Source organism: Ranitomeya imitator, chromosome 1 (assembly GCF_032444005.1).
Source record: "Ranitomeya imitator isolate aRanImi1 chromosome 1, aRanImi1.pri, whole genome shotgun sequence".
Classification (NCBI taxonomy): Eukaryota; Metazoa; Chordata; class Amphibia; order Anura; family Dendrobatidae; genus Ranitomeya; species Ranitomeya imitator.
In genome coordinates this window covers 21,026,716-21,098,804 of record NC_091282.1, presented here as the reverse complement: position 1 = coordinate 21,098,804, position 72,089 = coordinate 21,026,716, and the positions used below count along the sequence as shown (strand labels likewise).

The 72,089-nt window shown below is 46.5% G+C and overlaps 1 long non-coding RNA gene across 1 annotated transcript; it reads left to right on the top strand.

Moving 5' to 3' along the window:
• The first annotated feature begins 39,263 nt into the window (after positions 1-39,263).
• LOC138658675 (uncharacterized) lies at positions 39,264-45,023 on the top strand. Its single transcript, XR_011317494.1, has 2 exons — positions 39,264-39,517; positions 44,240-45,023. It is a non-coding gene; the product is annotated as an uncharacterized lncRNA (long non-coding RNA).
• The last annotated feature ends 27,066 nt before the right edge of the window (positions 45,024-72,089 follow it).

Sequence of the window (72,089 nt, the reverse complement as noted above, 5' to 3'; positions counted from 1 at the left end):
TGGTCGGCCTGGGGGCTTTGGTGAGGGTTCGGTGACCCCTCCTCAAGGGGGGGGTACTGTTGTGAATTCTGTGGCAGAGCTCCCTCCTGTGGTCACAAGTGGTACTTCGGCTGATTCTCTCTGTGAGCTTCTGTTGGTGGAGGGAAGTGGTACTGCGGCTTCTGAATTTCCTCCCTCAGGTGATCTGGTGAGGTCGTTAGGTGCTTCTCTACTTAACTCCACCTAATGCTTTGATCCTGGCTTCCTGTCAATGTTCCAGTGTTGGACTTGCTTTTCCCTGGATCATTCCTGTGGCCTGCTGCTCTGCATAGCTAAGTTCTTCTTTGCTATTTGTTTGCTATTTTTTCTGTCCAGCTTGTCTAATTTGTTGCTGGAAGCTCTGGGACGCAAAGGGTGTACCTCCGTGCCGTTAGTTCGGTACGGAGGGTCTTTTTGCCCCCTTTGCGTGGTTTGCTTTAGGGTTTTGTGTAGACCGCAAAGTTACCTTTTCTATCCTCGATCTGTTAAGAAAGTCGGGCCTCACTTTGCTGAATCTATTTCATCTCTACGTTTGTCTTTTTCATCTTAACTCACAGTCATTATATGTGGGGGGCTGCCTTTTCCTTTGGGGTATTTCTCTGAGGCAAGGTAGGCTTATTTTCTATCTTCAGGCTAGTTAGTTTCTCAGGCTGTGCCGAGTTGCCTAGGCAGAGTTAGGCGCAATCCACGGCTGCCTCTAGTGTTGTTTGGAGAGGATTAGGGATTGCGGTCTGCAGAGTTCCCACGTCTCAGAGCTCGTTCTATGATTTTGGGTTATTGTCAGATCACTGTATGTGCTCTGACCGCTATGTCCATTGTAGTACTGAATTGCCTTTCATAACAGCACTTGGGGGATAACTTGGAAAGTACATTTGGGTGAAAGGAGCAGACCAACCCCTCCACCTGGTCTGTTGTCTGATCTTGGGGTATGAGAAAAGTGTAGTCCACCATATGAAAGAGCAGCAGCAGCGGTGGTGTCTGACTGCTGGATCCAGGTTTCAGTAAGAGCCAGGAGATTAAGAGAATTAGAAAGGAAGAAGTCATGAATGAAGGAGAGTTTATTACACACAGAGCGAGAATTACAAAGGGCACAATTCAAAGAGACAGAAGGCATGCAGGGAATATTAATAAGGTTAGAGGGGTTTCTGAATGTAGCAGTTGGGAGGTTTGACTGGCTATAACATGGGGGGCCGGGGTTTGGAGAGATGTCTCCAGCGACTAGGAGAAGGAGGATAGAATGAGTGAGCAGATGGTTAAGTGATTTGTGAGAGCGTCTCTTGTATTGGATGGTGGGACTGAATGGATCTGTGCTGTTAAGCAATGTGAACAGAGCATGAGTGCTATACATAGGAGAGGCAAGGACAGAGGGGCCGATATGGATGGAGTGTAGAGAGTTAATGCAAGGGCGGTGAATGTGAGTGAATGCAGCAGCCAGGATATAGATTATACAAATAAATATGGTGAGTATTTGTGCTGTTTCAAGTGAATATGGATTAGATTTAGATTGTCTTACCTGTCTCCTGCCCTGTCTAACTGCCATGTTATAACTGCCGAGTACTTCGAAAAAAAAAGTACTTTGAATAAAAATACACGAATACTAGTGCACGAATGCACCCCTGCACGAATGCATCCCCAAGCTAAAGGTACCGTCACACTAGACGATATCGCTAGCGATCCGTGACGTTGCAGCGTCCTCACTAGCGATATCGTCCAGTGTGACAGGCAGCAGCGATCAGGCCCCTGCTGTGCTGTCGCTGGTCGGGGAAGAAAGTCCAGAACTTTATTTGGTCGCTGGACTCCCCGTAGACATCGCTGAATGGCATGTGTGACACCGATTCAGCGATGTCTTCGCTGGTAACCAGGGTAAACATCGGGTTACTAAGCGCAGGGCCGTTGTTGTGAATTCTGTGGCTGAATTCACTCCTGTGGTCACAAGTAGTACTGCAGCTTCTGAGCTTCCTCCCTCAGGTGTTCTGGTGAGCTCGTTGGCTGCCTTGCTATTTAACTCCACCTGAGTCTGTCTTCCTTGCTCCTTGTCAATGTTCCAGTGTTGGATCTGAGCTACCGCATCTTTCCTGTGGCCTGCTGCTCTGCTAGATAAGTGTTACTTTGTTTTTGTTTCCGTTTTATCTGTCCAGCTGTGCTATTCTCTTTTGCTGGAAGCTCTGAGACGCAAAGGGTGCACCGCCGTGCCGTTAGTTCGGCACGGTGGGTCTTTTTGCCCCCCTTTGCGTGGTTCTGCTTTAGGGTTTTTTGTAGACTGCATAGTTCCCTTTGCTATCCTCGCTCTGTCTAGAATATCGGGCCTCACTTTGCTGAATCTATTTCATTCCTACGTTTTGTCTTTTCATCTTGCTAACAGTCATTATATGTGGGGGGCTGCCTATTCCTTTGGGGTATTTCTCTGAGGCAAGTCAGGCTTGTATTTCTATCTTCAGGCTAGTCAGCTCCTCAGGCAGTGCCGAGTTGCATAGGTAGTGTTAGGCGCAATCCACTGCTGCTTTTAGTTGTATGAGGATAGATCAGGTACTGCAGTCTGCAGAGATTCCACGTCTCAGAGCTCGTTCTATTGTTTTTGGGTTATTGCCATATCACTGTATGTGCGCTGATTACTGCACACTGTGTTGCCTGATAGCACAGCATAACAGGCCGTGCTTAGTAACCTGATGTTTACCCTGGTTACCATTGTTAAAGTAAAAAAAACAACCGCTACATACTTACCTACCGCTGTCTGTCCTCGGCGCTGTGCTTCTCTGGTCTGGCTGTGAGCGCCGGGCAGCCGGAAAGCACAGCGGTGACGTCAGACCAGAGAAGCAGAGCGCCGAGGACAGACAGCGGTAGGTAAGTATGTAGCGTTTGTTTTTTTACTTTTTAGGATGGTAACCAGGGTAAACATCGGGTTACTAAGCGCGGCCCTGCGCTTAGTAACCCGATGTTTACCCTGGTTACCGGGGACCTCGGGATCGTTGTCGGTATCGCTGCAGCGTCGCTTAGTGTGACGGTACCTTAAGTCTACATTTATAGAAGGCTAGCCCTTAGATCACCCTTTTTTTTTTTTTTGTGTTAAAGCTCGTTAGCAATCAATCTAACTCACTCAACTCAGTTGAGACAACAGGACACAATAAATGTAGTGATCAGATAAACAAATGTCCAGGTCTACATGGATCATAAACCGCTTTGAAACAGTTATGTGATCTCTCTGAGTAAGGACATGCAAAAGTGAGTTAAATATCTATAAACACAAACAAATGCATAATAGGATGACTAACATATATAGATATATGCAGGATTTAATGCCGAAAATAGAATGACTCAGATACCATCCAAGCTGCTTGCTGTCAGGGACTGGAGCAATAGACATGCAGGATATTTCAGCTCAGAGAATGAATGATATGTTTACCATCCAAGCTGCTTGCTGTATACCGTATATACTAGAGTATAAGCCGAGATTTTCAGCCCAAATTTTTGGGCTGAAAGTGCCCCTCTCGGCTTATACTCGAGTCACGGTCGGCGGCAGGGTCGGTGGCTGAGGGGGATAGAGGATTGTCGCATACTCACCTAGTCCCGGCGCTCCTGACGCTGCCCCTGCCTGTCACACTGTCTTTGGGTGCCGCAGCTCTTCCTCTGTCAGCGGTCACGTGGGACCGCTAATTAAAGTTATGAATATGGACTCCACTCCCATAGGGGTGGAGCCGCAAATTCATTCCTCTGAGCGGTGCCAGTGACCGCTGACAGAGGAAGAGCTGCGGCACCCGAAGACAGTGTGACAGGCAGGGGCAGCGTCAGGAGCGCCGGGACTAGGTGAGTATTTTATATTCACCTGTCCACGTTCCACCCGCCGGGCGCCGCTCCGTCTTCCCGTCCTCTTGCAGTAACTTTTCAGGTCAGAGGGCACGATTACGTACTAGTGTGCGCCGCGCTCTGCCTGAACAGTCAGTGCGGAGAGACGCCGAGATGAGACGCTGAGGAGCTGCAAGCAAGAGAGGTGAGTATGTGTTGTTGTTTTTTTTTTTTTATTGCAGCAGCAGCAGCGTTATATTAGGGCACAGCTTTATAAGGAGCATCTATGGGGCAATAATGAACGGGGCAGAGCATTATATATGGGGCACAGCTTTATAAGGAGCATCTATGGGGCAATAATCAACGGTATGGAGCATCTATTTTTATTTTTGAAATTCACCAGTAGCTGCTGCATTTTCCACGCTAGGCTTATACTCGAGTCAATAAGTTTTCCCAGTTTTTTGTGGCAAAATTAGGGGGGTCGGCTTATATTCCAGTTGGCTTATACTCGAGTATATACGGTAACTGAGATCTGGGGAGCGGTGATGTCACTGCTGTATAATGTAATTGATATCTGGGAGCGGTCATGTCACTGCTGTATAATATAATTGATATCTGGGAGCGGTCATGTCACTGCTGTATAATATAACTGAGATCTGGGGAGCGATTATGTCACTGCTGTATAATATAACAGATCTGGGGAGCGGTCATGTCACTGCTGTATAATATAATTGATATCTGGAGAGCGGTGATGTCACTGCTGTATAATATAACTGATATCTGGAGAGCGGTGATGTCACTGCTGTATAATATAACTGAGATCTGGGGAGCGGTGATGTCACTGCTGTATAATATAACAGATCTGGGGAGCGGTCATGTCACTGCTGTATAATATAACTGAGATCCGGGGAGCGGTCATGTCACTGCTGTATAATATAACTGAGATCTGGGGGGCTGTGATGTCACTGCTGTATAATATAACAGATCTGGGGAGCCGTCATGTCACTGCTGTATAATATAACTGAGATCTGTAGAGCGGTCATGTCACTGCTGTATAATATAATTGATATCTGGGAGCGGTCATGTCACTGCTGTATAATATAACTGAGATCTGGGGAGCGATGATGTCACTGCTGTATAATATAACAGATCTGGGGAGCGGTCATGTCACTGCTGTATAATATAATTGATATCTGGGAGCGGTCATGTCACTGCTGTATAATATAACTGATATCTGGAGAGCGGTGATGTCACTGCTGTATAATATAACTGAGATCTGGGGAGCGGTCATGTCACTGCTGTATAATATAACTGATATCTGGAGAGCGGTGATGTCACTGCTGTATAATATAACTGATATCTGGGGAGCGGTGATGTCACTGCTGTATAATATAACAGATCTGGGGAGCGGTCATGTCACTGCTGTATAATATAACTGAGATCCGGGGAGCGGTCATGTCACTGCTGTATAATATAACTGAGATCCGGGGAGCGGTCATGTCACTGCTGTATAATATAACTGAGATCTGGGGGGCTGTGATGTCACTGCTGTATAATATAACAGATCTGGGGAGCCGTCATGTCACTGCTGTATAATATAACTGAGATCTAGGGAGCGGTCATGTCACCGCTGTATAATATAACTGAGATCTGGGGAGCGGTCATGTCACTGCTGTATAATATAACAGATCTGGGGAGCGGTCATGTCACCGCTGTATAATATAACGGAGATCTGGAGAGCGGCCATGTCACTGCTGTATAATATAACTGAGATCTGGGGAGCGGTCATGTCACTGCTGTATAATATAACTGAGATCTGGGGAGCGGTCATGTCACCGCTGTATAATATAACTGAGATCTGGGGAGCAGTGATGTCACTGCTGTACAATATAACTGAGATCTGGGGAGCGATGATGTCACTGCTGTATAATATATCTTTTGGGGGATTTTGCGTTTTGGCTGGCGGTTTGTCTTCTGTTTCCACGTTCACGTGTGAATGTCTACAATGTGTTGAGTCCATGGGATCTTGCTAATGAATGAGTTCAGCTCCGGGTGCTGATACTTCTGCTCTCGCTGACTTCTCTTCTCCATCAGAAGCTTTTGTATCACTACAGAAGCTCGAAGAGGAAACTTCAGCTAATTACACAAGTTTTCTAGAACTTTTCCTGTTCTTACTCCATGGACAGTGTCTCCCCCATCAGTCCACTCCTGTCCGTGGAGCCTCTCTCCTCCAGCAGGGGGCGCTCCGCTTGTCTGCTCGGTGTTATACTTTTTCTTTAGTAGCTGCTTTCTCCTAAAAGATGTTCTGTAACAGATGAGACTGGTATAAAGCGAGGGCTAATCATGTAAATCAGAAACGGCACTTACGCAACAAATAGCCGAACCAGTGTAAATAGTCAGCCAAGCAAAGAGATCCATATATAAAACTTAATATTTTATTGAATATTCCATAATAATAATAATAATAAGACACATCCCATTCATACACAAAATGCCCAGTAGGGGGAGCTCCAGCACTATCCAACCAATGCCATAGGAAACATAAGAGTAGAACTCGCACAAGAGCCCTTGTATAAAGTGTCCGGAGTAATGGGTGCAGATATCACAAGTCGTACATCAATAAATCATGGCCGTTCAGGAACATCGCACTGTAGTATCAAATGTGAGATAAAAATGTGGCCGAGAGAACAAAGTGTAAGGGGTAAGTAAAGTGAATGAGGGCCTTCAGCATCCCTTAGCAAATCTTCCCCTTACCCTACGGTTCCACGTTCCGGTTTGCCGGCGCTTTGGACGGAGCCCAAAGCTTCGCCCCCTTCTATATACGCGGTGATTCCGGATGTGTTCATTGCACACATCCGGAATCTCCGCACCCCATTCATAGGACCCAGTGATTTGCCTTGCGTCGCCGCAAGGTAAACGGACATGCTGCGTTCTAAAAAGACGCGCCGCATGTCCGGAATCGCAGGGCCGCCGGGTCCGTGTTCGCACGCATAGTGGAGACAGGATTTCATAAAATCCCCTCCACTATGCTGTAACATCTGGACGCTGCGGATTGAACGCTGCGGTTGTACGCAGCATCCAATCCACAGCTAATCCGGATGTAATCCGGACAGTGGACACGCACCCTTAAAGATACATGAAGAGGCCAGAATGAGCCCCACCGACGGCATAAATATATAAGTATAAAAAATAGAAGGCTGCAATACCGTGACTCTAGAACCACAGTGGAGGTGATGGTTGGTAGCACGGGCATTCCCCCTCACCCCGACGCGCGTTTGCCCTGAGCTCCTTTCAGCTATTGTCTATTCATGAAGATGCCAAGTAATGTAGTATTTCATCTGCTGCAGAACCTCATCATACACCTCAGCTGCTGCAGAACCTCATCATACACCTCAGCTGCTGCAGAACCTCATCATATACCTCAGCTGCTGCAGAACCTCATAATACACCTCAGCCGCTGCGGAACCTCATCATACACCTCAGCCGCTGCAGAACCTCATCAAACACCTCAGCCGCTGCAGAACCTCATCAAACACCTCAGCCGCTGAAGAACCTCACCATACACCTCAGCCGCTGCAGAACCTCATTATACTCCACAGCTGCTGCAGAAACCCGTTATACACCTCAGCTGCTGCAGAAACTCATAATACACCTCAGCTGCTGCAGAACATCATCATACACCTCAGTCGCTGCAGAACATCATCATACACCTCAGCTGCTGCAGAACCTCATTATACACCTCAGTCGCTGCAGAACATCATCATACACCTCAGCTACTGCAGAACCTCATTATACTCCACAGCTGCTGCAGAACCTCATCATACACCTCAGCCGCTGCAGAACCTCATAATACACCTCAGCTGCTGCAGAACCTCAGATCAGTAATGTTCCACCTGATAAGTTAAGCAGATCAGTGATGGATGTGATTTTGTGACACTTTACATTGATACATTGTTGCTTTAGTTTTCCCGTTACTTGCACTTCCTTGCTGGCCCAAGTGGTGGCGCTGCAGGACAGCAGATCTCTGATCTCTCTGCCACTTTGTTCACTGTCAGAATTATTCAATTACAAAGTGAAGACTCTTCTAAGGAGCGGAGAGAAGAATGATTCCTCCTTTGTTCAGAGCCTCACAAGCCGCGGCTTCTTTGTAGCTATTCTTGGCTTCCTGAGTGGATGTGGATAATTGGCTGCGCTGAAGATCCTCCACTTGTCGCTGTGGCGGAGAGCGCGGGATGGAATGTTAATGACGGGCGCAGAACGGAACCTGCCCCACTCTCCGCACAGGCTGCAGCCCAATATTAGATGTAGAACGACGACCGCAGACGTAATGTCAGATAGTCCGATAATAAGAGCAAGAACGCGGAGCGTGAGAACGGGCAAATCAGACATCGACCGCATACAGAGTGATATCCACAAGTACACATACTACTGCAAAACAGTGCTGATGCCAAAATCACCGCTACCCACACAGTTCATCACGGCAGTATTGTAGTAGTTATATTCTTGTACATAGGAGCAGTATTATAGTAGTTATAGTCTTGTACATAGGGGCAGTATTATAGTAGTTATATTCTCGTACATAGGAGCAGTATTATAGTAGATATATTCTTGTACATAGGGGCAGTATTATAGTAGTTATATTCTCGTACATAGGAGCAGTATTATAGTAGATATATTCTTGTACATAGGGGCAGTATTATAGTAGTTATATTCTTGTACATAGGGGCAGTATTATAGTAGATATATTCTTGTACATAGGAGCAGTATTATAGTAGTTATATTCTTGTACATAGAGGCAGTATTATAGTAGTTATATTCTTGTACATAGGAGCAGTATTATAGTAGTTATATTCTTGTACATAGGGGCAGTATTATAGTAGTTATATTCTTGTATATAGGGGGCAGTATTATAGTAGTTATATTCTCGTACATAGGAGCAGTATTATAGTAGTTATATTCTTGTACATAGGAGCAGTATTATAGTAGTTATATTCTTGTACATAGGGACAGTATTATAGTAGTTATATTCTTGTACATAGGGGCAGTATTATAGTAGTTATATTCTTGTACATAGAGGCAGTATTATAGCAATTATACTCTTGCACATAGGGGCAGTATTATAGTAGTTATATTCTTGTAGATGGGAGCAGTATTATAGTACCGTAGTTATATTCTTGTACATAGGGGCAGTATTATAGCAATTATACTCTTGCACATAGGGGCAGTATTATAGTAGTTATATTCTTGTACATAGGGGCAGTATTGTAGTAGTTATATTCTTGTACATAGGAGCAGTATTATAGTAGTTATATTCTTGTATATAGGGGCAGTATTATAATAGTTATATTCTTGTAGATAGGGGCAGTATTATAGTAGTTATATTCTTGTACTTAGGGAGCAGTATTATAGTAGTTATAGTCTTGCACATAGGAGCAGTATTATAGTAGTTATATTCTTGTATATAGGGGCAGTATTATAGTAGTTATATTCTTGTACATATGAGCAGTATTATAGTAGTTATATTCTTGTACATAGGAGCAGTATTATAGTAGTTATATTCTTGTACATAGGAGCAGTATTATAGTAGTTATATTCTTGTACATAGGAGCAGTATTATAGTAGTTATATTCTTGTACATAGGAGCAGTATTATAGTAGTTATATTCTTGTACATAGGAGCAGTATTATAGTAGTTATATTCTCGTACATAGGAGCAGTATTATAGTAGTTATATTCTTGTACATAGGGGGCAGTATTATAGTAGTTATATTCTCGTACATAGGAGCAGTATTATAGTAGATATATTCTTGTACATAGGGGCAGTATTATAGTAGATATATTCTTGTACATAGGAGCAGTATTATAGTAGTTATATTCTTGTACATAGGGGCAATATTATAGTAATTATATTCTTGTACATAGGAGCAGTATTATAGTAATTATATTCTTGTACATAGGAGCAGTATTATAGTAGTTATATTCTTATACATAGGGGCAGTATTATAGTAGTTATATTCTTGTACATAGGAGCAGTATTATATTAGTTATATTCTTGTACATAGGAGCAGTATTATAGTAGTTATATTCTTGTAGATAGGGGCAGTATTATAGTAGTTATATTATTGTACATAGGAGCAGTATTATAGTAGTTATATTCTTGTACATAGGAGCAGTATTATAGTAGTTATATTCTTGTACATAGGATCAGTATTATAGTAGTTATATTCTTGTACATAGGAGCAGTATTTTAGTAGTTATATTCTTGTAGATAGGGGCAGTATTATAGTAGTTATATTCTTGTACATAGGGAGAAGTATTATAGTAGTTATATTCTTGTAGATAGGGGCAGTATTATAGTAGTTATATTCTTGTACATAGAAGCAGTATTATAATAGTTATATTCTTGTACATAGGGAGCAGTATTATAGTAGTTATATTCTTGTACATAGAAGCAGTATTATAGTAGTTATATTCTTGTACATAGGGAGAAGTATTATAGTAGTTATATTCTTGTAGATAGGGGCAATTTTTATTATAAAAACCAAACATAAATACAATTATAATAAAAACAAAAAATCACCCAGAATTACAAGAATTACAAAACACAATTCACTTTGGTCATATATACACAAGTACTAAATAATCAGATCATATTGATACATAAATTAAAGTGTCCACACCTGGAGGTAGAAGAAAAAAAAAAAAAAAAAAAAAGTCATATCATATTTTCTAACTGAATTTTACATTGCTCCATAACTTAATATTTCTCGGACTCCTTCCAACTTCTAGCGATTTTATCCACCGGAGTTCTGACATAACCTGAGCAGCCGCAGCGGTGTGATCGAACAGCTCATTGTGCAGTGACACCCGGGTTCTCATGTGCCAATGATAGTATTTGACGACACTTATGATGATGTACATTGTCTCTCTGTCGATGTTACTAACAGTGGAGGGGACACCATAGATAATGTCAGGATACTTTAGAGTCCGCAGTCTGGGGATTTTTAGATTATCAGACACTTCCTCCCAGATCTTCCTCCCTCCCCAGCAATCACATATAAAGTGCTCCATAGTCTCCTCCTGCTGACAACCAAGGGGACAATTCCGATCGGAGACACTCAAGTGTTTCAGGTTCCCCCTGACAAAGAGCCGACTATGCAGCGAAAGCCAAGTGATGTCAAACAGTTTAGGAGGAAGTCTTTTCCCGTTTAGGAACCTAAGGCTTTCCTGCAGGGTGGTGGTGACACAATCTCTCAGGGCCAGTGGAGAGTAAAAGAAAGTCCTACATACATGAGCATACAGGTCTCTTCTCGTACTGCTCTCAATGTAAGACTTCTCCAGTCCCCACCTCCTAACACACTTCAGACCATAGTCCAGATACTGGGGGAGGTGGTCACCTGTCCATCTCCTCCTCTTGAGACTGCCGCCTCGCACCCAAGAGTCTGCAAAAGGCAATATCCAGTACCTGATACTATTTACCCACAGGGAGCTACTGTTTGAGTCCATGTTCCCAAAATTTACCTTTAGAAACAAGGAGTCAAAGAAAACCCTTGGATTCAACATATCCAGCCCACCCTCTCTCCGCCGTAGGTAGGTTATTCCCCTCTTTATTAGGTTCAACCTATTCCCCCACAAGAGCTGGAAGAACAGGCTGAAGAGCCTCGCTGAGAAAGATTCTGGCAAAGGGAAAATGACAGAGACATACAAGAAAACAGGGACCAGGTAAGTCTTCAACATTGCGACCCTTTCTCTGTAGGTCAGCCTCCAGTTCTTCCATCGCTGAACCTTTGCATTTCCGGCTTCCAATTTCTCCTCCCAATTTAGCGTGGCATTATCATCCCTCCCAAATTTAACCCCGAGGATCTTAATATGGGTGGAGGCTTTGGCAAACTGCCGCAGATCATAGCTGGGATCAGTATCTAATGTCCACAGAGCTTGACTCTTCTCAAGGTTGACCAGAGACCCGGAGGCCTCTGAGTAACTTCTGATAGACACAGATAACATCTGCACCTCTCGAGGATTAGAGATCACCAACGTCACATCATCCGCATAGGCAACAACATTCAGAGGCAGGCAATGGGGGACCGGCACCCCCTGAAAATCACACTCCTGCAGTGACCTCAGAAACGGGTCTAGGGCAAAAACGTACAGGAGGGGACTCAGTGGGCAACCCTGTCTCACCCCTGCCTCAACTCCAAAAGTGTCACCCTGCCAACCATTAATCAGAGGAAAGCTCACCGCCTCTCTGTACAATGTCTTCAGCCAATCCACAAATTGTCCCGGAATACCGTACTTTGACAAAGTGGCCCACAGATAGTCATGATCAACCCTGTCAAAGGCTTTAGCTTGGTCCAGACTAACAATATATTTCCCACACCGCAGAGCTTTACATCTCTCAAACATCTCCCGTATCGAGATGACTGCTCCAGAGATGTTCCGCCCTTTTACTGTGCCAAACTGAGAGCCTGCCAACAGTGCTGGGGACAAACAGACTAATCTAGAAAACAGGATCTTTGCTAGAATCTTCCTGTCCACATTCAAGAGGGCAATCGGCCTCCAGTTCTTGATGTCGCTCGGCTCATTACCTTTAGACAGCAGAATCAACGAGGACACTCTCATGGATGGAGGCATCAGGTGATTTTCTAGACAACTTCTATACACATCCACGAGGATTGGAGCCAGGAGGTCTCTGAATTTCCTATAAAATTCTGCTGTTATGCCATCTGGACCTGGTGCCTTCTTCAGATGTAATTTATCAATAGCCTCCTTAACTTCCTCCACCGTTAACTCCGCTGTCAAAGGAGAAAAGTCCAGATCATTAGTATCAGGCGCAGGAGTTGCCTCCAAGAATTGAGCCATCTTATCTTTATCCAAAACTTTCCTCTGAAACAAGTCAGCATAGTAAGATCTCACCACCTCCAGGATACCCTCCCGTGAATCCTGCAATACACCCTGGAAGTCAGTGAGACCCGTGACCATTTTTTTGACTACCCTCTCCCTGCAATTCTCAAAGGGATCAGGGGCCCCCAAGGACCCATAATCCCGTTCAAGAACCAGGGAGGTATACCTACTATACTGATACTGCCTTATCTCAGATTTCAGTTGGTCGATCTTCACTTTGTCATCCCCGCCCGCCGAATATAGTGACTCCAATTCTTTACGCAGCTTTAGGTACTGGCTGTACTTATTCCTCCCTTTATTAACTGACAGTCTCTTTAAGAGGGATCTGATATCCTCCTTGACGTCCTCCCACCAGTCGGTCATGTTATCATAGAAGTCAACCCTATCTAGATGAAGCTGGATAAGGGAGTAGACACGACTCTGAACATAAGCATCATCCAGGAGACTGGAATTGAGCTTCCACAACCCTCTACCGATGTCGGGACGGTTAGAGGTCCCCAGACAGAAACACAAGGCGAGGTGATCAGAGTAAGGGACGACCTTCTCACTCAGGGTGTCAACAGCCTCAGTAGGACTCACAAAAGCAAAATCTATCCTACTGCTCCTGTTGGAACATGAATATGTGAATTTTGGCTGTCGACCTCCCCGTGCGAAAACGTCAGTCAGTCCAGCCTGCATTATAATGTTATGTAGGACCTTACCGTCCCTGGTCACTGTCCTGCCCGAGGAACTGTCACCCGATGTCAGTATGGCATTAAAATCCCCTGCCATCACCACCGGAAGAGAAGTGAAGAGGTATGGCTTAACGTTATTAAATAGCTGAATCCTGTCAGTCACTGTCTGTGGCCCATAGATGTTAATAAGCCGGAGTCGCCTCCCATGAATAGTGACTTCCAGGACCAAACATCTTCCCATGACCACCTCCGTCATCCTATGCACAGTCACATCATTGGTGTTAAACAGGACAGCGACTCCGGCGTAAGGCTCCACAGCCAGTGACCAGAAAGAAGGACCGCACCGCCATTCCCTCTCAGCCTCTCTCATAAGCCCCAGAGATGTCAGTCGTGTCTCCTGCAGGAAAATGACATCGGTGTCCAGATGTGTGAGATGTTCATACACCACATGTCTCGTCCTCCTTGCCTTAATACTGTTGACATTACTTGAGGTTAGTGTTAATGAGAACCCCGCCATCACAACACAATAGAGAAGGAGCACAGTAACTGCCATCATCATGAGTCAGGGATGTTCTGTCCACCACCGGTGTCCATGTCAGACTCTACCTGAGGGTCCACAGATAAAGGCTTCCGCTTTGACGGAGGGTGGTCCTCTATGTCCCTGTCACACTCTGCATCAACTTTCCTCAACTCTGTCTCATAATCATCATCATTAGACTCCGATAAAACTCCATACTTGTTGGACACAACCATCACTCCTGCACAATTCTGAACCTTCTTAGTAGCGCTCTGACCGGTGTCATATTCTGCCTCAGGTTTACGGGAGGACGTGCTCTTTTTCTTCCTTTTATTGTGATTAACGCTCCAGTCATCAGATTCAGACAGTGATGCTGAAGGGGGGGCTACCTGAGGCTGCTGGACCTGAGGAGAGACCTCCAAGTTCCCCTCTGCACCCTCTATACCCTGCTTATGAGTGGACTCCTGCTGGGCATCTGGGCTGGTCACCATCTCTCCTGAAATTAAATCCTCCCCCTCATGCGCCCCTGCCACCACATCCTCATCCTCCTGAGCCTCTGCCCCTGCCAGTACAGCCTCATCAGGGAAGACTCTGCAGATATTATGCCAGGCGTCTGGACAGTCCCTGTGAGGGTGGCCCATCTTACCGCAGAGGTTGCACCTAACATCCCGGCAATCCACAGCGACATGGCCGATTTCCCCACACAGGCTGCACTTCACCACAGTACAGGCGTTGGCCAGATGACCTTTCTCACCACATTTGAAGCATTTCCTGGGCTGCCCGGGGTAATAACATCTTCCCTTCTCCCTCCCAATGAAGAAGGAGTTGGGTAAATGGGCAGTAATATTATTAAATTGGCGCAGTTTCACCACAGCTTTCCACCCCATTGTCCAGATACCATCCTCATCTCTGACCTTGGAGAGTCCAGAGGCGAGGTCACAGTGTCTCCGGAGCCACACCTCGATGTTCTGTGGGGGAACGGCCTCATTCCAGAAGGTGATATTTACCGTGACAGTGTCCGGCCTGGAGATAGGAACCAATATAAACTTATTCCAGCCTTCAGCGTCTCTGAACCTGGGGTAATTGGACCAGAACCTGTCCAAGTCACACTGCAGCTTGAAGCTGACCTCGTAGCCCTGTCTGTCCAGAAGATTGGACACCGCCAGTATCTCGTTTGCCACAAACCCCATCTGGCCGCAGAGCAGCTCTCTCACCACATATCTGCGCTGTGGCAGATCCTCCTTGGCACCTATATACTTAAACCGCACCACATTAATGCGCTTAAAAGTCTGGCCGGTATATCTGGCGCTGGACGTGAAGGATGGGGCGCCGCGGCTCCAGGCATTCCTGGGGGGCACCTGCCGGGCCACACTGGGCCGACTGACAGGGAGAGGGTCTGCAGCAGGGGGGGCTGCCACACCTTGTGGACTAGATGGTAAGGGGGGATAGTCACACATATCATGCACATTATTATTAGCAGCATCATTATCATCAGACAGTGCCACGTCCATGACAGAATGTGAAACCTCCCCAACCCCCGACCCCATGGGCACAACATCACCAGCCCCAGTCTGTGCCTCAGCCTCAGCAGCACAAACAGTCTCACATATGCAGTCCTGCTCCTGCGTGGGGCATTCTGGGACCTGTGGTGCCTCTGCTGGAGTCTGAAGTGTATGATCTTGTTCACACTCAGCTGCCTCAGCAGCACAAACAGTCTCACAAATACAGTCCGGCTCCTGCATGGGGCATTCTGGGACCTGTGGTGCCTCTGTTGGAGTCTGAAGTGCATGCTCCTGTTCACACTCAGCTGCTTGCTGCTGCAGTTTTTTTCCTTCTTGGAAGCAGAAGCGGGCAGCCTGTAACACAGGCCGTGTCCGCTGCTGGGGGGTCCCGGTCTCTACAGCACAGTCCTGCTTATAGGAGGCGAACCGCTCCCGGTTCCTGTAGGTCTCCGCCAGGGGCCCCATGCCCTCCAGCACAGACTCAATGTCCTGCACCACACTTGCCAGCTGCACCCCCAGTGTGTTCAGCCTCAGGTCATACACATCATTACTGGCAGGGTTAGTGGTCTTTAGACTATAGATAAAGTCGACTTCCATTTGCAGCGCTTTTTTTTGCTGCTGTAACTCACCCAGCTTTCTGACAAGTCCCGGTATCTCGTCCGCTAGCTGCAGCTCGGCTGCACGCGCCGGCTGCACAGGTTTTGCCTTCACCACGGGTGCAGGGGCTTTGAATACAGACTTGTGCGGTTCCACCACAGATGGCTTTGTGGCTCCTCGGCTGGATGCCGGCTCCGCAGCAGGTTTATCGCTGCCACCTGACTGTGACCGGGTGCGTCCTGACAGCGCCACACTGCCATGTTGCTGCAAGTTCTCCTGGATGGTCTGTCTTTCCAAAGACGTCCGTCTCTGCCTGGAGGCAGGAGAGGTGATTGGCACACCTGAGACCGATCTCACCTGTGCCTCAGGCAGGGGCTGCTGACTGACTGGGGAGTTACAGGGCTTCATACTGTGCTGTGGAACATCACTCACCAACACTTTCACTTCTGGCTTCTTTGCTGGACTTGGAGTAGATTTTCCTCCCAAAACTTTACTTGCTGGTTTTTCTTCCTTCACAGAACTGCTGCAGCTTTGGCCGCTGCATTCACTGGTCTCACAGTGGCTTTGGGATTAACATTCCCATTCAGAGAGGTCTGGGAGCCTTGTCCCAGTGTAGGCCGAGAAGCCTGGGCCTTGCCTGGGGAGCTTCCCCGCCCAGGGTGGCCCCTCCCTGGGCTTCCTCCAGACATCAGGAGAACTACAGACACACAACCTCACAGCTAGGAGGCAGTATTATAGTAGTTATATTCTTGTAGATAGGGGCAGTATTATAGTAGTTATATTCTTGTAGATAGGGGCAGTATTATAGTAGTTATATTCTTGTACATAGGAGCAGTATTATAGTAGTTATATTCTTGTACATAGGGGCAGTATTATAGTAGTTATATTCTTGTACATAGGAGCAGTATTATAGTAGTTATATTCTTGTACATAGGAGCAGTATTATAGTAGTTATATTCTTGTACATAGGAGCAGTATTATAGTAGTTATATTCCTGTATATAGGGGCAGTATTATAGTAGTTATATTCTTGTACATAGGAGCAGTATTATAGTAGTTATATTCTTGTACATAGGAGCAGTATTATAGTAGTTATATTCCTGTATATAGGGGCAGTATTATAGTAGTTATATTCTTGTACATAGGGGCAATTTATAGTAGTTATATTCTTGTATATAGGGGCAGTATTATAGTAGTTATATTCTTGTATATAGGGGCAGTATTATAGTAGTTATATTCTTGTACATAGAAGCAGTATTATAGTAGTTATATTCTTGTACATAGGGGCAGTATTATAGTAGTTATATTCTTGTAGATAGGGGCAGTATTATAGTAGTTATATTCTTGTAGATAGGGGCAGTTTATAGTAGTTATATTCTTGTATATAGGGGCAGTATTATAGTAGTTATATTCTTGTACATAGGGGCAGTATTATAGTAGTTATATTCTTGTACATAGGGGCAGTATTATAGTAGTTATATTCTTGTACATAGGGGCAGTATTATAGTAGTTATATTCTTGTAGATAGGGGCAGTATTATAGTAGTTATATTCTTGTACATAGGGGCAGTTTATAGTAGTTATATTCTTGTATATAGGGGCAGTATTATAGTAGTTATATTCTTGTATATAGGGGCAGTATTATAGTAGTTATATTCTTGTACATAGAAGCAGTATTATAGTAGTTATATTCTTGTACATAGGGGCAGTATTATAGTAGTTATATTCTTGTAGATAGGGGCAGTATTGTAGTAGTTATATTCTTGTATATAGGGGCAGTATTATAGTAGTTATATTCTTGTACATAGAAGCAGTATTATAGTAGTTATATTCTTGTACATAGGGGCAGTATTATAGTAGTTATATTCTTGTAGATAGGGGCAGTATTATAGTAGTTATATTCTTGTAGATAGGGGCAGTATTATAGTAGTTATATTCTTGTACATAGGGGCAGTATTATAGTAGTTATATTCTTGTACATAGGGGCAGTATTATAGTAGTTATATTCTTGTACATAGGAGCAGTATTATAGTAGTTATATTCTTGTACATAGGAGCAGTATTATAGTAGTTATATTCTTGTACATAGGAGCAGTATTATAGTAGTTATATTCTTGTACATAGGGAGCAGTATTATAGTAGTTATATTCTTGCACATAGGAGCAGTATTATAGTAGTTATATTCTTGTACATAGGAGCAGTATTATAGTAGTTATATTCTTGTACATAGGAGCAGTATTATAGTAGTTATATTATTGTACATAGGAGCAGTATTATAGTAGTTATATTCTTGTATATAGGAGCAGTATTATAGTAGTTATATTCCTGTATATAGGGGCAGTATTATAGTAGTTATATTCTTGTACATAGGGGCAGTATTATAGTAGTTATATTCTTGTACATAGGGGCAGTATTATAGTAGTCATATTCTTGTACATAGGAGCAGTATTATAGTAGTTATATTATTGTACATAGGAGCAGTATTATAGTAGTTATATTCTTGTATATAGGAGCAGTATTATAGTAGTTATATTCCTGTATATAGGGGCAGTATTATAGTAGTTATATTCTTGTACATAGGGGCAGTATTATAGTAGTTATATTCTTGTACATAGGGGCAGTATTATAGTAGTTATATTCTTGTACATAGGAGCAGTATTATAGTAGTTATATTCTTGTACATAGGAGCAGTATTATAGTAGTTATATTATTGTACATAGGAGCAGTATTATAGTAGTTATATTCTTGTATATGGGAGCAGTATTATAGTAGTTATATTCTTGTACATAGGGGCAGTATTATAGTAGTTATATTCTTGTACATAGGGGCAGTATTATAGTAGTCATATTCTTCTACATAGGAGCAGTATTATAGTAGTTATATTCTTGTACATAGGAGCAGTATTATAGTAGTTATATTCTTGTACATAGGAGCAGTATTATAGTAGTTATATTATTGTACATAGGAGCAGTATTATAGTAGTTATATTATTGTACATAGGAGCAGTATTATAGTAGTTATATTCTTGTATATGGGAGCAGTATTATAGTAGTTATATTCCTGTATATAGTGGCAGTATTATAGTAGTTATATTCTTGTACATAGGGGCAGTATTATAGTAGTTATATTCTTGTACATAGGGGCAGTATTATAGTAGTTATATTCTTGTACATAGGGGCAGTATTATAGTAGTCATATTCTTCTACATAGGGGGTAGTATTATAGGAGTTATATTGTTGTACATAGGAGCAGTATTATAGTAGTTATATTCTTGTACATAGGAGCAGTATTATAGTAGTTATATTCTTGTACATAGGGGCAGTATTATAGTAGTTATATTCTTGTACATAGGAGCAGTATTATAGTAGTTATATTCTTGTACATAGGAGCAGTATTATAGTAGTTATATTATTGTACATAGGAACAGTATTATAGTAGTTATATTCTTGTATATAGGAGCAGTATTATAGTAGTTATATTCCTGTATATAGGGGCAGTATTATAGTAGTTATATTCTTGTACATAGCAGTATTATAGTAGTTATATTCTTGTACATAGGGGCAGTATTATAGTAGTTATATTCTTGTACATAGGGGCAGTATTATAGTAGATATATTCTTGTACATAGAAGCAGTATTATAGTAGTTATATTCCTGTATATAGGGGCAGTATTATAGTAGTTATATTCTTGTATATAGGAGCAGTATTATAGTAGTTATATTCCTGTATATAGGGGCAGTATTATAGTAGTTATATTCTTGTACATAGCAGTATTATAGTAGTTATATTCTTGTACATAGGAGCAGTATTATAGTAGTTATATTCTTGTACATAGGGGCAGTATTATAGTAGTTATATTCCTGTATATAAGGGCAGTATTATAGTAGTTATATTCTTGTACATAGGGGCAGTATTATAGTAGTTATATTCCTGTATATAAGGGCAGTATTATAGTAGTTATATTCTTGTACATAGGGGGCAGTATTATAGTAGTTATATTCTTGTACATAGGGGCAGTATTATAGTAGTCATATTCTTCTACATAGGGGGTAGTATTATAGGAGTTATATTGTTGTACATAGGAGCAGTATTATAGTATGAACCGTCCATATAAAAAGGCTATACACCCCTGATGAAATGACAGGTTTCAGTCTTGTAAATAATCCTGCTAAGAAGAATAATTTCAGAACTTTCTCCACATTTAATGTCGCCCATAAAATGTATAAGTGAATGCAAAAGCAGAAAATGTCATGAGAAATTATATGAAGGAGGTTCAATTGAATAAAGCTAACATGGAGAAACCCCAATAATTGACTGATATAAAATATAACTTTTAATGAAATACCATTAAAAACGGAACAAACATTAAGTGACAAACACCATAGTAAAAAGTGCAGACTGCATCCACCCTATAGATAGTCCTTGACCTGTACACCTGCCTATCTATAGGGTGGATGCAGTCTGCACTTTTTACTATGGTGTTTGTCACTTAATGTTTGTTCCGTTTTTAATGGTATTTCATTAAAAGTTATATTTTATATCAGTCAATTATTGGGGTTTCTCCATGTTAGCTGAATTCAAAAGCAATCAAATCTTTTCAGATGTGAAAAGGAAAATAAAGAACTAAAATAATGTAGTTGCATAAATGTGCACACCCTTAGGCTATGTTCACACGCTGCGGATTTTGCTGCGGATCCGCAGCGTTTCCGCAGCTGCGGGTCCACAGCCGTTTCCCATGCGTTTACCGTACAATGTAAACCTATGGGAAACGCAATCCACAGTGCCCATGCTGCGGAAAAAAATGCGCGGAAACGCAGCGGGTTACATTCCGCAGCATGTCAATTCTTTGTGCGGAATCCGCAGCGGTTTTACACCTGCTCCATAATAGAAAACCGCAGTGGAATCCGCACAAAAACCGCGATAAATCCGCAGGAAAACGTAGTGTTTTTACCCTGCGGATTTATCAAATCCGCTGTGGAAAAATCTGCAGTGGACCATTCTACATGTGCACATAGCCTTAAACTACTACTCTGCTGAAGTCCCTATGAATATCTGGCAGCATTCAGCCCTTTTCAGTCAAGATCTGTCAGCGCGGCACATCTAGAATTGGCCATCTTTGTCTCCTCCTTGCAGCAGCTCTACAGTCATGGTCAAAAGTATTGACACCCCTGCAATTCTGTCAGATAATACTCCGTTTCTTCCTGAAACTGATTGCAATCACACATTATTTGGTATTATTATCTTCATTTAATTTGTCTTAAATGAAAAAACACAAAAGAGAATGAAGCAAAAAGCAAAACATTGATCATTTCACACAAAACTCCAAAAATGGGCCGGACAAAAGTATTGGCACCCTCAGCCTAATACTTGGTTGCACAACCTTTAGCCAAAATAAATGCGACCAACCGCTTCCGGTAACCATCAATGAGTTTCTTACAATGCTCTGCTGGAATTTTAGACCATTCTTCTTTGGCAAACTGCTCCAGGTCCCTGATATTTGAAGGGTGCCTTCTCCAAACTGCCATTTTTAGATCTCTCCACAGGTGATCTATGGGATTCAGGTCTGGACTCATTGCTGGCCACCTTAGAAGTCTCCAGTCCTTTCTCTCAAACCATTTTCTAGTGCTTTTTGAAGTGTTTTGGGTCATTGTCCTGCTGGAAGACCCATGACCTCTGAGGGAGACCCAGCTTTCTCACACTGGGCCCTACATTATGCTGCAAAATTTGTTGGTAGTCTTCAGACTTCATAATGCCATGCACACGGTCAAGCAGTCTAGTGCCAGAGGCAGCAAAGCAACCCCAAAACATCAGGGAACCTCCGCCATGTTTGACTGTAGGGACTGTGTTCTTTTCTTTGAATGCCTCTTATTTTCTCCTGTAAACTCTATGTTGATGCCTTTGCCCAAAAAGCTCTACTTTTGTCTCATCTGACCAGAGAACATTCTTCCAAAACGTTTTAGGCTTTTTCAGGTAAGTTTTGGCAAACTCCAGCCTGGCTTTTTTATGTCTCGGGGTAAGAAGTGGGGTCTTCCTGGGTCTCCTACCATACAGTCCCTTTTCATTCAGACGCCGACGGATAGTACGGGTTGACACTGTTGTACCCTCGGACTGCAGGGCAGCTTGAACTTGTTTGGATGTTAGTCGAGGTTCTTTATCCAACATTCGCACAATCTTGCATTGAAATCTCTTGTCAATTTTTCTTTTCCGTCCACATCTAGGGAGGTTAGCCACAGTGCCATGGGCTTTACACTTCTTGATGACACTGCGCACGGTAGACACAGGAACATCCAGGTCTTTGGAGATGGACTTGTAGCCTTGAGATTGCTCATGCTTCCTCACAATTTGGTTTCTCAAGTCCTCAGACAGTTCTTTGCTCTTCTTTCTTTTCTCCATGCTCAACGTGGTACACACAAGGACACAGGACAGAGGTTGAGTCAACTTTAATCCATGTCAACTGGCTGCAAGTGTGATTTAGTTATTGCCAACACCTGTTAGGTGCCACATGTAAGTTACAGGTGCTGTTAATTACACAAATTAGAGAAGCATCACAGGATTTTTCTAACAGTGCCAATACTTTTGTCCACCCCCTTTTTTATGTTTGGTGTGGAATTATATCCAATTTGGCTTTAGTACAATTCTTTTTTGTGTCTTTTCATTTAAGACAAATTAAATGAAGATAATAATAACAAAGAATTTGTGTTTGCAATCATTTCCAGGAAGAAACTGAGTATTATCTAACAGAATTTCAGGTGTGTCAATACTTTTGGTCATGACTGTACATCTGTCAGATTGGGGGGACATCTCCTGTGTACAGCGCCCTCTTCAGATCACCACAGATTGCGGGGACATCTCCTGTGTACAGCGCCCTCTTCAGGTCACCACAGATTGTGGGGACATCTCCTGTGTACAGCGCCCTCTTCAGGTCACCACAGATTGCGGGGACATCTCCTGTGTACAGCGCCCTCTTCAGGTCACCACAGATTGCGGGGACATCTCCTGTGCACAGCGTCCTCTTCAGGTCACCACAGATTGTGGGGACATCTCCTGTGTACAGCGCCCTCTTCAGGTCACCACAGATTGCGGGAACATCTCCTGTGTACAGTGCGCTCTTCAGGTCCCCACAGATTGTGGGGACATCTCCTGTGTACAGCATCCTCTTCAGGTCACCACAGATTGTGGGGACATCTCCTGTGTACAGCGTCCTCTTCAGGTCACCACAGATTGCGGGGACATCTCCTGTGTACAGTGCGCTCTTCAGGTCACCACAGATTGTGGGGACATCTCCTGTGTACAGCGTCCTCTTCAGGTCACCACAGATTGCGGGGACATCTCCTGTGTACAGCGCCCTCTTCAGGTCACCACAGATTGCGGGGGGGCATCTCCTGTGTACAGCGTCCTCTTCAGGTCACCACAGATTGCGGGGGGGCATCTCCTGTGTACAGCGTCCTCTTCAGGTCACCACAGATTGCGGGGGCATCTCCTGTGTACAGCGTCCTCTTCAGGTCACCACAGATTGCGGGGACATCTCCTGTGTACAGCGCCCTCTTCAGGTCACCACAGATTGCGGGGACATCTCCTGTGTACAGCGCCCTCTTCAGATCACCACAGATTGCGGGGGCATCTCCTGTGTACAGCGCCCTCTTCAGGTCACCACAGATTGCGGGACATCTCCTCTGTACAGCGCCCTCTTCAGGTCACCACAGATTGCGGGGGCATCTCCTGTGTACAGCGCCCTCTTCAGGACACCACAGATTGCGGGGACATCTCCTGTGTACAGCGCCCTCTTCAGGTGACCACAGATTGCGGGGAGCATCTCCTGTGTACAGCGCCCTCTTCAGGTCACCACAGATTGCGGGGACATCTCCTGTGTACAGCGCCCTCTTCAGGTCACCACAGATTGCGGGGACATCTCCTGTGTACAGCGTCCTCTTCAGGTCACCACAGATTGCGGGGACATCTCCTGTGTACAGCGTCCTCTTCAGGTCACCACAGATTGCGGGGCATCTCCTGTGTACAGCGTCCTCTTCAGGTCCCCACAGATTGCGGGGACATCACCTGTGTACAGCGCCCTCTTCAGGTCACCACAGATTGCGGGGACATCTCCTGTGTACAGCACCCTCTTCAGGTCACCACAGATTGCGGGGACATCTCCTGTGTACAGCGCCCTCTTCAGATCACCACAGATTGCGGGGGCATCTCCTGTGTACAGCGCCCTCTTCAGGTCACCACAGATTGCGGGGACATCTCCTGTGTACAGCGCCCTCTTCAGGTCACCACAGATTGCGGGGACATCTCCTGTGTACAGCGCCCTCTTCAGATCACCACAGATTGCGGGGGCATCTCCTGTGTACAGCGTCCTCTTCAGGTCACCACAGATTGCGGTGACATCTCCTGTGTACAGCGTCCTCTTCAGGTTCCCACAGATTGCGGGGTCATCTCCTGTGTACAGGGCCCTCTTCAGGTCACCACAGATTGCGGGGGCATCACCTGTGTACAGCGCCCTCTTCAGGTCACCACAGATTGCGGGGCATCTCCTGTGTACAGCGCCCTCTTCAGGTCACCACAGATTGCGGGGACATCTCCTGTGTACAGCGCCCTCTTCAGGTCACCACAGATTGCGGGGACATCTCCTGTGTACAGCGCCCTCTTCAGGTCACCACAGATTGCGGGGCATCTCCTGTGTACAGCGCCCTCTTCAGGTCACCACAGATTGCGGGGACATCTCCTGTGTACAGCGCCCTCTTCAGGTCACCACAGATTGCGGGGCATCTCCTGTGTACAGCGCCTTCTTCAGGTCACCACAGATTGCGGGGACATCTCCTGTGTACAGCGCCCTCTTCAGGTCACCACAGATTGCGGGGACATCTCCTGTGTACAGCGCCCTCTTCAGGTCACCACAGATTGCGGGGACATCTCCTGTGTACAGCGCCCTCTTCAGGTCACCACAGATTGTGGGGACATCTCCTGTGTACAGCGCCCTCTTCAGGTCACCACAGATTGCGGGGACATCTCCTGTGTACAGCGTCCTCTTCAGGTCACCACAGATTACGGGGCATCTCCTGTGTACAGCGCCCTCTTCAGGTCACCACAGATTGCGGGGGCATCTCCTGTGTACAGCACCCTCTTCAGGTCACCACAGATTGCGGGGACATCTCCTGTGTACAGCGTCCTCTTCAGGTTCCCACAGATTGCGGGGACATCTCCTGTGTACAGCGCCCTCTTCAGATCACCACAGATTGCGGGGGCATCACCTGTGTACAGCGCCCTCTTCAGGTCACCACAGATTGCGGGGCATCTCCTGTGTACAGCGCCCTCTTCAGGTCACCACAGATTGCGGGGGCATCTCCTGTGTACAGCGTCCTCTTCAGGTCACCACAGATTGCGGGGAGCATCTCCTGTGTACAGCGCCCTCTTCAGGTCACCACAGATTGCGGGGACATCTCCTGTGTACAGCGCCCTCTTCAGGTCACCACAGATTGCGGGGGCATCACCTGTGTACAGCGTCCTCTTCAGGTCACCACAGATTGCGGGGACATCTCCTGTGTACAGCGCCCTCTTCAGGTCACCACAGATTGTGGGGACATCTCCTGTGTACAGCGCCCTCTTCAGGTCACCACAGATTGCGGGGACATCTCCTGTGTACAGCGTCCTCTTCAGGTCACCACAGATTGCGGGACATCACCTGTGTACAGCGCCCTCTTCAGGTCACCACAGATTGCGGGGACATCTCCTGTGTACAGCGTCCTCTTCAGGTCACCACAGATTGCGGGGACATCTCCTGTGTCCAGCGCCATCTTCAGGTCACCACAGATTGCGGGGGCATCTCCTGTGTACAGCGCCCTCTTCAGATCACCACAGATTGCGGGGACATCTCCTGTGTACAGCGCCCTCTTCAGATCACCACAGATTGCGGGGACATCTCCTGTGTACAGCGTCCTCTTCAGGTCACCGCAGATGGCGGGAGTATCTCCTGTGTACAGCGTCCTCTTCAGGTCACCACAGATAGCGTGGGCATCTCCTGTGTACAGCACCCTCTTTAGGTCACCACAGATTGCGGGGCATCTCCTGTGTACAGTGCTCTTTAGGTCACCATAGATTGCGGGGACATCTCCTGTGTACAGTGCTCTCTTTAGGTCACCACAGATTGCGGGGACATCTCCTGTGTACAGCGCCCTCTTCAGGTCACCACAGATTGCGGGGGCATCTCCTGTGTACAGCGCCCTCTTCAGGTCACTACAGATTGCGGGGACATCTCCTGTGTACAGCGTCCTCTTCAGGTCCCCACAGATTGCGGGGACATCTCCTGTGTACAGCGTCCTCTTCAGGTTCCCACAGATTGCGGGGACATCTCCTGTGTACAGCGCCCTCTTCAGCTCACCACAGATTGCGGGGACATCTCCTGTGTACAGCGCCCTCTTCAGGTCGCTACAGATTGCAGGGGCATCTCCTGTGTACAGTGCCCTCTTTAGGTCACCGCAGATGGCGGGAATATCTCCTGAGTACAGCGTCCTCTTCAGGTCACCACAGATTGCAGGGACATCTCCTGTGTACAGCGTCCTCTTCAGGTCACCACAGATTGCGGGGGCATCTCCTGTGTACAGCGTCCTCTTCAGGTCACCACAGATTGCGGGGACATCTCCTGTGTACAGCGCCCTCTTCAGGTCACCACAGATTGCGGGGGCATCTCCTGTGTACAGCACCATCTTTAGGTCACCACAGATTGCAGGGACATCTCCTGTGTACAGCGCCCTCTTCAGTTCACCACAGTTTGCGGGGCATCACCTGTGTACAGCGTCCTCTTCAGGTCACCACAGATTGTGGGGACATCTCCTGTGTACATCGCCCTATTCAGGTCATCACAGATTATGGGGCATCTCCTGTGTACAGCGCCTTCTTCAGGTCACCACAGATTGCGGGGTCATCTCCTGTGTACAGCGTCCTCTTCAAGTCACCACAGATTACGGGGCATCTCCTGTGTACAGCGCCCTCTTCAGGTCACCACAGATTGCGGGGGCATCTCCTGTGTACAGCGCCCTCTTCAGGTCACCACAGATTGCGTGGGCATCTCCTGTGTACAGCGCCCTCTTCAGGTCACCACAGATTGTGAGGCATCTCCTGTGTACAGCGCCCTCTTCAGGTCACCACAGATTACCCCTTGGGTTCATGTCAGGGCTCGGGCTGGGTTATTCCACGACGTCCATCTTTTTCTGGTGAAGCTGTTCTTTTGGTGATTTGGATGTCACTTAGGATCGTTGTCGCTGAAGGCTAAAATTCCTCCACATCTTCAGCTTTTTATGGAAGGTTTTGATGTAAAATTCCCTGATATTTGTTCTGTCCAGAATTTCCTCCATCTTGACTAAAGCCCCAGTTCCAACTGCCAAAAAACAGCCACAGAGCACAATGCTACCTCCACCATGCCTCACTGTGGGGATGGTGATATTCTGGTGATGACCGATGTTGGCTTTGTACCAAACATACCAAAAAGTTCCCCCCCTGTCTTTTCAGACATAACACATTCCCCACAGACTTTTAGCAGATGTGATGGAGAATTTGGCAGAACATCGCTGGGTTTGGATGTTTTTCTTTCTATCTAACCCCCAACACCACAGGCCAGACATATGAAGAATACAGGAGATTGATGTCTGTTATGACCTGGTGGTCAGGACAATAATGGACCTGGTGGTTAAGAGCACACGGAATGACCTGATAGTTACTGATAATAAAGGACGAGCTCTGGGACGTGGGAACTCTGCTGACCGCAATCCCTAATCCTATCACACACACTAGAAATAGCCGTGGATTGCTCCTAACGCTCCCTATGCAACTCGGCACAGCCTAAGGAACTAGCTAGCCCTGAAGATAGAAAAATAAAGCCTACCTTGCCTCAGAGAAATTCCCCAAAGGAAAAGGCAGCCCCCCACATATAATGACTGTGAGTAAAGATGAAAATACAAACACAGAGATGAAATAGATTTAGCAAAGTGAGGCCCGACTTACTGAATAGACTGAGGATAGGAAAGGTTGCTTTGCGGTCAGCACAAAAACCTACAAAAAGACCACGCAGAGGGCGCAAAAAGACCCTCCGCACCGACTCACGGTGCGGAGGCGCTCCCTCTGCGTCCCAGAGCTTCCAGCAAGCAAGACAACAATAAAAATAGCAAGCTGGACAGAAACATAGCAAACCAAAGAAAATACAAGCAGGAACTTAGCTTCTGCTGGGAAGACAGGTCACAAGAACGATCCAGGAGTGAACTAGACCAATACTGGAACATTGATAGGTGGCATGGAGCAAAGATCTAAGTGGAGTTAAATAGAGCAGCCAGCTAACGAATTAACCTCGTCACCTGTGGAAGGAAACTCAGAAACACCCACCAGAGGAAGTCCATGGACAGAACCATCCGAAGTACCATTCATGACCACAGGAGGGAGCCAACAACAGAATTCACAACAGTACCCCCCCCTTGAGGAGGGGTCACCGAACCCTCACCAGAGCCCCCAGGCCGACCAGGATGAGCCAAATGAAAGGCATGAACCAGATCGGCAGCATGAACATCAGAGGCAAAAACCCAGGAATTATCTTCCTGACCATAACCCTTCCACTTGCTCAGGTACTGGAGTTTCCGTCTCGAAATACGAGAATCCAAAATCTTCTCCACCACATACTCCAACTCCCCCTCAACCAACACCGGGGCAGGAGGATCAACGGATGGAACCACAGGCGTCACGTATCTCCGCAATAACGACCTATGGAACACATTATGGATGGGAAAAGAAGCAGGAAGTGCCAAACGAAATGACACAGGATTGATAACCTCAGAAATCTTATACGGACCAATGAAACGAGGCTTAAACTTAGGAGAGGAAAACTTCATAGGAACATAACGAGACCACAACCAAACCAAATCCCCAACACGAAGTCGGGGACCCACACAGCGCCGGCGGTTAGCGAAACGTTGAGCCTTCTCCTGGGACAATGTCAAATTGTCCACCACATGAGTCCAAATCTGCTGCAACCTATCCACAACAGTATCTACACCAGGACAGTCCGAAGACTCAACCTGCCCTGAAGAGAAACGAGGATGGAAACCAGAATTGCAGAAAAACGGCGAAACCAAAGTAGCCGAGCTGGCCCGATTATTAAGGGTGAACTCAGCCAACGGCAAAAAGGACACCCAATCATCCTGATCAGCAGAAACAAAGCATCTCAGATATGTTTCCAAAGTCTGATTAGTTCGTTCGGTTTGGCCATTTGTCTGAGGATGGAAAGCCGAGGAAAAAGACAAATCAATGCCCATCCTAGCACAAAAGGATCGCCAGAACCTCGAAACAAACTGGGAACCTCTGTCAGAAACGATGTTCTCCGGGATACCATGTAAACGAACCACATGCTGGAAAAATAATGGCACCAAATCAGAGGAGGAGGCCAATTTAGACAAAGGTACCAAATGGACCATTTTAGAAAAGCGATCACAAACCACCCAAATGACCGACATCTTTTGAGAGACAGGGTGATCCAAAATAAAATCCATAGAAATATGCGTCCAGGGCCTCTTCGGGACCGGCAAGGGCAAAAGCAACCCACTGGCACGAGAACAGCAGGGCTTAGCCCGAGCACAAGTCCCACAGGACTGCACAAAAGAACGCACATCCCGTGACAAAGACGGCCACCAAAAGGATCTAGCCACCAAATCTCTGGTACCAAAGATTCCAGGATGCCCAGCCAACACTGAACAATGAATCTCAGAGATAACTCTACTAGTCCATCTATCAGGGACAAACAGTTTCTCCGCTGGGCAACGGTCAGGTCTATCAGCCTGAAATTTCTGCAGCACCCGCCGCAAATCAGGGGAGATGACAGACAAAATTACCCCCTCTTTGAGAATACCCGCCGGCTCAGGAACACCCGGAGAGTCAGGCACAAAACTCCTTGATAGGGCATCAGCCTTCACATTCTTAGAGCCCGGAAGGTACGAAACCACAAAATCGAAACGGGAGAAAAATAACGACCATCGAGCCTGTCTCGGATTCAACCGTTTGGCAGACTCAAGATAAGTCAAATTCTTGTGATCTGTCAAGACCACCACGCGATGCTTGGCTCCTTCAAGCCAATGCCGCCACTCCTCGAATGCCCACTTCATGGCCAACAATTCTCGATTACCAACATCATAATTACGCTCAGCAGGCGAAAACTTTCTAGAAAAGAAAGCACATGGATTCATCACCGAGCCATCAGAACTTCTTTGCGACAAAACAGCCCCTGCTCCAATCTCAGAAGCATCAACCTCAACCTGAAACGGGAGCGAAACATCTGGCTGGCACAACACAGGGGCAGAAGAAAAACGACGCTTCAACTCCTGAAAAGCCTCTACAGCTGCAGAAGACCAATTGACCACATCAGCACCCTTCTTGGTCAAATCAGTCAACGGTTTAGCAACACTAGAAAAATTAGCGATGAAGCGCCGATAAAAATTAGCAAAGCCCAGGAACTTTTGCAGGCTCTTCACAGATGTCGGCTGAGTCCAATCGTAAATGGCATGGACTTTAACAGGGTCCATCTCGATAGTAGAAGGGGAAAAAATGAACCCCAAAAATGAAACCTTCTGAACTCCAAAGAGACACTTTGACCCCTTCACAAACAAGGTATTCGCACGAAGGACCTAGAACACCATTCTGACCTGCTTCACATGAGACTCCCAATCATCGGAAAAGACCAAAATATCATCCAAATACACAATCAGGAATTTATCCAGGTACTCTCGGAAGATGTCATGCATAAAGGACTGAAATACTGATGGAACATTGGAAAGCCCGAATGGCATAACCAGGTACTCAAAATGGCCCTCGGGCGTATTAAAAGCTGTTTTCCATTCATCGCCTTGTTTAATACGCACAAGATTATACGCCCCTCGAAGATCTATCTTGGTGAACCAACTAGCCCCTTTAATACGAGCAAACAAATCAGACAGCAACGGCAAAGGATACTGAAATTTGACTGTAATTTTATTAAGAAGGCGGTAATCAATACAAGGTCTCAAAGAACCATCCTTCTTGGCCACAAAAAAGAACCCTGCTCCTAACGGTGATGACGACGGGCGAATATGGCCTTTCTCCAAGGATTCCTTTATATAACTCCGCATAGCGGCGTGTTCTGGCACAGATATATTGAACAGTCGGCCCTTAGGAAACTTACTACCAGGAATCAAATTAATAGCACAATCGCAATCCCTATGAGGAGGTAGGGCACTGGCTTTGGGCTCATCAAATACATCCCGATAATCCGACAAAAACTCTGGAACTTCAGAAGGAGTGGAAGACGAAATAGACAAAAATGGAACATCACCATGTACCCCCTGGCAACCCCAGCTGGACACAGACATAGATTTCCAGTCCAATACTGGATTATGAACTTGTAGCCATGGCAACCCCAAAACAACCACATCATGCAGATTATGCAACACCAGAAAGCGGATATCCTCCTGATGTGCAGGAGCCATGCACATGGTCAATTGGGTCCAGTACTGAGGCTTATTCTTGGCCAAAGGCGTAGCATCAATTCCTCTCAATGGAATAGGATACTGCAAGGACTCCAAGAAAAAACCACAGCGCCTCCTGTGGTCATGAATGGTACTTCGGCTGGTTCTGTCCATGGACTTCCTCTGGTGGGTGTTTCTGAGTTTCCTTCCACAGGTGACGAGGTTGATTCGTTAGCTGGCTGCTCTATTTAACTCCACTTAGATCTTTGCTCCATGCCACCTGTCAATGTTCCAGTATTGGTCTAGTTCACTCCTGGATCGTTCTTGTGACCTTTCTTCCCAGCAGAAGATAAGTTCCTGCTTGTTTTTCTTTGGTTTCCTATTTTTCTGTCCAGCTTGCTATTTAATTTGTTGTCTTGCTTGCTGGAAGCTCTGGGACGCAGAGGGAGCGCCTCCGCACCGTGAGTCGGTGCGGAGGGTCTTTTTGCGCCCTCTGCGTGGTCTTTTTGTAGGTTTTTGTGCTGACCGCAAAGCAACCTTTCCTATCCTCAGTCTGTTCAGTAAGTCGGGCCTCACTTTGCTAAATCTATTTCATCTCTGTGTTTGTATTTTCATCTTTACTCACAGTCATTATATGTGGGGGGCTGCCTTTTCGTTTGGGGAATTTCTCTGAGGCTAGGTAGGCTTTATTTTTCTATCTTCAGGGCTAGCTAGTTCCTTAGGCTGTGCCGAGTTGCATAGGGAGCGTTAGGAGCAATCCACGGCTATTTCTAGTGTGTCTGATAGGTTTAGGGATTGCGGTCAGCAGAGTTCCCACGTCCCAGAGCTCGTCCTTTATTATCAGTAACTATCAGGTCATTCCGTGTGCTCTTAACCACCAGGTCCATTATTGTCCTGACCACCAGGTCATAACAGTTATGTATAGATGGTGGTTTGCTCAGAGCATGTTCTGCTATGCATCGCTGCTTTAATTGCCCTCGGACATTGTCAGACTTTGTGTTGTCAGTAGGAAATGTTCCAGGTCCTTATAAAGGAAGCAGCCGCGGGGGAATATGGGAAGCGGGGTCTGCACGGTGGTCTTTACCCACTGTTACTCCGTGCACCGCAGTGGTACCGTGTATCTCATCTATCTCAATTCTCTCCTTGACACCTACCAGATTTCTTTCGCTCAGACAGGCGGATTTCGTGACAACGGCTCCTGTCAATTAGCTGAAGATTGTAATAAATGTTAGCCCAGCGCAGCATCGCCCCAAGTGCGGCGTCGGCCCCAGCACAGCATCTACCCCAGCGCAGCAGTGCCCCAACACAGCATCGGCCCCAGCACAGCATCTACCCCAGCACAGCATCGCCCCCAGCACAGCATCGCCCCAGCGCTGCTTCGCCCCCAGCGCAGCATCAACCCCAGCGCAGCATCGCCCCAGCGCAGCATTGCCCCCAGCGCAGCATTGCCCCCAGCGCAGCATCGACCCCAGCGCAGCATCAACCCCAGCGCAGCATTGCCCCAGCACAGTATCGACCCCAGCGCAGCATTGCCCCCAGCACAGCATCGCCCCCAGCGCAGCATTGCCACCAGCACAGCATCGCCCCCAGCGCAGCATCGCCCCCAGCGCAGCATCGCCCCAGCACAGCATCGCCCCCAGCGCAGCATCGCCCCAGCGCAGCATCGCCCCAGCGCAGCATTGCCCCCAGCACAGCATCGCCCCCAGCGCAGCATCGCCCCAGCACAGCATCGCCCCCAGCGCAGCATCGCCCCAGCGCAGCATCGCCCCAGCGCAGCATTGCCCCCAGCACAGCATCGCCTCCAGCGGGGCGCCGGCCCCATTACACCCCACTGCTTATTCCCTGGTAATGGATGAGAGAAATGTTTTCACTTCTAATTAATTACTGCAGCCACGAGTGGGGAGGGAGATATACATTATTAGTGGCCACAGGGGGCGCTATACAAAGTCTTGGTTCTGGCTCCCTGCAGTGTAAAGCATGGTGAGACGAGGTCAGACTTCATTATACAGAGCAGTGCAGGTGAGATCTGCGGAAACTCCCATCATCTGATAAATATGAAGGAGAGCTGGAGTCTTCCTTCCAGGATTTTCCTTCGTTCCTTTCTTACGCCTTACACAGACAGCCGGGAGCTAAGAGGACGCAGCAGGATAATCAGCGGGGGCCGCCGAGGACGGGGAGAAGGGGCTTTTATGAAGATGAAGCGTGTCACCTCTGCACAGTGGCGGCTGGTGGCGCAGGCTCTCACCGCACCGCGCTTTATGTGCTCGGAGCTTAACGATCTATTAATCTGCACTTTCTCGCTTTTTTACTATTGACTTCAGTGTGAAAAGCATTTTATAGCCATAATATAAGGAGGCCGCGGCGGAGATACGGAAGCTCGTTACCGGATTATTAATAGTGCGATGGCCCCCGGAGATGATCACCACATTCACTGTCCGGAAAGTATAGGGTTAATGTAAAATAACAAATATCATGCTGGGTGTCAGAATAATGAGTGCAGCTCTGGGGTATAATACATGATGTAACTCAGGATCAGTAATGTAATGTATGTACACAGTGACTGCACCAGCAGAATAGTGAGTGCAGCTCTGGAGTATAATACAGGAGGTAACTCTGTATCGGTAATGTAACGTATGTACACAGTGACTGCACCAGCAGAATAGTGAGTGTAGCTCTGGAGTATAATACAGGATGTAACTCAGGATCAGTAATGTAATGTATGTACACAGTGACTGCACCAGCAGAATAGTGAGTGCAGCTCTGGAGTATAACACAGGATGTAACTCAGGATCAGTAATGTAATGTATGTACACAGTGACTGCACCAGCAGAATAGTGAGTGCAGCTCTGGGGTATAATACAGGATGTAACTCAGGATCAGTAATGTAATGTATGTACACCGGGACTGCACCAGCAGAATAGTGAGTGCAGCTCTGGAGTATAATACAGGATGTAACTCAGGATCAGTAATGTAATGTATGTACACAGTGACTGCACCAACAGAATAGTGAGTGCAGCTCTGGAGTATAATACAGGATGTAATTCTGTATCGGTAATGTAACGTATGTACACAGTGACTGCACCAGCAGAATAGTGAGTGCAGCTCTGGGGTATAATACAGGATGTAACTTAGGATCAGTAATGTAATGTATGCACACAGTGACTGCACCAGCAGAATAGTGAGTGCAGCTCTGGGGTATAATACAGGATATAACTTAGGATCAGTAATGTAATGTATGCACACAGTGACTGCACCAACAGAATAGTGAGTGCAGCTCTGGAGTATAATACAGGATGTAACTCTGTATCGGTAATGTAACGTATGTACACAGTGACTGCACCAGCAGAATAGTGAGTGCAGCTCTGGGGTATAATACAGGATGTAACTTAGGATCAGTAATGTAATGTATGCACACAGTGACTGCACCAGCAGAATAGTGAGTGCAGCTCTGGAGTATAATACAGGATGTAACTTAGGATCAGTAATGTAATGTATGCACACAGTGACTGCACCAGCAGAAGAGTGAGTGCAGCTCTGGAGTATAATACAGGATGTAACTTAGGATCAGTAATGTAATGTATGCACACAGTGACTGCACCAGCAGAAGAGTGAGTGCAGCTCTGGGGTATAATACAAAATGTAACTCAGGATCAGTAATGTAATGTATGTACACAGTGACTGCACCAGCAGAATAGTGAGTGCAGCTCTGGAGTATAATACAGGATGTTACTCTGTATCGGTAATGTAATGTATGTACACAGTGACTGCACCAGCAGAATAGTGAGTGCAGCTCTGGGGTATAATACAGGATGTAACTTAGGATCAGTAATCTAATGTATGCACACAGTGACTGCACCAGCACAATAGTGAGTGCAGCTCTGGAGTATAATACAGGATGTAACTCTGTATCGGTAATGTAATGTATGTACACAGTGACTGCACCAGCAGAATAGTGAGTGCAGCTCTGGGGTATAATACAGGATATAACTTAGGATCAGTAATGTAATGTATGTACACAGTGACTGCACCAGCAGAATAGTGAGTGCAGCTCTGGAGTATAATACAGGATGTAACTTAGGATCAGTAATGTAATGTATGCACACAGTGACTGCACCAGCAGAATAGTGAGTGCAGCTCTAGAGTATAATACAGGATGTAACTCTGTATCGGTAATGTAATGTATGTACACAGTGACTGCACCAGCAGAATAGTGAGTGCAGCTCTGGGGTATAATACAGGATGTAACTCAGGATCAGTAATGTAATGTATGCACACAGTGACTGCACCAGCAGAATAGTGAGTGCAGCTCTGGAGTATAATACAGGATGTAACTTAGGATCAGTAATGTAATGTATGCACACAGTGACTGCACCAGCAGAATAGTGAGTGCAGCTCTGGGGTATAATACAGAATGTAACTCAGGATCAGTAATGTAATGTATGTACACAGTGACTGCACCAGCAGAATAGTGAGTGCAGCTCTGGAGTATAATACAGGATGTTACTCTGTATCGGTAATGTAATGTATGTACACAGTGACTGCACCAGCAGAATAGTGAGTGCAGCTCTGGGGTATAATACAGGATGTAACTTAGGATCAGTAATGTAATGTATGCACACAGTGACTGCACCAGCAGAATAGTGAGTGCAGCTCTGCAGTATAATACAGGATGTAACTTAGGATTAGTAATGTAATGTATGCACACAGTGACTGCTCCAGCAGAAGAGTGAGTGCAGCTCTGGAGTATAATACAGAATGTAACTCAGGATCAGTAATGTAATGTATGTACACAGTGACTGCACCAGCAGAATAGTGAGTGCAGCTCTGGGGTATAATACAGGATGTAACTTAGGATCAGTAATGTAATGTATGCACACAGTGACTGCACCAGCAGAATAGTGAGTGCAGCTCTGGAGTATAATACAGGATGTAACTCAGGATCAGTAATGTAATGTATGTACACAGTGACTGCACCAGCAGAATAGTGAGTGCAGCTCTGGAGTATAATACAGGATTTAACTTAGGATCAGTAATGTAATGTATGTACACAGTGACTGCACCAGCAGAATAGTGAGTGCAGCTCTGGGGTATAATACAGGAGGTAACTCAGGATCAGTAATGTAATGTATGTACACAGTGACTGCACCAGCAGAATAGTAAGTGCAGTTCTGGAGTATAATACAGGAAGTAACTCAGGATCAGTAATGTATGTACACAGTGACTGCAACAGCAGAATAGTGAGTGCAGCTCTGGAGTATAATACAGGATGCAACTCAGGATCAGTAATGTAATGTATGTACACAGTGACTGCACCAGCAGAATAGTGAGTGCAGCTCTGGGGTATAATACAGGAGGTAACTCAGGATCAGTAATGTAATGTATGTACACAGTGACTGCACCAGCAGAAGAGTGAGTGCATCTCTGGGGTATAATACAGGAGGTAATTCAGGATCAGAAATGTAATGTATGTACACAGTGACTGCACTAGCAGAATAGTGAGTGCAGCTCTGGGGTATAATACAGGATGTAACTCAGGATCAGTAATGTAATGTATGTACACAGTGACTGCACTAGCAGAATAGTGAGTGCAGCTCTGGGGTATAATACAGGATGTAACTCAGGATCAGTAATGTAATGTATGTACACAGTGACTGCATCAGCAGAATAGTGAGTGCAGCTCTGGAGTATAATACAGGATGTAACTCAGGATCAGTAATATAATGTATGCACACAGTGACTGCACCAACAGAATAGTGAGTGCAGCTCTGGAGTATAATACAGGATGCATCTCAGGATCAGTAATGTATGTACACAGTGACTGCTCCAGCAGAAGAGTGAGTGCAGCTCTGGAGTATAATACAGAATGTAACTCAGGATCAGTAATGTAATGTATGTACACAGTGACTGCATCAGCAGAATAGTGACTGCAGCTCTGGGGTATAATACAGGATGCAACTCAGGATCATTAATGTAATGTATGTACACAGTGACTGCACAAGCAGAATAGTGAGTGCAGCTCTGGAGTATAATACAGGATGCATCTCAGGATCAGTAATGTATGTACACAGTGACTGCTCCAGCAGAAGAGTGAGTGCAGCTCTGCGGTATAATACAGGATGTAACTCAGGATCAGTAATGTAATGTATGTACACAGTGACTGCATCAGCAGAATAGTGAGTGCAGCTCTGGAGTATAATACAGGATGTAACTCAGGATCAGTAATATAATGTATGCACACAGTGACTGCACCAACAGAATAGTGAGTGCAGCTCTGGAGTATAATACAGGATACATCTCAGGATCAGTAATGTATGTACACAGTGACTGCACTAGCAGAATAGTGAGTGCAGCTCTGGGGTATAATACAGGATGTAACTCAGGATCAGTAATGTAATGTATGTACACAGTGACTGCATCAGCAGAATAGTGAGTGCAGCTCTGGAGTATAATACAGGATGTAACTCAGGATCAGTAATATAATGTATGCACACAGTGACTGCACCAACAGAATAGTGAGTGCAGCTCTGGAGTATAATACAGGATGCATCTCAGGATCAGTAATGTATGTACACAGTGACTGCTCCAGCAGAAGAGTGAGTGCAGCTCTGGAGTATAATACAGAATGTAACTCAGGATCAGTAATGTAATGTATGTACACAGTGACTGCATCAGCAGAATAGTGACTGCAGCTCTGGGGTATAATACGGGATGCAACTCAGGATCATTAATGTAATGTATGTACACAGTGACTGCACAAGCAGAATAGTGAGTGCAGCTCTGGAGTATTATACAGGATGCATCTCAGGATCAGTAATGTATGTACACAGTGACTGCTCCAGCAGAAGAGTGAGTGCAGCTCTGCGGTATAATACAGGATGTAACTCAGGATCAGTAATGTAATGTATGTACACAGTGACTGCATCAGCAGAATAGTGAGTGCAGCTCTGGAGTATAATACAGGATGTAACTCAGGATCAGTAATATAATGTATGCACACAGTGACTGCACCAACAGAATAGTGAGTGCAGCTCTGGAGTATAATACAGGATGCATCTCAGGATCAGTAATGTATGTACACAGTGACTGCTCCAGCAGAAGAGTGAGTGCAGCTCTGGAGTATAATACAGAATGTAACTCAGGATCAGTAATGTAATGTATGTACACAGTGACTGCATCAGCAGAATAGTGACTGCAGCTCTGGGGTATAATACAGGATGCAACTCAGGATCATTAATGTAATGTATGTACACAGTGACTGCACAAGCAGAATAGTGAGTGCAGCTCTGGAGTATAATACAGGATGCATCTCAGGATCAGTAATGTATGTACACAGTGACTGCTCCAGCAGAAGAGTGAGTACAGCTCTTGGGTATAATACAGGATGTAACTCAGGATCAGTAATGTAATGTATGTACACAGTGACTGCACAAGCAGAATAGTGAGTGCAGCTCTGGAGTATAATACAGGATGCATCTCAGGATCAGTAATGTATGTACACAGTGACTGCTCCAGCAGAAGAGTGAGTGCAGCTCTGGAGTATAATACAGGATGTAACTCAGGATCATTAATGTAATGTATGTACACAGTGACTGCACCAGCAGAATAGTGAGTGCAGCTCTGGGGTATAATACAGAATGTAACTCAGGATCAGTAATGTAATGTATGTACTCAGTGACTGCACCAGCAGAATAGTGAGTGCAGCTCTGGGGTATAATACAGGATGTAACTCAGGATCAGTAATGTAATGGCAGACGCGGTACTGATTAAGGAACGCGTCTCTGACTGGGGAGCACACAGAGAGCTGCACGTAAAGGTTGTAAGTGCCAGATCCCCCCTAGCATCACTCCCCCTTAGTGATGCACTGATTGGAAGACCCCCAGCCGGCCAGTGGGCACTAGAGGGGAGGGGTCCTACGGCCACTCCTACAGGGGTTAAATCCAGGTGTCCGGCCGAGAACTTTCTCTTTCACTCTCGGCAGGACACCTGGAAGCTTTTGTCCCTGCAGTCGTGATGTCGGACCCCCTGATTGAGGCCTTACAGAAGAGAGCGGCACAGAGAGGTGAGAACTGGCTTCGGTCCGTTTTTTCCGACATCAGGGCTCAGCTTTCTGTGCCCTCTCCCGACCCCCTGCTCACACCCCCCTTATCTGGTCCGGCCTCGTCCTCCCTCACGCCTGCGCCCCCGGGGCCCCTTATGGCAAGCTCACCTTTCACGCCAGCTGGGGGCCGTCCCGTGCAGCGTTCATGCGGTCCAGGGTATGATTTGGTGCTGCCCCTCTCTTCCACCCTACGGGCTGAGGGTATCACAGCCGCAGACGTTGGGAGGGCCTCCAGGAAGCGGCGGGGGAGGGCCGGGTGCCGCACACAGCGCAAACGAAGGGTAGTCCCCCCGGGCGTCGCGGGCCGCGCCGTGCAGCTGACAGGGTCACCTCCTCCCCCTGTGCCTCTGGTGGCCGGTGGTGAGCCGGCTAGCGGCGCCAGGCGGCGTGAGGCTTCGCCTCCTTCCCTGGCCGTTCCGGCGGGTACCGCAGCTGTGCGGGGGGGAAGGCGGTCTGCCCGCCTACCCCGCGCCCCGGAGCGGCTCCAGGTCGGTGAAGGGGCGGCCTCGCCGCCTCGCAGCAGCCGGCGTCCTCGGGCACCGCTTGCTGCATCGGTCCGGCGCTCGGTGGAAGCTCCGCCCACCGACTTCCTGCCTCCGCCCGCCCACTTCCGGTCCCCTCATTTCAGCAGTGCTGGTTACAGCGCCGGACAGTCCTCCATTACCTTCCCTGCGGGCATATATATGCCGCCCGCAGGGGGTAACCTGGAGGCTTCCAATAGCGCCCCACGGTCCCCAGAGCGCGTTGATCAGTCAAACCAGACCGATCAGCGCGCTGATTTCTCTCCAGGTCTGACCTCCTGCCCACCCCCGGCAGACGCCGCACTGATGCCTGCTCGGGGGTATCAGGGGTCAGGACGAAGCGGTTACAGCGCGGCTGAAGAGCGCATTGTTCGGTCCCATAGGACCGAGCAGGGCGCTCGACAGCTGCACAACGGGAATCACTGCGTAATATCAATAAACGCACCAAGCATGGACATATTTACACCTCCCCCCATTGCCCAATTTCCTAATAAAAATTATCCGTCAACCGCCGCCCCATTAAATCCCAGCAACGAGGATGAATACAGTTACCGCCTGACTCCCCCCCCTTCTAAGTAGCTCAACAGGACCGGATACCTCCAATATTCACCCCCCATAATACCGCTAGAACCCCCCCATTACACCGCTGAGCAACGGCGGACGAAGGCGTAGACGCCGCACGTCCTCCCAATCCTCATCAGATAACTCCCATCACCATTCCCGCTACCCCTCTAAACGCCCCTCCCGTCACCGTCGCAGACGCAGCTCCCATAGGAGCCGCCGCAGATCTCAGACAACAGCCAAGGGGTCCGATTTATCGCAGAGCCCGGACAGAAGTCGCGCACGTGGCAAATCATATAAATCGCGGGCACCCTCTAGGGCTTTCAGCCGGGGAGAACAATCCCCCGCGGCTTCCAGCCACAACAACCACCGCGCAGTCGCTGAAGACGGAGCCATCAATCCGCCACTATGTGGTAGTAATCGGGCTCCCGCGGCTTCCAGCCACAACAACCACCGCGCAGTCGCTGAAGACAGAGCCAACAATCCGCCACTACGTGGTTGTAATCGGGCTTCATCGCAAGATACTCAGCATCAATCCCTCGCTGTAGCGGGAGCCAGAGTTTCCCGTCCTGCGACATCCCCCCGTCAACATCTGCGGGGGTTCCTCCAGGATCGGTGTACACTCGTCCAGAGTCACACAGCGGTGAGTGTTCCAAGGATAGCGAGGAAACGTTACGCTACGGGGTTAATGTAAAGGAAATGGAGCTAACTTCAGCGTTAAAGGAGATAATCCTACAACTTTCACATTCGAGCGGTAAAGTGGTGAACAATTCAACAGCTAATCTACACAAAGACGCCTTCTTCTGCGGGATCAGCCCGCTAGGCGCTCATATAGATCTGGACACTAGACAGAAAATCTGGAACAACGATTATATTGATATTTGGTCGCTGTTATCAGCGGACCAGCAAACGGGGGATAGAGCTAACGATAGGGGTTTCGATAGGGGGAGATCGAAAATCGGTTTAACGATGAATAATTGGCTCCAGGTCAGAACTCGGTGGTCGTGCGAAAACCCGTGGCCTGCTGGCTATATAACGAGGGAAACTGCCGTTTCCACACATTATGCAAATTCAGACATGATTGCTCCGCTTGCGGGGGGGGACACCCAGCATCAAGGTGCACTCGTCAGGCATACAAAGGGACTACAAGGCAGAACCCCAGTGAGCGTAACCGCAATGGGCACCCACCCCACCCCCCCTAAAGCTAAAGCTCTACCCTAATAAGAAAGCGGCTCAGCAGCTGCAGGCAGGATTCTCCGACGGTTTCTTTATCCCCTTTAGGCTAACAAGAACGCCAACCCTATCTGATAACCTAAAATCGGCCCGCGAATTTCCCCCAAATTCTCAGACTAAAAATCGAAAAGGAAGTAGAAATTGGTAGAAAAGAATCCGGTAAATACCGCCTAATCCACCATTTATCTCACCCAAAGGGCGATTCGGTTAATGACGCAATTTCCACAGAAGAAGCTTCCGTCTCATACGCGTCGTTTGATAAAGCGGTTGAATTAGTCCGGGCAGCCGGACCCGGCGCTCTGCTAGCCAAATCCGACATAGAATCGGCATTCCGGTTACTACCCGTGCACCCCGAATGTTTCCACCTTCTGGGCTGTAAAATGGACCAATACTATTACTTCGACATGTGCCTCCCGACGGGATGTTCCATCTCATGTCACTACTTCAAGCTATTCAGCACCTTCCTAGATTGGGTAGTTCGGTACGAGACGGGCAGTAAATCCCTAATCCACTACCTCGACGATTTCCTGTTCGTCGGCCCCAGAAATTCTAAAGTCTGCTCCAATCTACTAGAAAAATTCAAATCTATATCACTCAAATTCGGCGTGCCATTGTCACCGGAGAATACGGAGGGTCCATGTAATGTATTGCCCTTCCTGGGCATTGAAATAGATACCAACATGATGGTGTTCCGCTTACCAGAGGATAAAATACAAAAAACCCAGCAAATATTGAAAGGCTTCCGCGAAGTTAACAAGGTAACCCTACTGCAAATGCAGGCGTTATTGGGTCTACTGACGTTCGCCTGCCGCGTAATGCCGGTCGGCAGAGCATTCTCGCGCAGACTATCGCTGGCAACAAAAGGCGCTTCTCAGCCCGGCCATAGAATTAGGCTCACTCGTTCGCTAAAAGCTGATCTGCTGGTATGGCAGACGTTCCTGCAATCGTACAACGGTCACACGTGTGTCATGGCTAGAGAGATCACAAGCAAGGAATTAGGGCTGACAATAGGGTGGAACAAAAAGGAGGGTTTCGCAGCAATCTATAAAAACCAATGGTGCAAATCTGGTTGGCCAGAGAAATGGACGACAACAAAGTGGGGGCAAGACCCAGCCCTATGGGAATTGTTTGCGGTAGTAGCAGCGATGGAGTTATGGGCCGATCAGTTGAGGAACATGAACATTTGTTTCCAAACTAAAAATGTGAAAACAGCAAAGAGTCTAAATCACATGTCCTCTTCATCCTTGCCCATACTCGCTCTCTGGCGACGGCTCGCACTGATATGCCTAGAAAACAATATTTGGTGTAGAGCCACCGTGGTGGCGGAAGTTGACGATAATATCTTTAACCCATTGTTATTTTCCAATTGGCAAGCTTTCAGAATCCAGCAGCCCAACGCGCAACACCGGGGTATTCTGTGTCCACAGTCCCTGTGGGACACAGTAGCCAATCATTGATGCCCTTAATCCGGGCCTCCGTTTCGCCAGCTACCTGGCAGGTGTATGGTAAGGCTTGGGAGGAGTGGTGCTCACTAATTCAGGGTAGGCCAGTCGATAAATGCAACCGAGCACGAAGCGTGGTGACAACCGATTTCCTATTACGGATGAGGGAAGGTGGGGCGTCGGGCACCTCGGCACAACGGAAATTATCGGGGCTAGCATTTTTCTTTCAATTATTGGGATGGGTAGACGTAACTAAGTCCTTCTGCATAAGACAAGCCATAAAAGGTTGGAAGAGGCTTCAGCCAAGTCAAGAATGTCGCCGCCCCATTTCACTGAGATTATTGCAGGAACTGATTGCGATATCCCCGTCGGTCTGCTTATCGCAATATGAGGCGGCCCTCATATCAGCAGCTTTTGCGACCGTCTTTTTCGGAGCACTGCGTATCAGCGAATTGCTACCGCGGTCAAAAAAAAAAAAAAAAACGCGTCGGAAGGAGGCCTAATTAATGAGGACATGGTAATATGCAGCGACGCCCTGCGCATCAGGGTTAGAAAATCCAAATGCGACCCCACCGGTAGGGGCACATGGGTACTGGTTAACTCCACAGATGGCCCAGCTGGCCCACTAAAAATGGTTAGAAGATACGCCGGGATAAGACACGCTGGTAGATTTTTCTTCACTCATACAGACGGGTCCCCTCTGACCAAGTACCAATTTCAGGCGATGTTCAAGCTATGCTTGGAAAAAGCCGGCGCAAATCCAAAGGAGTACGGAACACATTCGTTTCGTATAGGTGCAGCCACAGAAGCGGCTAGGGCAGGAGTGTCAGAGGCCGAGTTGCAGAGAATGGGTCGTTGGAAGTCCGCATGCTTCGCCAGATACATAAGACCCGACTTGCTTAATTAACATGTGTTGTCTCTTACAGGGGTTGAAGTTTGGGTTGTAGGAGATTCCTACGTTTACTGGGCCGAAAAGAGGGCCGAACGGCGGCCAGGAGGGACAAATCTTTACCTCCCGGAAAAAAAAAAAAAAAAAAAAGTTAACTGGAGGGGTGTCAGAGGCCTCCAGTGGAGACAGGTGTTCAAAGAGATGGTTGGCATAGCAAGGATGGCGGAACACCTGGTGAGAATGGTGGTACATGCGTGTGGCAATGACCTCGGCAAACAAAAGGTGGCCGAATTGTACAAATGGGTGACAACGGATATGGAAAGGTTCAACTGCCTATTCAGGAACATAATACTGGTGTGGTCGGATATAACACCACGGGCCGTGTGGCGAGGTGTAAGAGATAAAAAAGCCATAGAGCGGACAAGAAGGAAATTCAACGCGCGGATTGGAAAATATGTGAGAGGAAGAGGCGGTATCGTATCGTGATTCGTCACCACCAGCTACAAGGGGATAACACGCCACAATTAAGGCCGGACGGAGTTCACCTAACGGACATTGGCATCGATATTTTTCTGTCTGGTTTACAGGATGGGGTTGAACAGGCCCTAGCATCGAGGGGTGGGGTCGGAGTCCCGCGTAGTTAATACACGGGATCCTCCGTGGCGGAAAAAGCGGAGGAGGGCAAAGGTCGTAACCGCTCGTTGGGCCAATTCCCCTGTCGATCACGGACAGGAGCTCGGCGCGAGCCGCTCGTTACGATATGTAATTGCCCTTTCTCCGATTATTTAATTAATAAACTGTGACCGACCTGTTCAACCCAACTAGGACTGTGTGTGTTTCATTACGGGACTGATGGGAGGGGGGAAGGCACTGGTTACGACACCCAGGTCTCCACAGTCTGGCAGACGCGGTACTGATTAAGGAACGCGTCTCTGACTGGGGAGCACACAGAGAGCTGCACGTAAAGGTTGTAAGTGCCAGATCCCCCCTAGCATCACTCCCCCTTAGTGATGCACTGATTGGAAGACCCCCAGCCGGCCAGTGGGCACTAGAGGGGAGGGGTCCTACGGCCACTCCTACAGGGGTTAAATCCAGGTGTCCGGCCGAGAACTTTCTCTTTCACTCTCGGCAGGACACCTGGAAGCTTTTGTCCCACCCACCCTCCCTTTTTAAAGGCTAATGATTAAACTAACCCACAGGAGAATGTAAATGTGTGAATTATGTTGTAAGATTTATAAAAAAAAAAAAAAAAAAAAATTATTACGCATGTTGATAGAACTAACCCCTGGTAACCTTTATTAAGTCACAGCGGAAAAAGCGGAGGAGGGCAAAGGTCGTAACCGCTCGTTGGGCCAATTCCCCTGTCGATCACGGACAGGAGCTCGGCGCGAGCCGCTCGTTACGATATGTAATTGCCCTTTCTCCGATTATTTAATTAATAAACTGTGACCGACCTGTTCAACCCAACTAGGACTGTGTGTGTTTCATTACGGGACTGATGGGAGGGGGGAAGGCACTGGTTACGACACCCAGGTCTCCACAGTCTGTATGTACACAGTGACTGCACCAGCAGAATAGTGAGTGCAGTTCTGGAGTATAATACAGGAAGTAACTCAGGATCAGTAATGTATGTACACAGTGACTGCACCAGCAGAATAGTGAGTGCAGCTCTGGAGTATAATACAGGAGGTAACTCAGGATCAGTAATGTAATGTATGTACACAGTGACTGCACCAGCAGAATAGTGAGTGCAGCTCTGGGGTATAATACAGGATATAACTTAGGATCAGTAATGTAATGTATGTACGCAGTGACTGCACCAGCAGAATAGTGAGTGCAGCTCTGGAGTATAATACAGGATGTAACTTAGGATCAGTAATGTAATGTATGCACACAGTGACTGCACCAGCAGAATAGTGAGTGCAGCTCTAGAGTATAATACAGGATGTAACTCTGTATCGGTAATGTAATGTATGTACACAGTGACTGCACCAGCAGAATAGTGAGTGCAGCTCTGGGGTATAATACAGGATGTAACTCAGGATCAGTAATGTAATGTATGCACACAGTGACTGCACCAGCAGAATAGTGAGTGCAGCTCTGGAGTATAATACAGGATGTAACTTAGGATCAGTAATGTAATGTATGCACACAGTGACTGCACCAGCAGAATAGTGAGTGCAGCTCTGGGGTATAATACAGAATGTAACTCAGGATCAGTAATGTAATGTATGTACACAGTGACTGCACCAGCAGAATAGTGAGTGCAGCTCTGGAGTATAATACAGGATGTTACTCTGTATCGGTAATGTAATGTATGTACATAGTGACTGCACCAGCAGAATAGTGAGTGCAGCTCTGGGGTATAATACAGGATGTAACTTAGGATCAGTAATGTAATGTATGCACACAGTTACTGCACCAGCAGAATAGTGAGTGCAGCTCTGCAGTATAATACAGGATGTAACTTAGGATTAGTAATGTAATGTATGTACACAGTGACTGCACCAGCAGAATAGTGAGTGCAGCTCTGGGGTATAATACAGGATGTAACTTAGGATCAGTAATGTAATGTATGCACACAGTGACTGCACCAGCAGAATAGTGAGTGCAGCTCTGGAGTATAATACAGGATGTAACTCAGGATCAGTAATGTAATGTATGTACACAGTGACTGCACCAGCAGAATAGTGAGTGCAGTTCTGGAGTATAATACAGGAAGTAACTCAGGATCAGTAATGTATGTACACAGTGACTGCACCAGCAGAATAGTGAGTGCAGCTCTGGAGTATAATACAGGATTTAACTTAGGATCAGTAGTGTAATGTATGTACACAGTGACTGCACCAGCAGAATAGTGAGTGCAGCTCTGGGGTATAATACAGGAGGTAACTCAGGATCAGTAATGTAATGTATGTACACAGTGACTGCACCAGCAGAATAGTGAGTGCAGTTCTGGAGTATAATACAGGAAGTAACTCAGGATCAGTAATGTATGTACACAGTGACTGCACCAGCAGAATAGTGAGTGCGGCTCTGGAGTATAATACAGGATGCAACTCAGGATCAGTAATGTAATGTATGTACACAGTGACTGCACCAGCAGAATAGTGAGTGCAGCTCTGGGGTATAATACAGGAGGTAACTCAGGATCAGTAATGTAATGTATGTACACAGTGACTGCACCAGCAGAAGAGTGAGTGCATCTCTGGGGTATAATACAGGAGGTAACTCAGGATCAGAAATGTAATGTATGTACACAGTGACTGCACTAGCAGAATAGTGAGTGCAGCTCTGGGGTATAATACAGGATGTAACTCAGGATCAGTAATGTAATGTATGTACACAGTGACTGCACTAGCAGAATAGTGAGTGCAGCTCTGGGGTATAATACAGGATGTAACTCAGGATCAGTAATATAATGTATGCACACAGTGACTGCACCAACAGAATAGTGAGTGCAGCTCTGGAGTATAATACAGGATGCATCTCAGGATCAGTAATGTATGTACACAGTGACTGCTCCAGCAGAAGAGTGAGTGCAGCTCTGGAGTATAATACAGAATGTAACTCAGGATCAGTAATGTAATGTATGTACACAGTGACTGCATCAGCAGAATAGTGACTGCAGCTCTGGGGTATAATACAGGATGCATCTCAGGATCAGTAATGTATGTACACAGTGACTGCTCCAGCAGAAGAGTGAGTGCAGCTCTGGAGTATAATACAGAATGTAACTCAGGATCAGTAATGTAATGTATGTACACAGTGACTGCATCAGCAGAATAGTGACTGCAGCTCTGGGGTATAATACAGGATGCAACTCAGGATCATTAATGTAATGTATGTACACAGTGACTGCACAAGCAGAATAGTGAGTGCAGCTCTGGAGTATAATACAGGATGCATCTCAGGATCAGTAATGTATGTACACAGTGACTGCTCCAGCAGAAGAGTGAGTGCAGCTCTGGGGTATAATACAGGATGTAACTCAGGATCAGTAATATAATGTATGTACACAGTGACTGCACCAGCAGAATAGTGAGTGCAGCTCTGGAGTATAATACAGGAGGTAACTCAGGATCAGTAATGTAATGTATGTACACAGTGACTGCACCAGCAGAATAGTGAGTGCAGCTCTGGAGCATAATACAGGATGTAACTCAGGATCAGTAATGTATTGTATGTACACAGTGACTGCTCCAGCAGAAGAGTGAGTGCAGCTCTGGAGTATAATACAGGAGGTAACTCAGGATCAGTAATGTAATGTATAAACACAGTGACTGCACCAGTAGAATAGTGAGTGCAGCTCTGGGGTATAATACACGATGCAACTCAGGATAATTAATGTAATGTATGTACACAGTGACTGTGTTTGCCCCCTCCCTGATTTCCTATTCTTTTGCATGTTTGTCACAAATAAATGTTTCAGATCAACAAACAAATGTAAATATTAGAGAAAGATAACACAAGTAATCACAAAATGCATTTTTTTAAATGAAGTCCTTTATTATTAAGGAAAAAGAAATCCAAACCTACAGGGCCCTGTGTGAAAAAGTGATCCCCCTTAAACATAAATTATCTGTGGTTTATCACATCTTTGGGAAGCGGAGTTCACATTCTGTAGCCAATGTGACAAAACACTCCGTGATCGCCTTTGCTGGGGTCAAAGGTCACGTGGTTTGTGCATTGAATTTCTGAGGCGTACAGCAGGTTTCCAAGTAGGCTGACCTCAGGTCAGATTTATTAAAGTGAAAGCAACACAGAAAAACAAAACATAAAAATAAATCCTAGCCTGTCCGGCACTAACTAAACAAATACGTTGCTATCTCAACAACTGGGGGGGCTTCTCCCACCCAGCTAACATCACACAATTCTTGAGCACAGCTCTCACTCACGTTTGTCTCACACAGACAGGCAATCTGTGTGCCCCAGGCAGACGCTGGAAACCCCAAGCTGGTCATCTTTTATTCCTGCAATCATTAACCCATTAGCACCCTGAAGATACTGAGTGGCCTAATTCACATAGGACAAACACCTGGGCGAGATATACCTGCCTCCAACTACCACACCAGCATGAGTCTTACATATCCCCCCCCTTGCTCAGACCACTCTGGTCGAGCAAGAACACTCTTGAAACAGTGCACTCGGGATAGGGCATCGGCGTTCCCCATCTGCACCCCAGGTCGGTGCTCCACCGTAAAAGAGTAAGCCTGCAGGGCAAGGAACCACCGGGTTACCCGACTATTACGGTCCTTGTGGAGGTGCATCCACTTGAGAGGGGCATGGTCTGTGACCAGCCTAAACTTCCTACCAGCCAGGTAATACTTGAGGGAGTCGAGAGCCCATTTAATGGCTAGGCACTCTTTTTCAACCACCGCATACCTCTGCTCATGTACATTCAGTTTCCGACTGAGATAGAGGACCGGGTGTTTGACTCCGTCCCTCACCTGGGAAAGTACAGCTCCGACACCAGTATCAGAGGCATCAGTTTGTACCACAAACTCGCTGCTAAAATCAGGAGTCACTAGTACGGGCTGAGAGCACAAAGCCCGTTTCAGGCTGTGGAAGACCTCTTCAGCAGCTGAGGTCCATTTTACCATGACGGAACCCTTCCCCTTGGTAAGATCCGTCAAGGAGTACTTGGAGTACTGTGTCCAGTTTTGGGCACCGGTGCTCAGGAAGGATATAATGGAACTAGAGAGAGTACAAAGGAGGGCAACAAAATTAATAAAGGGGATGGGAGAACTACAATACCCAGATAGATTAGCGAAATTAGGATTATTTAGTCTAGAAAAAAGACGACTGAGGGGCGATCTAATAACCATGTATAAGTATATAAGGGGACAATACAAATATCTCGCTGAGGATCTGTTTATACCAAGGAAGGTGACGGGCACAAGGGGGCATTCTTTGCGTCTGGAGGAGAGAAGGTTTTTCCACCAACATAGAAGAGGATTCTTTACTGTTAGGGCAGTGAGAATCTGGAATTGCTTGCCTGAGGAGGTGGTGATGGCGAACTCAGTCGAGGGGTTCAAGAGAGGCCTGGATGTCTTCCTGGAGCAGAACAATATTGTATCATACAATTATTAGGTTCTGTAGAAGGACGTAGATCTGGGTATTTATTATAATGGAATATAGGCTGAACTGGATGGACAAATGTCTTTTTTCGGCCTTACTAACTATGTTACTATGTTAAGGGAGTAGCCATGGCTGCAAAATTGGGTATGAACCGGCGATAATAGCCGGCAATCCCCAGGAAAGCCTGCACTTGTTTCTTGTTCACTGGTTGTGGCCAGCCCTGAATTGCCTGTATTTTGTCGATCTGGGGTTTAACCACTCCTCGGCCAATCACGTAGCCTAAGTATCGGGCTTCTTCAAGCCCGATGTGGCATTTCTTGGGGTTTGCCGTTAAACCTGCATCTCGCAGGTCATCAATCACCGCTTGTACCTTCTGGAGATGAGTTTCCCAGTCCATGCTGTAAATTACGATGTCATCCAGGTAGGCAGAAGCGTACTGTCTGTGAGGCCTCAAGACTCGATCCATCAATCTCTGGAACGTTGCGGGAGCTCCATGAAGTCCAAACGGCATATAGACATACTGGAACAGACCTTCCGGTGTAGCAAATGCCGTCTTCTCTCTGGCCGCCTCGGCCAGAGGAATCTGCCAGTACCCCTTTGTTAAATCCAGGGTCGTAATGTATCGGGCTTTACCAAGCCGGTCGATCAACTCATCGACCCGGGGCATAGGGTACGCATCAAATTTAGAAACTGCATTCAGTTTCCTAAAGTCATTACAAAACCGGATGGAGCCATCCGGTTTAGGTATCAACACAATTGGACTGGACCAAGCGTGTGCGACTCTTCTATGACTCCTAAGTCCAACATTGCCATCACTTCCCGGGAGACGGCTTCACGGCGGGCTTCCGGAATCCGGTAGGGCTTCACATGAACAGTGACGCCAGGCTCTGTGACAATCTCATGTTTCACCAACTTAGTCCGGCCAGGTTTTTCGGAGAAAAACTGTCGGTTCTGTAACAAAAATTGCTTAACCTCAGATTTTTGTCGTTCTGAGAGAGTCTTGGCAACCTGCACCTCCGGTACAGTAGGTGAACAAACCGGACGGGGCAGATCCGCCGTTAGGGCAGAGCGGTCTTTCCAGGATTTTATCAGATTCACATGATAAATCTGTTCCGGTTTTCTCTTACCCGGCTGGTACACTTTATAGTTCACTTCACCAACTCTTTCTCGGACCTCAAATGGGCCCTGCCATTTCGCCAGGAATTTACTATTCACCGTAGGGATTAGGACCAACACCCTATCGCCGGGTGCAAATGTACGGACCTTAGCGCCTCTATCATAACTTTGCCTCTGGGCTCCCTGGGCCTGTAACATATGGTCCCTAACAATGGGCATGACAGCGGCAATACGATCCTGCATTTGTGTTACATGGTCGATCACCGTTTTAAAGGGAGTGACTTGACCTTCCCAGGTTTCTTTTGCGACGTCCAGCAGTCCCCGGGGACGACGGGCGTACAACAGTTCGAAAGGCGAAAACCCTGTGGAAGACTGGGGAACTTCCCTAACGGCAAACAGCAAATAGGGTAACAAGTAATCCCAGTTCTTCCCATCTTTGTCTATCGCCTTCCGGAGCATCTGTTTTAAGGTTTTGTTGAAGCGCTCAACCAGGCCATCTGTTTGAGGGTGATAGACAGACGTACGCAACGGGTCTATTTGTAAGAGCCTGCAGAGCTCCTTCATTACCCTCGACATAAAGGGAGTCCCCTGGTCGGTGAGTATCTGTTTTGGAATTCCCACCCGACTAAACACTTGTACCAATTCCTTGGCGATCGTCTTGGTAGCTGTGTTACGCAAAGGGACGGCATCCGGGTAACGAGTGGCATAGTCCACGATGACGAGGATATGTTGGTGCCCACGTGCGGATCGGGGAAGGGGCCCAACCAAATCCATCCCAATTCTCTCAAAAGGGACCCCGATGATAGGAAGGGGTACCAAAGGGCTACGGAACTGAGATTTAGGGGCCGCGATTTGGCACTCTGGACAGGACTCACAATAGTTACGCACATCACAATGTATTCCAGGCCACACAAAACAATGCAATATCCTTTCTGTGGTTTTCTGTACCCCCAGATGTCCCCCCATTATATGTCCGTGGGCCAAATCCAGTACCTTCCGCCGATAAGGTTTGGGTACCACTAACCGTTGCACTATGTCTTCCCCTTTTTTTTCTACCTGGTAGAGCAAATCATTTTCCAGAACCATATACGGGTACGCTAGCCTAGTGTCAGGTTCTACGGGTACCCCATCTATTATTTTTACATTTTTCCTAGCCGGAGTCAGGGTAGGATCTTTCATTTGCTCGCTGTGGAAGTCATCCACCTGGACTCCCAAATCTGGCAGGCAGGGTGTCGGATGGCTGTCTGCCTCCGCCTCTCGCTGAGGTTCCTCAGTTTCCTCTGTTTCCCCCGCCATGACGGAGAAGGGGTACTGAAGGTTAGATTCACTAACCTCCCCAGCAACATCTTCCTGTGGGGTCTCCTCTAGGGACTCGGGACCTCCAGATGGCATGGGAGAAGATTCACGGGTACAGCTACCGTGAAGGAGCAACTGATTCTCCCTAACTGCCAGAAATAGGGAAAATCCCTGCCCAGGATTACATCATGTAACAATGCGGGAACGAGTCCCACTTTGTGCTGCACTGACCCATAGGGAGTAGAAATCCATATGACCGCTGTTAAGTACGAGCGGGTGTCACCATGCACACACGTCACAGAAAACTTGTCAGACGGACCAGACGGAAGTGCCACCAGACTAGCTTTCACCAGAGTCACCACACTTCCAGAGTCTAGTAATGCCACAACATTTTTCCCATCAACAGATAATTCACACAGGTGTTTCGCTGTATCATTTTGACCCGCATTCACACTCACTAGCTGTGTAACCAAAGACATGCGTTTTCTAGAGTCTATAACGTCGCACTGCATGGGTTCAGCGGTAACAGGACAGTTTGCAGAAACATGACCCTTCTCATGGCAGCGGAAACACCTAACAGGTCCCCTACTGAGACCACCGTCCAATACTCTTGGTCTCGGAGTGCGAGCAGTCCCGGACTCCTCCCCCACAGTTTTAAGCGATTTTCCTTCACCCGTGGTCCCTGGAACAGTCTTACCGGTTCCACGAGGAGGAGGCACAGACCGGGGGTTGGCGGTGTCATCGGGAAGTCCTTCTGCCACGGAATAACGCTTGACCAACTCCACAAGTTGATCCGCTGTCGTGGGATTTCCTTGGCTTACCCACCTTTTCAGCGCTGGGGGTAGTACTCTCAGGTACTTGTCCAGGACAACCCGCTGGATTATTTCGGGTATTGTCAGTACCTCGGGTTGCAGCCATTTCTTTGTTAAGCAGATCAGGTCGAACATCTGAGACCGCGCCGGTTTATCTTGCTGGTATGTCCACTGATGAACCCTCTGTGCCCGGACAGCCGTCGTCACACCCAGCCGGGCCAGGATCTCAGTTTTCAGTTTCTCAAAGTCCTGAGCGACCTCCGGGTCCAAATCATGGTAAGCTTTCTGGGCCTCGCCGGAGAGAAACGGGGCAATCAAGTCGGCCCATCGTGCCTTCGGCCACTTCTCTCTCAATGCCGTCCGCTCAAACGTTGTCAGGTATGCCTCGACGTCATCTTCTGCAGTCAGCTTTTGCCAGTATCGACTCACATGGATCCTCCTGGACTCTGCTTCCGGGTCAGCGTCAGGCATGCTCACCAGGCGCTGCGCCACCTGTTGGAGAAGTTGGCGGTCTGCAACCGTCATGTCCACTAACTCCTTCAGCTGTGCGGCCATCAAGCGATTAGCTTCGTGCTGTGCGGCAGTGGCCTGCTGCTGTACGGCAGTGGACTGTACTAAGGCTTTCACCACGTCTTCCATGCTGTCGCCTGTGCCACGGTATGCCCGCATTCTCCACCACAATGTGACAAAACACTCCGGGATCGCCTTTGCTGGTGTCAAAGGTCACGTGGTTTGTGCATTGAATTTCTGAGGCGTACAGCAGGTTTCCAAGTAGGCTGGCCTCAGGTCAGATTTATTAAAGTGAAAGCAACACAGAAAAACAAAACATAAAAATAAATCCTAGCCTGTCCGGCACTAACTAAACAAACACGTTGCTAACTTAACAACTGGGGGGGCTTCTCCCACCCAGCTAACATCACACAATTCTTGAGCAGAGCTCTCACTCACGTTTGTCTCACACAGGCAGGCAATCTGTGTGCCCCAGGCAGACGCTGGAAACCCCCAGCTGGTCATCTTTTATTCCTGCAATCATTAACCCATTAGCACCCTGAAGATACTGAGTGGCCTAATTCACATAGGACAAACACCTGGGCGAGATATACCTGCCTCCAACTACCACACCAGCATGAGTCTTACACCACATACAGGCCTGATTACTGCCACACCTGTTTTCAATCAAGAAATCACATAAATAGGACCTGACTGACAAAGTGAAGTAGACCAAAAGATCCTAGAAAGCTAGACATTATGCCGCGATCCAAATAAATTCTGGAGCAAATGAGAAACAAAGAAATGGAGATCTATCAGTGCAGAAAAAGTTCCGAAGCCATTCCTAAAGCTTTGGGACTCCAGCGAACCACAGTGAGAGTCATTATCCACAAATGGCGAAAACATGGAACAGTGGTGAACCTTCCCAGGAGTGGCCGACTGACCAAAATCAACCCAAGAGTGCAATGACGACTCATCCAAGAGTACAAAGGCACAGATGATTGGCCTCGGGGAGACCAAAACATCCAACACTGCGGAGACACCATCACGTGTTTCTCAACGCAGTGATTCCAGAACACTGCCCCCATCCCTTATGGGAAATATGCAAATGCAAGTAGAGAAGCTGCGGAGACACCATCACGTGTTTCTCGACGCAAGCAGTGAATAGCCAGGCCTTTCCCCGGGAAGGAACAACCACGGGAAGGGCAGCATCCTATGAAGGAAAGCCACCTATGCCAAGCATGGTATCCATCCACAGACAGCTGTTTCGGGGTTTTTGCCCCTCATCAGTGTGGAGTAGGAATCTGGCTATTAGGAGCAGTGCCCAGTAAAAAGACTACAAAGGCACAGATGATTGGCCTCGGGGAGACCAAAACATCCAACACTGCGGAGACACCATCACGTGTTTCTCAACGCAGTGATTCCAGAACACTGCCCCCATCCCTTATGGGAAATATGCAAATGCAAGTAGAGAAGCTGCGGAGACACCATCACGTGTTTCTCGACGCAAGCAGTGAATAGCCAGGCCTTTCCCCGGGAAGGAACAACCACGGGAAGGGCAGCATCCTATGAAGGAAAGCCACCTATGCCAAGCATGGTATCCATCCACAGACAGCTGTTTCGGGGTTTTTGCCCCTCATCAGTGTGGAGTAGGAATCTGGCTATTAGGAGCAGTGCCCAGTAAAAAGACTACAAAGGCACAGATGATTGGCCTCGGGGAGACCAAAACATCCAACACTGCGGAGACACCATCACGTGTTTCTCAACGCAGTGATTCCAGAACACTGCCCCCATCCCTTATGAGAAATATGCAAATGCAAGTAGAGAAGCTGCGGAGACACCATCACGTGTTTCTCGACGCAAGCAGTGAATAGCCAGGCCTTTCCCCGGGAAGGAACAACCACGGGAAGGGCAGCATCCTATGAAGGAAAGCCACCTATGCCAAGCATGGTATCCATCCACAGACAGCTGTTTCGGGGTTTTTGCCCCTCATCAGTGTGGTGTAGGAATCTGGCTATTAGGAGCAGTGCCCAGTAAAAAGACTACAAAGGCACAGATGATTGGCCTCGGGGAGACCAAAACATCCAACACTGCGGAGACACCATCACGTGTTTCTCAACGCAGTGATTCCAGAACACTGCCCCCATCCCTTATGGGAAATATGCAAATGCAAGTAGAGAAGCTGCGGAGACACCATCACGTGTTTCTCGACGCAAGCAGTGAATAGCCAGGCCTTTCCCCGGGAAGGAACAACCACGGGAAGGGCAGCATCCTATGAAGGAAAGCCACCTATGCCAAGCATGGTATCCATCCACAGACAGCTGTTTCGGGGTTTCAGCCTGGCTATTCACTGCTTGCGTCGAGAAACACGTGATGGTGTCTCCGCAGCTTCTCGACTCATCCAAGAGGTCACAAAAGACCCCACAACCACATCCAAGGAACTGCAGGCCTCACTTGCCACAGTTAAGGTCAGTGTTGATGTCTTCACCATAAGAAAGAGACTGGGCAAAAATGGCCTGCATGGCAGAGTTCCAAGACGAAAACATCTGCTGAGCAATAAGAGCAAAAAGCTTCATCTCAGTTTTACCAGAAAACATTTTAATGATTCCCAAGACTTTTGGGAGAATACTCTGTGTACTGACGAGACAAAAGGTGAACTTGTTGGAAGGTGTATGTCCCATTACATCCGGTGTAGATGTAACACAGCATTTCAGAAAAGGAACATCATACCAACAGTAAAATATGGTGGTGTTAGTGCGATGATCTGGAGCTGTTTTGCTGCTTCAGGACCTGGAAGACTTGCTGTGGTAAATGGAACCATGAATTCTGCTGTCTACTAAAAAATCCTGAAGGAGAATGTCTGGCCATCTGTTCTTAAATCGTGACTTGAGGTTGAATTGCACTTGGGTTATGCAGCAGGACAATGATCCAAAACACACCAGCAAGTCCACCTCTGAATGGCTGAAGATAAACAAAATTATGACTTTGGAGTGGCCTAGTCAAAGTCCTGACCTTAATCCGATTGAGATACTGTTGCATGACCTTGACAAGGTGGATCATGCTCTGAAACTGTCCAGTGTGGCTGAATTACTACAATTCTGCAATGATCAGTGGCCCAAATTCCTCCAGAGCGTTGTAAAAGACTCATTGCCAGTTATCACAAATGCTTGATTGCAGTTGTTGCTGCTACTATGGGTGGCCCAACCAGTTATTAGGTATAGGGGACACTTTCTCACACAGGGCCCTGTAGGTTTGAATTTCTTTTTCCCTTAATAGTAAAGACCTTCATTTATAAACTGCATTTTTTAATTCCTCGTGTTATCTTTGTCTAATATTTACATTTGTTTGGTGATCGGAAACATTTAAGTGCGACAAACATGCAAAAGAATAGGAAATCAGAAAAGGGGCAAACACTTTTTCACACAACAGTATGAATGTCTGATTGGTTCAACACCCAGCACCCACACCGGTCAGCTGTCCTTGGTGTGGGCGGTGGTGGCTGGAAGTGCTCAGTTACAGAGCTGCTCCGTTTTATGATAGTAGCCGCAGTAGGTTACTGCACATTGGCCCCCCATTGAATTGAATGTGGCGTCTATATTAGTTTACAGCACAGAATGTGGTCAGGAATAAGGATGGGTGGACCCTTGGATGTTTGGGTCTGTAAGGTTCTGCCGAACTTTATAAAAAAAAGTTCGATTTGGGTACTAGAACAGTACCCAAACTTTATCCCAAACTCAGATCCCATTCAAATGAATGAATGGGGTCCTGAAGATCTGGAGGATCCCACTTTGTCATCAGAGCCGAAACACCGGCTCTGATCGGCGGTAACCTTACTGACGTTACTGCAGGTCACAGTGATACAGCTCACATCCTGTCACAAAGAGGACAGAGTATGAGCCAGCAGCTGTGTCCGGCGATGACAAGGTTACCACTGGTCAGGCATCGGCTGATGAGAGTACTACGCTAATCAGCATACACTTGGTCTCTCTGATATCTGCGAGATCAGGCGAGGCTAATGAGTAAAGTGGGTCAGTGAGATATATAATTACTGCAGTGTGTGTAGCTTACTGTACATGTATTTATTTAGCTAATAAAAAAAATACAAAAATATTTTTTGTTTAGTACTCAGCTGTGGAAAAGCAGACAGCTGGGGGCTGGTGTTATTATTCTGGGAAGGGGTTAATACCCATGAAGCTTCCCAGGCTATTAATATCAGCTCACAACTGTTATTGTTATTGATAACCAGCCAAAATAAAGCTGAGGGCTGCAGCTGTCAGCTTTACCTGCGCTTGTTATAAAAAACTGAAGGGATCGCACTTTATTTTTTACACTGCCGGCCAATCACAGCTATGCCCGCACAGGAAAAGCTTGTTGATTGGCTTCTCTGCAGCCTTTCAACAAGCTTTGTTCCCGGGGCTGCGGAACCCAAACAGTAACACTGACTCCTGAGAGAAGACCGTGTTCGGGGTCTGTACACGGACAATAGGTGTGCGGTTCTGATCCTGAACTTTACCATTCTGGTTTGCCCATCTGTAGTCAGGGGCCGGATGTTTTTTTATGTTTGTCAGAATTAAACAGACATACAGTTGAAATGAGAAGTTTCCATCCACTATATAAAAAGACACATCTGAAGGTTTTTCTCAATATCTGACATGAAATCAGAATAAACACTCCCCGTTTTAGGCCAATTAGGATTACCATAATTATTAATATTTGCCAAATGCCAGAATAATGAGAGGGAGAGAATGTAGGGCAGCACGGTGGCGCAGTGGTTAGCACTGCAGCCTTGCAGAGCTGGAGTCCTGGGTTCATATCCCACCAAGGACAACATCTGCAAGGAGTTTGTGTGTTCTCTCCGTGTTTGCGTGGGTTTCCTCCGAGTTCTGCGGTTTCCTCCCACATTCCAAAGACATACTGATAGGGATTCTAGATTGTGAGCCCCATTGGGGACAATGCCGATAATGTATGTAAAGCGCTGTGGAATTAATGGCGCTATATAAATGAGTAAAATAAGTAAATAAATGTTTTAAGGCATTTTTACTACTGCAAAGTCAAAAGTTTACATAAACTAAGATTACTATGCCTTGAAATACTTCTGGACTGCCCATATGATGATATCATGTGTTTTGAATCTTCTGATAGGTTTTTGGCAACATCTGAGTTAGAGAGAAACCTATGGATGTATTTTAATGCTCACCTGAAAAACAATGCTTCTTTGTGTAGCATCATGGGAAACTCAAAAGAAATCAGTCAAGATATCAGGAAGAGAATTGTTGCTCATCCTTTGGTACAATTTCAAGACACCTGAAAGTGCCTCGTTCATCTGTACAACCAATTACATGCAAGTTCAAACAAGATGGGAATGTCCAGCCTTCACACCGCTCAGGAAGGTGATGGGTTCTGTGTCCCAGAGATGAACGTGTTTTGGTCCGACATGTGCATATCAACCCAAGGACAAAAGCAAAGATCTTGTGAAGATGATGGCGGAAGCTGGTAAGACACTGTGTCAATATCCACAGTGAAACGAAAATTGCATCAACCTGGGCTGAAAGGCTACTCTGCCATGAAAAAGCCATTACTCCAACAGAAACATAAAAAAATCCAAATTAATGTTTGCAAATGCACGTAGGAACATAGACCTTAATTTGTGGAGACATGTCCTGTAGTCTGATGAAACTAAAATTGAACTTTTGGGGCATAATGACTAATTATGGTAATCCTAATTGGCCTAAAACCGGAAAAGTTTATTCTGATTTCATGTCAAATATTGAGAAGAACATGCAGATGTATCTTTAAATATAGTGGTTGGAAACTTCTACTTTCAACTGTACAGTGGGTGCGGAAAGTATTCAGAAACCTTTACATTTTTCACTCTTTATTTTATTGCAGCCATTTGGTAAGTTCAAAAAAGTTCATTTTTTTCTCTCATTAATGTGCACTCTGCACCCCAGCTTGACTGAAAAAAAAACAGAAATGTAGTAATTTTTGCAAATTTATTAAAAAAAGAAAAACTGAACTATCACATGGTCATAAGTCTTCAGACCCTTTGCTCAGTATTTAGTAGAAGCCCCTTTTGAGCTACTACAGCCAGGAGTCATCTTGGGAATGATGCAACAAGTTTTTCACCCCTAGATTTGGGGATCCTCGGCCATTCTTGTCCCGTCAGGTTGGATGGTGAACGTTGTTGGACGCCATTCTCAGGTCTCTCCAGAGAAGCATAATTGGGTTTAGGTCAGGGCTCTGGCTGGGCCGGTCAAGAATGGTCACAGTTGTTCTGAGGCCACTCCTTTGTTATTTTAGCTGTGTGCTTAGGGTCATTGTCTTGTTGGAAGGTGAACCTTTGGCCAAGTCTGAGGTCCAGCGCACTCTGGAAGAGGTTTTCATCCAGGATATCTCTGTACTTGGCCGCATTCATGTTTCCTTCAATGTGAACCAGTCGTCCTGTCCCTGCAGCTGAAAAACACCCCCATAGCATGATGCTGCCACCACCATGTTTCACTGTTGGGATTGTATTGGGCAGGTGATGAGCAGTGCCAGGTTTTCTCCACACATACCGCTTAGAATTATCACCAAAAGGTCTATCTTCATCTCATCAGACCAGAGAATCTTATTTCTCATAGTCTGGGAGTCCTTCATGTGTTTTTTAATAAACTCTATGCGGCTTTCATATGTCTTGCACTGAGGAGAGGCTTCCGTCGGGCCACTCTGCCATAAAGGCCTGACTGGTGGAGGCTGCAGTGATAGTTGACTTTGTGGAACTTTCTCCCATCTCCCTACTGCATCTCTGGAGCTCAGCCACAGTGATCTTGGGGTTCTTCTTTACCTCTCTCACCAAGGCTCTTCTCCTACGATTGCTCAGTTTGGCCGGATGGCCAGGTCTAGCAAGACTTCTGGTGGTCCCAAACTTCTTCCTTGTAAGGATTATGGAGCCCACTGTGCTCTTAGGAACCTTGAGTACTGCAGAAATTCTGCTGTAGCCTTGGCCAGATCTGTGCCTTGCCACAATTCTGTCTCTGAGCTTCTTGGCCAGTTCCTTTGGCCTCATGATTCTCATTTGGTCTTATATAGACAGGTGTGCGCCTTTCCAAATCAAGTCCTATCAGTTTAGTTACACACAGCTGGACTCCAATGAAGGAGTAGAGCCATCTCAAGGAGGATCACAAGGAAATGGACAGTATGGGATTTAAATAGGAGTGTCTGAGGAAAAGGGCTGAAGACTTATGACCATGTGATGTTTCTGTTTTTCTTTTTTAATAAATTTGCAAAAATGTCTACATTTCTGTTTTTTTTTTAGTTTAGATGGGGCGCAGAGTGCACATTAATGAGAAAAAAATGAACTTTTATTAATTTACCAAATGGCTGCAATGAAACAAAGTGAAAAATGTAAAGGGGTGTGAATACTTTCCGTACCCACTGTATACTGTAGCTGGTCCTCGTCTTGATAGATGATAATTGTTTTCACGTTATAGGGTAGATTTGTTCTGCATTCACTATATAGACACATGGCGCTTATAAATAATACCGCCATACAGTGCATAAAGCTCGGATCACTGCACTCGTGGTGCTCCCGGCGGCACAACCCAGTATAAGCTTTATCAGAAATGTCTAAGATTTATTTTGGAAATTTAGTCACCAAGAAATGATGAAAATAAGAAAACTCAGGAAACATATGTATTATTGGGGCAGAGTTAGTGCTGCTGTCAGGGGCGGATTATCAGAGGGTCAATATGGGCGGTAGCCCAGGGCCCAGTGGTCTGGGGGGGCCCTGGGCTGCTGCACAGATTGACCCTCTACTAATCGTCTGAGAATGCCCACCGCCGGGCCGGCATGTATGTGCCCCCGGATCCGGTGGGCAGAGAGAGGGGGCCCGCATTGGGCCCCTTCTCATCTGCTCACCGGGCCTCTTCCGGCGCTGCGGCGGTTTCCTATTGATGTGCGGGCGCGCGCCCGCACATTAATAGTTAACAACAACAGCCGCCAGCCAATTGGAGGCTGGCAGCTGAAGTCGGCCGCAGCGCACACGTCGCCGGCGTCTGACGTCATTGTCAGTCGCCGGCGAGTGTGCGCTGCTGGAAGGAGCTCACCGCCTGGAGCGCGGACAGGTGAGGAGACTGTTTTTTTTTTTTGTTTGTTTTTTTGATAAGCTAACGGACACACTGGGGGGCAATGCTGGAGGACACACTGGGGCAATGCTGGAGAACACACTGGGGGGCAATGCTGGAGGACACACTGGGGCAATGCTGGAGGACACACTGGGGGCAATATTGGAGACACTGGGGCAGATTGCTGGAGGACACACTGGGGGCAATACTGGAGACACTGGGGCAGATTGCTGGAGGACACACTGGGGGCAATACTGGAGACACTGGGGCAGATTGCTGGAGACACTGGGGCAGATTGCTGGAGACACTGGGGCAGATTGCTGGAGACACTGGGGCAATGCTGGAGACACTGGGGCAGATTGCTGGACACACTTTCTGGGGGCAATGCTGGACACACTGGGGCAATATGCTAGACACACTGGGGGCAATATGCTGGACACACTGGGGGCAATATGCTGGACACACTGGGGGCAATATGCTGGACACACTGGGGGTAATATGCTGAACACACTGGGGGTAATATGCTGGACACACTGGGGGTAATATGCTGAACACACTGGGGCAGATTGCTGGACACTGTCTGGGGGCAATGCTGGACATACTGTGGCAGATTGCTGGACACACTGGGGCAGATTGCTGGACACACTGGGGGTAATATGCTGGACACACTGGGGCAGATTGCTGGACACACTGGGGGTAATATGCTGGACACACTGGGGCAGATTGCTGGACACACTGGGGCAGATTGCTGGACACACTGGGGCAGATTGCTGGACACACTGGGGCAGATTGCTGAACACACTGTCTGGGGGCAATTCTGGACACTGGGCACATTGCTGGACACACTGGGGGCAATATGCTGGAGTCAGACACTGGGACAGATTGCTGGTCACACTGGGGCAATGCTGGACACACTGGGGCAGATTGCTGGACACACTGGGGCAGATTGCTGGACACACTGGGGCAGATTGCTGGACACCCTGTCTGGGGGCAATGCTGGACACTGGGGCAGATTGCTGGACACACTGTCTGGGGGCAATGCTGGACACACTGGGGCAATATGCTGGACACACTGGGGGCAATATGCTGGACACACTGGGGGTAATATGCTGGACACACTGGGGGTAATATGCTGGACACACTGGGGGTAATATGCTGGACACACTGGGGGTAATATGCTGAACACACTGGGGGTAATATGCTGGACACACTGGGGGTAATATGCTGAACACACTGGGGCAGATTGCTGGACACTGTCTGGGGGCAATGCTGGACATACTGTGGCAGATTGCTGGACACACTGGGGCAGATTGCTGGACACACTGGGGGTAATATGCTGGACACACTGGGGCAGATTGCTGGACACACTGGGGGTAATATGCTGGACACACTGGGGCAGATTGCTGGACACACTGGGGCAGATTGCTGGACACACTGGGGCAGATTGCTGGACACACTGGGGCAGATTGCTGAACACACTGTCTGGGGGCAATTCTGGACACTGGGGCACATTGCTGGACACACTGGGGGCAATATGCTGGAGTCAGACACTGGGACAGATTGCTGGTCACACTGGGGCAATGCTGGACACACTGGGGCAGATTGCTGGACACACTGGGGCAGATTGCTGGACACACTGGGGCAGATTGCTGGACACACTGTCTGGGGGCAATGCTGGACACTGGGGCAGATTGCTGGACACACTGTCTGGGGGCAATGCTGGACACACTGGGGCAATATGCTGGACATTCTGGGGCAGATTTCTGGACACACTGGGGCAGATTTCTGGACACACTGGGGGTAATATGCTGGACACACTGGGGGTAATATGCTGGACACACTGGGGGTAATATGCTGGACACACTGGGGCAGATTGCTGAACACACTGGGGCAGATTGCTGGACGCTGTCTGGGGGCAATGCTGGACATACTGTGGCAGATTGCTGGACACACTGGGGGTAATATGCTGGACACACTGGGGCAGATTGCTGGACACACTGGGGCAGATTGCTGGACATACTGGGGCAGATTGCTGGACACACTGTCTGGGGGCAATGCTGGACACTGGGGCAGATTGCTGGACACTGGGACAGATTGCTGGACACACTGGGGGCAATATGCTGGAGTCAGACACTGGGACAGATTGCTGGACACACTGTCTGGGGGCAATGCTGGACACACTGGGGCAATGAGTCATGAGTGCAGGATTGGAGAACATATGGCTGGAGCCAGGAATGAGACACACGGGGCCAGGGTGGGGAATATTATTACCATAGGGGCTAATTAAGGGATATTATTACTGCAGTGATGTATTTATTTTATTTTTTTTGAGTATACTGTTTTAAATGGGGGGGCGGTCCTGTTACTGTGCAGAGTGACACTATATCGCCTTTTTTTCATAGTGTTGTAATGTAGAAGTTGTGAAAAATTAAGTAATGTGTTCTGCAAGCGGAGCTCGAGATAACTGTGTTATTTCCTTCAGAAACGAGTCCTGGCTGGAAAAAATGATGGCGGTCTTTGCTGGATGAAAGATGAAGGACTTCACCTAAAGACGTCACTGGTGAGTCAGTGTTACCTATACACTGACACTATACACTGTATACTATATACAGAGCTTCTGTGTACTATGTCACCAGTGATCACTGTATTCCATATACATTATATACAGAGCTCCTGTGTATAATACCACCAGTGATCTCTGTATTACCTCTACACAGACACTGCATACTAATTACAGATCTCCTGTGAATACTGGCACTTATAGTGATAGTATTGTGTTTGTTTGTTTTTTTATTTTTTTTTATTACTGATCAGTATTGTAGTATTCAGTCACTATGTGGTGGTAATATGTGGTCTGGAAATGGTGTTGTGGTATTTGTCCCTTGTATGTGCTATTTGGTCACCAAGTGGTGGTAATATGTGGTCTTGACATGGTGCGGTGGTATTTGTTCCTTGTATGTGATATTATTCGATCACTGTGGTTGTAATTTGTGGTCTGGTCATGGCGCGGTGGTATTTGTTCCTTGGATGTGATATTGTTGGTCAAAATATACCTAAATTGTATTGCAGATTTTAACAAATATTTAATAGGTTACAGTAGAGTAGGGCCCGGCCATTTTTCTGGAATAATCTGGCTCGGGTATGGCACATGACCCCCGTCACATGACCCCCGTCACCCGTCACATGACCCCCGTCACATGACCCGGGGGGCCCACAGTGTCTGAAGAGCCCTGGCTGCTGTCAATCATTCCCTCATGCACTGGAGTAAAACGTCACAAATGTTTCGGGTTCACAGTAACCTTGTCTATTTCTAGGATGGGATCTGCAGCGGCCGTCACTGTGATTGCCCTTCATCCTCTCCTCCCGCCGTACAGAGCCTGAGAGGAGCCTGGAGGCGAGCCGCCTGCGTTTTCTGCTTGCTGACCCTCTCACCCTGCGGGTGCTTCCTCCGTGTTGTGGTTTGGCAGCCGTGGAGTCCTTACATGGGTCACCCTCTGCTGCAGCCTGCGGGAACATCTCCGTCCCAAATCCCTGAGCAAACATTTCCAGACTCCAGAACATGGCAGATCTCCGAGAGCCGTAATCAAACAAATCAGCACTAATGAGTTGTATGGAAACCTCGATCATGTGCTAATCCCCGACATAAACACTCCACACACCAGCCATCTGTCTGTGCCATTATATATCCCCGCAAGTGTACAGAAGTCACAGATGGAAGGCTGCAAATATGGGATTTCCACCCAAATCTAACACTTCACATCACATTCCCCAGGTGCAAAACTCATAGTGCCAGTCACAGGGTAATAGCAAGCCAAAACGGCAAGTAAAAAGCCGTAATACTATTACCATACCAAACATATCTACATAAGTGGCATTACATCCTGTATTATACTCCAGAGCTGCACTCACTATTCTGCTGGTGCAGTCACTGTGTACATACATTACATTACTGATCCAGAGTTACATCCTGTATTATACCCCAGAGCTGCACTCACTATTCTGCTGGTGCAGTCACTGTGCACATACATTACATTACTGATCCTGAGTTACATCCTGTATTATACCCCAGAGCTGCACTCACTATTCTGCTGGTGCAGTCACTGTATACATACATTACATTACTGATCCTGAGTTACATCCTGTATTATACCCCAGAGCTGCACTCACTATTCTGCTGGTGCAGTCACTGTATACATACATTACATTACTGATCCTGAGTTACATCCTGTATTATACCCCAGAGCTGCACTCACTATTCTGCTGGTGCAGTCACTGTGTACATACATTACATTACTGATCCTGAGTTACATACTGTATTATACTCCAGAGCTGCACTCACTATTCTGCTGCTGCAGTCACTGTGTACATACATTACATTACTGATCCTGAGTTACATCCTGTATTATACTCCAGAGCTGCACTCACTATTCTGCTGGTGCAGTCACTGTGTACATACATTACATTACTGATCCAGAGTTACATCCTGTATTATACCCCAGAGCTGCACTCACTATTCTGCTGGTGCAGTCACTGTGCACATACATTACATTACTGATCCTGAGTTACATCCTGTATTATACCCCAGGGCTGCACTCACTATTCTGCTGGTGCAGTCACTGTATACATACATTACATTACTGATCCTGAGTTACATCCTGTATTATACCCCAGAGCTGCACTCACTATTCTGCTGGTGCAGTCACTGTATACATACATTACATTACTGATCCTGAGTTACATCCTGTATTATACCCCAGAGCTGCACTCACTATTCTGCTGGTGCAGTCACTGTGTACATACATTACATTACTGATCCTGAGTTACATACTGTATTATACTCCAGAGCTGCACTCACTATTCTGCTGCTGCAGTCACTGTGTACATACATTACATTACTGATCCTGAGTTACATCCTGTATTATACTCCAGAGCTGCACTCACTATTCTGCTGGTGCAGTCACTATGTACATACATTACATTACTGATCCTTAGTTACATCCTGTATTATACCCCAGAGCTGCACTCACTATTCTGCTGGTGCAGTCGCTGTGTACATACATTACATTACTGATCCTGAGTTACATCCTGTATTATACTCCAGAGCTGCACTCACTATTCTGGTGCAGTCGCTGTGTACATACATTACATTACTGATCCTGAGTTACATCCTGTATTATAATCCAGAGCTGCACTCACTATTCTGCTGGTGCAGTCACTGTGTGCATAAATTACATTACTGATCCTGAGTTACCTCCTGTATTATGCTCCAGAGCTGCACTCACTATTCTGCTGGTGCAGTCACTGTGTACATACATTAAATTACTGATCCTGAGTTACATCCTGTATTATAATCCAGAGCTGCACTCACTATTCTGCTGGTGCAGTCACTGTGTACATAAATTACATTACTGATCCTGAGTTACATCCTGTATTATACTCCAGAGCTGCACTCACTATTCTGCTGGTGCAGTCACTGTGTACATACATTACATTTCTGATCCTGAGTTACCTCCTGTATTATACTCCAGAGCTGCACTCACTATTCTGCTGGTGCAGTCACTGTGCACATACACTACATTACTGATCCTGAGTCACATCCTGTATTATACCGCAGAGCTGCACTCACTATTCTGCTGGTGCAGTCACTGTGCACATACATTACATTACTGATCCTGAGTTACATCCTGTATTATACCCCAGAGCTGCACTCACTATTCTGCTGGTGCAGTCACTGTGTACATACATTACATTACTGATCCTGAGTTACATCCTGTATTATACCCCAGAGCTGCACTCACTATTCTGCTGGTGCAGTCACTGTGTACATACATTACATTACTGATCCTGAGTTACATCCTGTATTATACTCCAGAGCTGCACTCACTATTCTGCTGGTGCAGTCACTGTGTACATACATTACATTTCTGATCCTGAGTTACCTCCTGTATTATACTCCAGAGCTGCACTCACTATTCTGCTGGTGCAGTCACTGTGCACATACACTACATTACTGATCCTGAGTCACATCCTGTATTATACCGCAGAGCTGCACTCACTATTCTGCTGGTGCAGTCACTGTGCACATACATTACATTACTGATCCTGAGTTACATCCTGTATTATACCCCAGAGCTGCACTCACTATTCTGCTGGTGCAGTCACTGTGCACATACATTACATTACTGATCCAGAGTTACATCCTGTATTATACCCCAGAGCTGCACTCACTATTCTGCTGGTGCAGTCACTGTGTACATACATTACATTACTGATCCTGAGTTACATCCTGTATTATACCCCAGAGCTGCACTCACTATTCTGCTGGTGCAGTCACTGTGTACATACATTACATTACTGATCCTGAGTTACATCCTGTATTATACTCCAGAGCTGCACTCACTATTCTGCTGGTGCAGTCACTGTGTACATACATTACATTACTGATCCTGAGTTACATCCTGTATTAGGCCGGCGTCACACTTGCGAGTTTTACGGACGTAAGAGCGCAGAATCTACGTCCGTAAAACTCGCAAAAAATACGGCACAATTATTCTCTATGCCCCTGCTCCTATTTGCCGTATTTTACTGATCAGTATTATACGGCTTTCTACGGCCGTACAAAATCGCAGCATGCTGCGTTTGTCTCCGTACTGCGCAAGAAATACGCCAATGAAAGTCTATGGAAGCGTGAAAAATACGGATTACACACGGACAAGCAGTGTGACTTGCGAGAAATACGCAGCGCTGTTAGAGAGAAAAGCCGGTAATTCAGTGCGGTGTACAGTAAAATCACACTGACAGCTTACAGTAGAATAGGTAGAATAAATGTGTACACACAGAATAGGTATATATATATATATATATATATATATATATATATATGTCAGTGAGACACATATATGTATATATATTAATATTTATTCCAGCGCTATACAGCTTGAAAGCCGGTAATTCAATTACCGGCTTTTTCCTTCTCCTTCCTAAAACCCGACATGATTTGAGACATGGTTTACATACAGTAAACCATGTCTTCTCTCCATTTTTTTTGCAGATTCCACACTACTAATGTCAGTAGTGTGTATCTGCAAAATTTGGCCGTTCTAGCTCTTAAAATAAAGGGTTAAATGGCGGAAAAAATTGGCGTGGGCTCCCGCGCAATTTTCTCCGCCAGAGTAGTAAAGCCAGTGACTGAGGGCAGATATTAATAGCCTGGAGAGGGTCCATGGTTATTGGCCCCCCCCTGGCTAAAAACATCTGCCCCCAGCCACCCCAGAAAAGGCACATCTGGAAGATGCGCCTATTCTGGCACTTGGCCACTCTCTTCCCATTCCCGTGTAGCGGTGGGATATGGGGTAATGAAGGGTTAATGCCACCTTGCTATTGTAAGGTGTCATTAAGCCTAATTAATAATGGAGAGGCGTCAATTATGACACCTATCCATTATTAATCCAATACTAGTAAAGGGTTAAATAAAACACAAACACAATTTTTAAAATTATTTTAATGAAATAAAAACAATGGTTGTTGCAGTATTTTATTCAACGCCCAATCCAGTCACTGAAGACCCTCGTTCTGTGAGTAAAAAAACATAATAAACCAACAATATACTTACCCTCCGCAGATCTGTAACGTCCAACGATGTAAATCCTTCTGAAGGGGTTAAAACATTTTGCAGCAAGGATCTGTGCTAATGCACGCTGCTCCTCGCTGCAAAACCCCAGGGAATGAGGCTAAAAATAGATCAATGATCTATATTTAGCATCATTTGCGGTGAGTCGCCCTCTGCTGGCTGATCATAGATCGTGGGAAATTACCTAGAAAGCCAGGGAGCTTTCTAGGTAATTTCCCACGATCTATGAACATCCAGCAGAGGGCGCCTCACCGCAAATGAAGCTAAATATAGATCCTTGATCTATTTTTAGCCTCATTCCCTGGGGTTTTGCAGCGAGGAGCAGCCTGCATTAGCACAGATCCTTGCTGCAAAATGTTTTAACCCCTTCAGAAGGATTTACATCGTTGGACGTTACAGATCTGCGGAGGGTAAGTATATTGTTGGTTTATTATGTTTTTTTACTCACAGAACGAGGGTCTTCAGTGACTGGATTGGGCGTTGAATAAAATACTGCAACAACCATTGTTTTTATTTCATTAAAATAATTTTAAATAATGTGTTTGTGTTTTATTTAACCCTTCACTACAATTGGATTAATAATGGATAGGTGTCATAAGTGACGCCTCTCCATTATTAATTAGGCTTAATGTCACCTTACAATAGCAAGGTGGCATTAACCCTTCATTACCCCATATCCCACCGCTACACGGGAATGGGAAGAGAGTGGCCAAGTGCCAGAATAGGCGCATCTTCCAGATGTGCCTTTTCTGGGGTGGCTGGGGGCAGATATTTTTAGCCAGGGGGGGGCCAATAACCATGGACCCTCTCCAGGCTATTAATATCTGCCCTCAGTCACTGGCTTTACTACTCTGGCGGAGAAAATTGCGCGGGAGCCCACGCCAATTTTTTCCGCCATTTAACCCTTTATTTTAAGAGCTAGAACGGCCAAATTTTGCAGATACACACTACTGACATTAGTAGTGTGCAATCTGCAAAAAAAATGGAGAGAAGACATGGTTTACTGTATGTAAACCATGTCTCAAATCATGTCGGGTTTTAGGAAGGAGAAGGAAAAAGCCGGTAATTGAATTACCGGCTTTCAAGCTGTCTAGCGCTGGAATAAATATTAATATATATACATATATGTGTCTCACTGACATATATATATATATATATACCTATTCTATGTGTACACATTTATTCTACCTATTCTACTGTAAGCTGTCAGTGTGATTTTACTGTACACCGCACTGAATTACCGGCTTTTCTCTCTAATATATGTGTCTACTGACACACACATATATATATATATATATATATATATATATATATATATATATATATAGACAGTATATATATATTTTCTTTTCTTTTTGGGACACATGGATCACTTCTATAGCGGTGTGTTGGTTTTGCTAGCCTGCGAGAAAACCACACAGTACGGATGCCATACGGATTACATACGGAGGATGCCATGCGCAAAAAACGCTGACACACCCTGCCTACGGAGGAGCTACGGACCACTTTTTTCGGGACTTTTCAGCGTATTACGGCCGTAATATACGGACCGTATTGTTTTACGCTGTGTGTGACGCCGGCCTTATACTTCAGAGCTGCACTCACTATTCTGCTGGTGCAGTCACTGTGTACATACAGTACATTACTGATCCTGTGTTACATCCTGTATTATACTCCAGAGCTGCACTCACTATTCTGCTGGTGCAGTCACTGTGTACATACATTACATTACTGATCCTGTGTTACATCCTGTATTATACTCCAGAGCTGCACTCACTATTTTGCTGGTGCAGTCACTGTGTACATACATTACATTACTGATCCTGAGTTACATCCTGTATTATACTCCAGAGCTGCACTCACTATTCTGCTGGTGCAGTCACTGTGTACATACATTACATTACTGATCCTGAGTTACATCCTGTATTATACTCCAGAGCTGCACTCACTATTCTGCTGGTGCAGTCACTGTGTACATACATTACATTACTGATCCTGAGTTACATCCTGTAGATCTTTTATTATAAAAATGGAAAACATAACAATAATAATAGCAGAAAACATAACAAAAATATTAGCCAGAAAATAATCAGTATACTGAACACTGGTCCAGCCGCTCATTCTCTCCTCTCACACATATTATACAGTATATACAGAATAAACTATTTTGACCTTCTGGTCCGGTCACCAAACAAAAATAATAATAACAAATAAAATAAACAATGGCAAACAAAAACTATATACATGAACTTTTTTTTTTTTTTTTTAAATAAAATAACTACAAATATATACAATACTAAGCTATCCTTCATTCCCAACCCCCCGCACTGACCTGAGAGCTGGTCCTGGGTCTCATGCCTC